Source organism: Sarcophilus harrisii, chromosome 6 (assembly GCF_902635505.1).
Source record: "Sarcophilus harrisii chromosome 6, mSarHar1.11, whole genome shotgun sequence".
Classification (NCBI taxonomy): Eukaryota; Metazoa; Chordata; class Mammalia; order Dasyuromorphia; family Dasyuridae; genus Sarcophilus; species Sarcophilus harrisii.
The window spans coordinates 25615064-25687152 of record NC_045431.1 but is presented as its reverse complement, the minus strand read 5'-3'; positions in this window follow the sequence as shown (position 1 = coordinate 25687152).

Here is a 72089-nt window from a genome sequence, read left to right as displayed (position 1 = left end):
TCAAAGTTTTTCCAGTTTGGAAACTTTTCAAAACTTGTGCTTCACTAGTATGAATTCCAGAAGTCTTTTTATGATAATCAAACTTTGGAAAGCAATTTTCTTGGCAGCATTTATTAATCCATAAGTTTCATAAATTTTATCATAGACATTTTAAATGGTCTGTAAGCTGGCAAGTCAATGAGTAGACCCGAGTTCTTCATCCACTATACAACCTCTGTGCTAGGCACAAGGGAATATAAAAACATTCAATGAGACATAGTTTTACATATTTTATTTCACCCTTATGAACACTACTCACTGTAAATGTTTGCAATGCTCTGTGTATTCAGAGTTCAGTGAAACTTATGCTGATTTTAGTTCTCTTATAAATCCTCAAGAATTTAATTTTATAGCAGATTATGACCACAAATTCAGAAACTACAGCTTGCACTTAAATGCTCCTGATATGCTATCATGGCATTTGATAGTAAAGGCACTTGCAAATTCTATTTTTGAAGGTTTAGTGATTAGGCTAATTTAATTGATTGTTAGACTGAAATTTTACATCAAAAACTGATGGTAAAAATACTATATTCAAATTAGGTATACAATTTGGATTATGTTTATCAAGAACTCAATTCTAAAACAAGATAATACAACTATGGGAAAGAGCTCTTGAAAAGCATTAATCACCAAGTGAATGTGAAGTGTCATTACAATCACTAGAACTTTACACAATTTAAAAAAAATCTAAACAATGAAAAGTCTTGTATTTCCATCTTTGATATGTCCTTTTCTCTTTGGTCAGGGTCAGTATCTGTGCCAGATGAGAATATTAAAAATATAGAAATTTAGTTACAAAGACCCAGATATTTAATTTCTTTCAATCTCTTCTTTGTTTCAATTAGAAAATCAAAGCTCAAAAAATAAAATATAATTACTTGATCAAGGCCACATAACTAATTGAAGTCTGAGTTTGGAGTACAGCTCAGGTTTATTAAAGCTCCACTGCTCTTTCCATTGGGCAATGCAAGCAATCAGGCAACATTTATTAAGTGCTTATTTTGTGACCAGGACTCTACTAAGTGCTTTAGAGAATAAAAGGGATGTCAAAGTTGGGGTGGGATCTGACCAAAGGTAGCTTTAAAGAAATGCTTTTCAGTTAGAGATGTTACCAGGATTATACTTTGAAAGAAGCTAGGAATTCTCAGAAGTGAAGAGATAGAGCATTTCAAATGTAAAGAAATGTAAACTGGGGATATACGAAATTTGAAAACACTGGGAAAAAGGGTTGACTACAAGATATACCAGCTTGTCAAACTGTTCCTTGCTTCTTCATCATCATCATCTGAAGCTTCTTTTCTCTTTCACTTACAGGAAGTTCTATTACTTGTCAATAACTATCCACTTGATTGAAAATGGACTTGTAATTCAGAATATATTTTTATTAAATGTTAAAACATTTCAAAACTTTATAATAACCTTATTAAGAGTAAGCAAAATAAAATAAAATCCTGATTAAAAAAATCCAAAAGCAATTTCTGGAAGAATTAAAGAGAGATATGAGTGGCAGAGGAAAAAAAATAAAATAATGAGTTTTATAAGAAAAATGTGAAAAGAATATTAACAGATGGTAAAAGAGGCACAAAGATATTGAAGATAAAAATTCTTTAAGAAGAAGAACTGGCAAAATGGAAAAAGGTACAAAATTTTCCTGAATAAAATAATTCGTTAAAATGAGAATTAGGCAAGTGGAAGCTGAATAGTGTACCTGACCTGGAGTCAAAAAGACTTACTTTCTGCATTTAAATCTGACTTCGTACACTGATTAGGTGATTGTGGACAAGTCACGTAAAACTATTTGCCTCTGTTTTCTCATCTATGATATGAGAGAGGGGGAAGAAAATGGCAAATCACCCCAATTGATCTTTTCCATGAAAACCCAAATCCAAAAAAACCCATGAATCAAACAGAATTGAAACAACAGAACAACCACCATAAGCTAAGAACTTCAAGAGACATTGAAAAGCCAAGTCAAAAGAATGAAAAAAATAAAAGAAAATATGAAGGAAAACTGCCCTGACATCTTAGATTTGAAGGTAAAATAGAAATTGAAAGAGTCTATTGGTTACTTCCTGAAAGGAATAATAATAATAATAATAATAAAACAATTCCCAAACATTTAAAAGTTAAATTCTAGAGCTCCCAGGTCAAAGAGAAAATATTTCAAGTAGCCAGAAAGACACCATTTAATGTCATAGAGCTGCAGTCAGAATCACACAAGATTTACCAGATTAAATCTATTAATTTGAACTGTAATAGGAATAAATGTAAAGGCTTGCACTTTGATCAAATAGCAACCTTATGAGAATAAACAGGTAAAGCATTATTAGATAGTGGTTTATATAAAAAAGTAATTTTTTGTGAACTGTAAGTTCAGTATAAGTCAATAATTTGATATTTCAGCAAAATATGGAAATACATTGAGTGAAATATTATTGTTACCTATTATATTCAGGACATCTAAGCTGATATATTTTGTTGAGTTCTGGAGATCACATTTTGGAAGGATTTTGATAAATCAGCAACTACTAGGATGTGGGTGATAATCAGAGTGGTAAAGGCCTTATTTCCTTGAAATATAAAATTTGGTTGAAGTAATGGGCTATTTAACTTGGAGAACAAAATCCTGAAGGATAGAGAGATAGGATTACTATCTTAGAGTATCCATAGGACTTCCATTTGGAAGATATGTTAGTCTTGTTCTGTTTAGTCCCAGAGAGAAGAACTAGGAGCAGTGAGTAGAAGTTGTAAAGAAGAAACTTTATGCTTGAAGTTGGAAAAACTTCCTAAAAAGTGGAGCTCCAGAGGCAGTTGATTTTTTTTCTCACTAGAGTCTTTAATTAAAGGCTAGTTGATAATGTTTTGAATACTTTGTGATGGATATTCTGAATTGAATATAAATTTTAATAAAAGGCCATTGAGATCCTTTCTAATTCTAAAATTCTGTGATGCAGTGGGAAAAAAATTACTAGGTAAATCAACATGATTGGGTGTCTTAGAAGCAACTTTGAACAAATAGTTCTGAGTTTTAAAGAAATTTAGAAAAATAAAGTTAACTTGGGGAATATCAGAGGATTTCCAGGCTCAAAATTCTCCCCTCTCCAAAATGAATCTATACACTAAAAAAATAAATAAGATTTTAAGAAATCATCAAACGGCTACTTAGTGAACGATGTATGACTATGTCTGCAGCTCTGTCCTTGGTGCTGAAGGAGCAGACAATCCTTTAAAGGCAGGATCTCTACAATTTCATACATGAAGGAACTATGTAACAATGCAAGGAGATAGAAAATGTGGTCAAGTGTTTTAGAAGTTCTTGGAATGGAAATCACAAATAGTAAAAGACCACAAATACCCATATATTCATCTATAAAAATTACTGAAGGAATTACTTCTTAAGAGCTATGAATATAAATCCCGCAGAACTTTGGAATTAAACTGTTTTATATAATAGTTTTCTCAATTCTATTGTCTTTATTCTAGCTTTATGAACTAATAACACTAAACAAATTATTCATTAAACCACATCACAGCAGGAAGTAGACAGAGGAAAAATAAAAGTGTCAATGAACAATATAAATGTAGCATCTAGATCAGCAGGTGCCCAAGGCATGAGTCATATAAACAGAACCATATGTATACCACAAGCACAAATGGGATAGAAAACTCTTTTTAAAACTGAAACATAAAAATCTGTACACACTAAATTGTGAGATTGATCTCAGTTAAACATTTCCAAAATTGAAGGAAAGAGATAAGAAATGAAATATCCTGTGATGATTACTTTCTACAAACTGAACTTCACTTTATATGATACAAAGAAAGCTATGCCTTTAATTTATTTTCTATAATTTTGTTGATGATGATAAATAAAATGAATCATTCCTAATTGTCTTGGCAGCTGAAATTTAAATAACAAAATGTTTATTAAGAAAACAATTTTAAAAATCATCAAGCAAAAATAAGGAAATTCTAGTCTAGAGATGTTTGATTTAAGTTTACACAGCTTGTACAGTATGTATTGTGTGGGTGTATAGACTGATGAAAATGAAAAATATAATCAAAAGAAGTTCACCAGAAATAATGTTAAACTTGATGAATGAGGAAGGGATAAAATGAATAAAGAAGAGAATGATTTTCCATAGAGTGAAACTCTAGGGTAAGATAGAATAGGGACCTCAGAGATCATCTAGTCTAACTCTTATCTTGCATGAAGACAGTTCATTCAAAAACATTATTTTTTGCGTTTAAAATAATACTTCCTTTAAGTACCAGTATTTTCTAACTTGCCTTTGTAACAGGAAGTTATTCTTGAGAGTTTTCATTTCCCTTTCCCTTTATTTTATCCCTCTCTTGTTGTCAAATTTTTCTAATTGGCAATGATGTACCGTGTGTGTGTGTGTGTGTGTGTGTGTATGTGTGTGCATATGTGTGTGTTTAATGTAAATGATGTACATATTCTCTGTATTGAACATTCTTGTACTTGGTGGGTTTTCTTAAAATCCTCTCATAAACATTGTTAAAAACAAGATCATTAATAAATTAAAATTGGGAAATTTGATCATTTCTCTTTAAAAATGATTATTTTAACTTTTATCAGATTCTAAGTATAAAAAAGACTGATTTAACACCTTAAAGTTTCTGAAATTTTAAGCATTGCTAATTATCCCTATGAATTAAAATGCAAGCACTATATGGAACAGTGGTTAATTTATCATACATAAATATATTTTAGCTGATACTTGGTATTAAATATGCTCCATATAATTGATACATGCATATAAATATATGCATGTATGTGTGCATTTATATATTATGGATTCCTAAGGCATTTTGTGTATTTTAAAAATGTGATCTGTTACAGTTAGTTTGCAAATAAGTAGGGTTTCTAAAAATCTCTTCATTAGGCATACTTATTTATCTCTCACAACTTGGAAGGGTTCTTTTTTTGCCTCATATGCAAAGTCCCTTTTGCTTGTCAAGATTCATTTATATAATATTATCACTGATATTGGTGATAAAAGTCAGTACTTTGAAGCTTATTTCTCTAATGTTAGGGATTTTGATAAAATTGATATCTGTATTCATCATTGTAACTCATGTAATAAAAGCAAATTTCCATAGGATGACTTAACTGGAGGAAACATTTTTAATAGAAATGAATACAAATGATCTTTTTAAAAGAAGATTTAAGTCAAGTATATTAGTACTAGCACATATATTTCTAACCTGACTCTGAACACTGAAACTCTGAAACTGTGGCCTCAATTCATCTTTTTAAATAATAATTCTGATTATTTATCTCCCTCCCCTTGAATTTCCTGGGAATATAAACATCTAGCTGTTATTCCCCCAAGAAACTTTCAGCTGTGTTGCAAGCACTGAGGATATCAAAGACAATAAATTTAGAAGACTTTTTATTAAAAGACATAAGGAAAATGACCTTCAGTAAATGCCATTGACCTGCATGGGGGCAGACTGCTGAGACTTACCCATCCAAAAATTAAAAATCACAAAAAACCAAGTGCTAACTAAGAAATGTGAAATCATAATAAGGGAATTCTGATACCACAAATCTGTATGAATAATCAGATGGGCAAAAAGAAACTAACAGATAATGATAAGGGAGAAATAAACAGCAAAGCCAGTTCCAGTGCAGGCAAAAAAGTTGACTCTCTGCAAGAACATGGAAATACTCTGAGACACACATAATCTGTAGGGCTCCATATTGAGGGTTTGAAGAGAAGAGGGCTCCATGGATAAAGCTTTGGGATAGTAGGGAAACCATGACCATATATAAACCATAGCCATGACTAGAATTAGCAGAAAGTGATATAGTTGTGCTCAGACTGGGATAATTCATACCTAGAGCATCTGGGTCTTTAGCAGTTTGCTGTAAACTGATAAAGATCTCTATGAACTTCAAATATTAAAGGGGCCTAACCCCAGGAGGTAGAGTTCAGCAAGGAACATAGGTGAACAGAGTTGAAACAAAAAAAAATAACCAATTACACCATTCCAAAGTACAATCTGGCCTTGGCACAAAGTCACAATTTAGGGAGGCTGAAGATATGAATAAAGACAAGAAGATGCAGACATCTATAAATAATGGTAATAGATTTAGAGATACCTCAAAATCCAATTTAGGAAGAGGAAGTGCCAGAGGAAATTCAGAAGAAGATCTTATATTTTCCATGAGGATTATCTGAATACCTTGGAGGAATAAAACAAAAGATAAAAATGAAATAAAATTCTAGAAGAAATAATCATAATGTAAATACATTTTGAGAATAGAAAGTAGTAAATTTTATCTATCATCTTGCTAAAAATTAGATTAAACAAATTAAATGGGGGTCAAGAAATATTTGTACAGAATAAAATTATTGAAAAATAGTAGACCATATAAGATATCTGCTATCAAAAACAACCGACCCTTAAAAAACATGTCAAGTAGAGAGAATTCCAAAATCATCTGGCTCCATGAAAACCATGATGAACAAAAAAAGTCTGAACATTATATTTCAAGAATTCAAAATTAAGATTATTAGAACCAAAAAGCAAAGCACTCCAGAAGCAAACACCAAAATGAAATCTCAGGAATGACATAGCCAAAGAAAAAAAGCTTTAAGTGCCAGAAAGAAAGAGTTGAGGGATTAGGAATCACATTCAAGATCACACAAGAAAAGGATAGTTTCCACTATAAACAATAGAAAACTTTTGAATTTTGCTTTCTAAAAGGTGAATACAAATTTATAATCATGAATAAGTAATGCTACATCCTTGAATATAACCTACAGGAGAAAAAAATTAATAGAATTTCAATTATTCTTTATGAAAAATCCAAAGCTAGTAGAAACTTTGAAAGCAAAAACAGATTGAAGAAAAATAATAAATTTAGTTGAGTAGCTGAAAGGAACTCTCTGTTAATATGAAGCTCACCTTATAATAAGAGAAGAAACTTGTCCTTTCAGAACCTTAATTCATTCAAGTTTAATAAAAGGGTCAAATAAGAAAAAAAAACAGAAGAAAAATAGAGGATGGATTATTCTGTTTTAATTAAGGATCTAAGAGAGAACAGAAGAGTGTAAGAGGCAACTGTATTGTAGAAAGATGTATTTCTAGTCATGTTTCTCATATTTGTGTTAAATGAGAAGGTGTTGGTATTATGTCATCTACACTTTTATCTCTACCAGAAAAAAGGATAGAGGGAAGGAGAAAGGGAGAAAGAAAGGGAGAGGGAGAAAGGGAAAAATGGAGAGAGGGAGAGAGAAAGAGAGTCAGAGAGAGAGAGACAGAGAGAGATGGAGACAGAAACACACACACATATACACAGAGAGAGAGAGAAAGAGAGAGAGAGAGAGAGAGAGAGAGAGAGAGAGAGCAAACAAAAGAGAAAGAACTTGCAATAGAAAGGTAGAGGATATGATAACACCATGGAGACAATAGTTCACAATGAAACAAACTTCTTTCTGATCTGGGGATTGGCTTTAAGGGAGAAAAAGAAAAGAACTTGAAACTAAAGGGGTACTCATTAATTGGGGAATGACTAAATATATTGTGGTGTACTAATATAACAGCAAATGACTACCATAAAAAATACTGAAACAATTTCAGAGATACCTGAACTGTTGCAAAGTGAAGTGAACCAGCAGAGTAAGATATTCAAGAAGAACAGCAGTGTCAAGGGAACAAACAAACCTCTTTTTAAAGTCAAGAACTCTGATTAAAGCCATAACCAACCATATCTCTAAAGAGAACTTAGGATGAAGCATGTTCCTCTCTCCCTAAAACAGAGAAGACTCAAGGTGTGGAAAAAGTTATAAAGCTTTGTACATAGTTACTGTGTGCATATATTTTGGTTGATTATGCTAATTTATTACATGGAACATTTTTGAAGTTTTTAATGGAGAAGGGAGTGAGAAGTAGTGGTAATATTGATACAATAAAAAAAGAAAAAAGAAAGGAACAAAAGAGTAGGGTCATTGAAATTGTTTTAAACTTCACAGAGGAATAGAAAAAGACATTCACAAGAAATTATAGATAAACAAGAATTTATTATTTTAAAAAAACAAGTAGTAGATTAGATATTCAGGTTTCATGTAAATTCTTTTTTGTGTCTGACCTTCTATAGAGAAATGATTGTTTTTATGTTTAGATTTAAATTTTTAAGTGTTTTAAAATATTATGAGAAACACAAAATAGTATCTAAGATTTTAACAAAATTATTGAAAAGCCCCTCCCAATGAGTTTCTTTTCCCTTTTTAGTAGTTTGATTTTTACTTCCTACAAACTCATAGTATTACTTTATGGAATTCTTGCTTTACAAATAGTTTTAGAAACTGCAGCAGTTCAAAAACAAGATCATCTTTTCAGTTTCCTTGCTTGTTACCTTATTTCTTGGATCTGTGAGTCTTTAGCTATCTGAAAAAGATATTAACATATTTCTAGCCTTCTGTACTCCTATTGCATAACTATTACAGAAAGGTGATCATTATTATGTATCATATAGTGGTATGGAACAAAGGTTTCAAGCTTGGAAAGTGCTTTATCTGTTTATAACTCTAAATACATCATTTACTTATGTATTACCCATTCAAAGATAACATTTCAATTGTTTTAACCAAGATTTACTGAAATAAAATGGTAAATCTTTTACATATAAGGAGACATAATACTAATAAACTTTTAATACTAAAATTTGCAGAACTAAATCAAAGCATCAATTTTCTTTTTGTCTCTGTATAACTTGCTTTCCTCACCCTTTCTTCCCCTTTTCCCTAATAATTCAATTTATTTTCTCCAGAAAATAACATAGCAGTTCAAAAGTTCTCATTAGAAATCATGGAAAAAATTTTTAACCTATCATCCCCCTAAATTCTTTATTCTAGTTTGCCTTTTAATATATTATGAATAGCTTCCCAGCATGACAGAATGACAGTTGAACAAATCATCAAATATGTGCCCCCTTGCTGTGTCCTAAATAACAGTAGATTTTTAAAAATATATTACAATATAACAAAAGTTATGTTCCAATATGTCAATCGCTCAATTAAATTACCTTCTTATTTATTCAATGGAGAATAATGCTGTCTATTCTCAACTTAAATATCTTAGAATTGAGCCTCAGACGTTGTGATTAAATCAAGTTGTTTATACTCATGCCCATACATAAAAGTGTATTAGAAATCTATTCATATTAATATTGATCCAAATTTAGTTTAAGTTAAACCAAAAGGTCAATAGCCAATCTTACATGAAAACAGACTAAGCATTCACCTCTGTAGTGTACTGAAAGGAGAGGCCCACTGTCTCAAAACTGTCATTCTGACTGCTCAGTCACAGAACTCATAATAGTTATTATCATTTTCTTAGGGTTAGGTAGATTGCCAAAGTAGTTATGAGCTATCTAATACCATATATTTTTCATTTAGAATATCAATATTATTTATTCTTTATGTTTCCAAAGGGCAAAAATAGGAACAATACATAGGGGTCATAAGGAGGCAGGATTTGATTCAGTAGAAGAGTATTTCTATTAACTAGAGCTATCTCATGTGATAATGAGTTTCCCTTCATTGAAAGATTTGAGAGACTAAGTGGCCATTTGGTGAGAATTTTGTAGAATTGATTAATTCATCAAGAGAGGATTAAAGTAGATAATCACAAAAAAATCCCTTTAAATTTTGATTCTGCTTCAATAGATTGTTATGATGCTGCTATTAAATTTGGAGAGCATGAGTCTGTGCTCTCCAAAATGTTCTGAGTCATCCATAACTCCACCAACAGTACATAAATGTCCCAATTTTTTCCACATCCTCTCCAACATTGATCAAAAATGCTAAGAGGAAAATTTTTTGTCATATTAGCCAATCTAAAAGGGGTAAGGTGGTACCTCAGCGTTATTGTAATTTGCATTTCTCTATTCAAGAGTGATTCACAGAACTTCTTCATATAACTATAGCTAGCTTTAATTTATTCATCTGAAAATTTCTTGTTCTTATCTTTTGACCATTTATCAACTGGGAAGGAGCTTGTATTCTTATAAATTTGACTTAGTTCTCCACATATTTGAAAAATGAATCTTTGATCAGAAATGCATGCTGTAAAGATTGTTTCCCAGGTTTCTGATATCTTTCTAATTTTGTTTGCATTGGTTGTGTTCATAAAAAAAGCTTTTTAATATAATATAATCAACAGTGTCTATTTTGCATTTTGTAATTCTTTCTGTCTCTTGTTTGGACATGATTTCTTCCCTTCCCCATTGATCTGATAAGTAGACTTGTCCTTTTTTTCTAATTTATTTATAGTATCACTTTTTATGTCTAAAACATGTGCCTATTTTTACTTTATTTTGGTATATGTTATGAAATATTGGTGTGCGCCTCATATATGCCCTATTGTTTTCCATTATTCCAGCAATTTTTTTGTCAAATAATGAGTTCTTATACCAAAAACTGGAGTCTTTGGACTTGTGAAATAGTAGGTAACTATAGTATTGGCCTGAGATGGCCTATAGTAATGGCCTGAGATGCAGTGAATGGGTTACCATCCAGGTCAAATATTCTCTTCTTGGTTGAGGAAAGATGTTAATTCTCATCTAAATGTAAAGGATTCATCTATGCTGAAGAATGTATTCTGTTTCCACATTAATCTGTAAATTTTCCTTAATTTCTTGTTACCACTTATTTTGAAAAAGTTTAATTTACTTTATTAGATATCTATGATTATTTTTTTGTGTAAACAGCATTTGGTGGGAGAGAACTAAGTTTCTGAGAATAAGTTAAATGCTCTTTTCCTGTTGAGTGACAAACAAAAGGGACTTTAATTTTGAACCCATGTTTCATTTAGACCCATATTTTGAACCCTAGATTATGTATATTTGATTGTGTAAATATAATTCCTCCCCAAATCTTCTCTTCGAGGTTAGAGAGAGAAGGAAAGAAAGATTGTTCAGTCGTGGTGGTTCTGAAACTTGCTTGCCTCTCCCTTGGTAGTGCCAATATGACTCTTCCCCATTCTCAATATGAATTCTCTCTCTCTCTCTCTCTCTCTCTCTCTCTCTCTCTCTCTCTCTTTCTCTTTCTCTCTCTCCCCTTTCTCTTTCTTCTTTCTCTCTCGTTTCTCTCTTTATCTTTCTCCTCTCTTTCTCTCTCTTATTCTTTCTCTTTTTCCTCTCTCCTCTCTCTCTTGTTTTTCTCTCTCACTCCCCCCCATGTTTGTATATATAGTATACATATGTGTTTATATACTACACAAACACGTATATACTACACACACAAGCATATATACACACATATATGTGGTGTGCAACACATTTGTATGTACATACATTTAGTATATATACATATACCATCACACATACATATATGTATATTATACACATATACACAATGCATAGAACAGTCATTTGTATATATATATATATATATATATATATATATATATATATATATTGTTAACAGTCAAGCATATATTGAGAACTAGATGTTATTGGGGGAATTCATACTCTAAACCACTGACTGGATTGGAATAACTTTTAGGTCTCTTCCAAATTCAATATTTTGTAACTCAGTCCCTTATCACTCTTTTTGTCTCCCAATACACTTAAAGTGATTAACTACCTAAATAGTCACATCTATGTTACTGATATATACCATCTAATTTTCTAATATTAGAACAGAATTTAGATTTTTCCCTCACTATTGACTCATTGTCAGTCTCAATTTGGCTTGAGTTTTTTCCATGTAGAATTGATTCCAAAATGATTCTAACCTTGTTATCTTTTTAATATAGTTTTTTATATTTTTTACATTTTAAATTTGTTATATGATTAGGTCATATCTAGATTCTTATGTTCAGTTCTAGGTGCCACATTTTAGAAAGGACATTATAAACAAGAGACTATCTAGAGGTGGATGGCCAGAAGAGTAAAACAAATGTTGGTCATATTACAGAAAGATTGAAATTCCCAATGGGAATTTTTAGCCTGAAAAGGAGAAAGCATAGCAGGGAAGGGACAAGACAGTGCTCTGCAAGTATATAGATAAATTGAACGAAGAAGAGTGATTAGATTTATGGTTTTTTTGTTTGTTTCTTTTGTCCACTTTGGATAGAATGAGAAAAGGTAGAAATTGAAGAGAAACAGGGGAAGAAAAATCTTCCAACACTTATTGCTATCCAGAGGTGAAAATGGCTTTCTTAAGATTTTAGGAACCTTGAGAGTGTTCAAATGTGAGCTGGATGGACATTCTTATCAAGGACCTGTTCTCAAGTACAGACTGAACTAGACAAATAGATTCTGTTACTCAATCACATGCTACTCTATTTCTACCACTTTCCTCCAAATAGTCATCCACTTCTGTGCTTTACTGATCTCTATCCTAAAATCTTTTACCTTTTTATTTCAATATTCTCACCTGTCAGTCTTCAATTTAAATGAAGCTACATGATCTGATTTCTCTGTTTCTTGGCTATAAGTATTATTTCACAAAGGCACTAAAGTCATGATTTCATTTGTTACAATTTTCTTTTTATTATTAACTTCAACTGATGCTTATACTAGCCCAGTAATCCTTCTATTCAATGTTCATTGAGTCTACCAGATTCTTTCTAACTATTGCCAAAGGTTTTTCCCTATAATCTTACTCTTTGATGTAAGAAGATACCATTGACCCTTGTGTTTAACCCAAATTTTGTTTCTTCTCACTTGCCTCATAGGGGAGATTCAATTAATATATATAAAGTACTTTGCAAAACTTAAAACATAATATAAATACTATTATTAATAATTGTTATTTTAGAAAAACTTAATGAAAAATTTTTTTCAATCTTTATCTTTTTTCCTGATTATAGCCATATTGATTTTATAATCAGATTTGCTATTTTGCCTTTTGAGCTCTTTTTCTCCATGTTTAGGTATGATTTCCCCATTATCTCTTATTTAAAAATATGATTTACCATTGTCTAAAAAAGTTTTGTAGTGTTATTTTTAAAATAATCTATTATTTTTATTTATTGTGTGCATAATTCAAAATGTTGGTATAAAAGCAATTTTTAATAGATTGCTTTTCCAGTTTTTTAGTTCATGTTTACTAAAGAATTCTTTCCTCAATGGTTTCTATTTTTGAGTTTATCCAACATTAATTCTTAAGTATTCTAATGGTAATTTGATTTACAAGGCACTGAATATTTGTTGTTCATTCTTTGTTTTCAAAAAGTCCAATGATATTATGGGGTGATTTCATCATTCACGTGAGAATTTAAGTGGGATAGAGTTGCACAATCTTAACTTCACTTCTTTCACAGTCATCTAAATTCTGTGACAAGACAAAAGTCAGAATGACAGGCAATGGCCTGAGATGCCGTGAATGGCTTTGGTGTCTTCAATGTCTAAGTTCTTAGCATTCCGCATTACTGACAAGCTTCAGTTCATGACCATTGGGACAAATTGCTCTCATCTACCCATTCCACTGAGGGAAGCTTTCACATGTGTCTAAACCCAATTCGCTGTCGGCTTTGAGACTTGTCAGTTATCCTCAATCTGGTTTGCCATCTTGTACATGCTACATCTTTATGGATCCACAAGTGAATTGGGTGATAATGGATACCAAAGGTAGATGAAGAGCCCTAAAAAAGGCTCAGGAAACCCTCAGAGGTGTTAATTCTTTCTGAATGCTCCATGTACTTCCAATAAATATGAAGATTGATTTAAATAGAATAAATGTTAACTATTAATTTAATCAAATGATTTTTAAATATGTAATTTTATAGTAATAGTTTATTATTTTTTAAAATTCATGGAAAGATAGTTTTCAACATTCACCCTTGCAAAATCTTGTCTTCCATATTTTTCTCCCTTCTTCTCCCCTCCTATCTCCCTTAGATAGCAAATAATTCAATATAGGTTAAACTAGGGCTAAAAATTAAGCAATTCTTCCTAAGCATACTTTCATATTTATCATGTTGAACAAGAAAAATCAGCTAAAAGAAGAAAAATGAGAAAGAAAGAAAAACAAGCAAACAAACAACAAAAAAGGTGGAAATGCTGTGTTGTGATCCATACTCAGTCCTCACAGCCTCTCTGTGGGTACAGATGGATCTCTTCCTCACAAGTCTATTAGAACTGACCTGAATCACCTCACTGTTGAAAAGAATCATGTCTATCTTATCACATAGTCGTGTTGTTTCTGTTTACAACATTCTCTTTATTCTATTCACTTAATTTAGTTTAGTTCATGTAAATCTCTCTGTGCATTTCTGAAATTAGCCTGCTCCTCATTTCTTATGAAACAATAATATTCCATTACATTCATATACCATAACTTTAAAAATATATTTTAAAATTTAAATTCTACAAAAAGCTTATTCTAGAGATGATAGGGACTTCAAGATTTCTTGAAGTCATATGGTCTGATCTAGGCTTTGGTATGGAAACTATGTGGAGGACTGGAGAGTAAACAGCTATATAGCCTATCACTTTTCCTTCTAGACTGAAATTTTATGTCCTTGAGATGTCTGAAATGGTGAGATAAGTAATTAATGTAGTTCTCATTGGCCATCTCCCTACCTGATTAAAATCAGCCCTAGTCTCTTTAATCTTTATTCAGTGCTGCCTTTCTTCTCTGCTCCATGGTCAAGGATCTGCCTCTAATGTTAATAAACTCACTCTCTCTCTCTCTCTCTCTCTCTCTCTCTCTCTCTCTCTCTCTATATATATATATATATATACACCCTCATATGTATAAATATGTATGTGCATATGTGTATTTATCTCATATATGCATATATGTATAGAGAAATTTATGTGTGTATATCTATGTATCTCTCTATATATTTATGGATATAGATATTGCTCTCATATTCCTTCCATCTTTTGGTGGTCTTTGAAATCTAAATTTTATGATACCCCTTTTTAGACATAGAGTATGAAGAAAGAAAGTGAGCCTATGCATCATTTCCCATTTTTAGTTTGAGCCCCTTTCTCTGCCATTATGATTTAGTAACCACTTTGCATTATTTTTTCTTATAAATTTTAAATTTTTTTCAATTACGTGCAAAATTTTTAACATTCATTTTTTAAAATTTTGAGCACCAAATTTTCTTCCTTCATCCCTCCCTTCATGCCCTTCTCTTTGAGAAAACAAGGAATATAAATTATGTCTATGCAATCTTGTAAAACATTTCAATACTAGCCATGTTGCAAAAGAATATTCAGACCAAAATAGAAAAATAATGAACAATTTTTTTAAAGTTTCAGTCCATATCCAGACTCCATCAGTTCTACTGAAGGTGAACAGCATTTTTATCATGTTCTTTGGAATTGTTTTGGATAGTTGAATTGCTGAGAGTAAGTAATCATTCAGACGTGATTATAACACAAATTGATATTACTGCATACAGTGTTGTCCTGGTTCTGCTCATTTCACTTTATGTAAATCTTCCAAAGTTATTTTTTTCCCTGAAAACATGCTACTTAACATTTCTTTTTAGTTAGCATAAAGGTATTCCATTATACTAATTTATTATAACTTTTACAGCCATTCTCCAGTTGATTTACCTTAATTTACAATTCTTTGCCATCACAAAATTAAAGTTGCTATAAATATTTTGATACATGTAAGTTCTTTACCTTTTTAGAAAATATATACCTGGTAGCAGTATTGTTGAGGCAAATATATGCAGTCTTATAGCATTTTAGGAATAATTTCAAATTGCTCTCTATATCTCTGATTCAATCAGTTCACAGCTGTTGGGTCCATACTAACTCTGGGGAGGGTCTCAGTACCAGCCTGAGTCCTTGGTCTTAGAAGAGGCAGGACTCACATGGATGGTGAAACAGGAGTCCCTTTATTCCAAATTCTCTTAACCTTATGTATCCTAATACACTTACATAACTATAGCACACTATGTGCCTGATGGGCCACATAAACAACTTGCTATTGTGAGCCCATGTCTCTTTGCCCTTTTATTATAACTGCTTTAATTACAATGCACAGTCTGAGATGCCCCCAGCAGGGATGGGAAGCCAAACCAGACAATCAGCTGGGTTCTTTTTAGTAGACTAAAGGATCTTATACCTCGCCCAGGGCTCCCCACTATCTACTCACAGCTCCATCCACAAAGGATGAGTCAATGTCTCATTTTTTCCACATCCCCTCCAATATCCATCATTTACCTTTCTGTCATATCAGATAGATGGGGGGTGCTACCCAGAGTTGCTTTAATTTGCATTTCTCTAGTCAGGAGTGATTTCGAGCATTTTCCCCCTAAATGACTATAGATGACTTTGATTTCTTCTTCTGAACGCAGCCTATTCAGAACATTTAAACATTTATCAATTGGTAATGAATTGCATTTTTGTAAATTTGAGTCAATGCTCTATTTCTTTGAGAAATGATGCCTTTATCAGAGAAACTTGTAAAACAAAAATGCCCCTCCCCACCCTCAGTTTGCTATTTCTTTCTAATTTTGGCTGGATTGGTGTGTGTGTGGGGGTGTGCGCGTATGCATGCGCGCAAAAATCTTTTTAATTTGATATAATCAAAAATATCCATTTTATATCCTGCAATGTTCTCTACCTTTATTAATGGTGAATTTAAGTTGCTAAATTCTTATCAGCTCAAATTGACCAATGCTTTATTTTATTTTTTTAATAAAGCCAGTTCCTAGTTTTATTTGTTAATTGAATGGCTTTTTACTTTTAATTTTATTACTCTCTCCTTTGATTTTTCTTGATTTACAATTTGATGCTTAATCAGGAATTTTAAATTTCTTTTTTTTTTAATTTTTTGATTGCACATCCAAATCATTGCTCTGTTCTTTCTCTAATCTACTGTTGTTATGTCTTTAAGCATATAAATTTCCCCATACATTCTGATTTGGTTTCATTCTACAAAATTATAATTATAACATTATCTCATTTAATAATAATGATGATGATGATTTAATGAGGTTGTTATTTCTATGATTTGTTTTTTGATGCACTCATTCCTTATAATTAGGTAATTTAGTTCCAAAAAAAAAAATCTCTTTATTATTTATTTATTTATGTTTTATATACTGCTAAATACATATTATATATATATATATATATATTTATTAATACTGTTTTCATGGCCCTTTATTGACTATAATTTTATTGCATTATAGTCTAAAAAATAAGCATTTAATATTTATTTTCTGCATTTGATTGTAAGGTTTCTATGCCTTAAGATATGATCAGTTTTGTGAAGCTGCCCTGGATAGCTGAGAAAAGCATACTCTTTTCTATTTTCATTCTATTTTCTCTAATGGTATATCATATATTATTTTTTCTAAAATCTTATTCCTTTCTTTAACTTCTTTCTTATTTATTTTATGGTTAGATTTATCTAGTTCTGATAGGGGAAAATTGAGGGTTGCCCCACTATTAAAGGCATACTGTTTATTTTGCCCAATTATATCCAAATAAATCTAACAATCTAAGTAAAATGGATGTATATTTACAAAAATATAAATTTTCCAGTTAGCAGAAGAGGAAATAGACTATTTAATCCTTTTTTGGAAAAAGAAATTAACTTTAATGAGCCCTAAAAAAAAGTCCCTAGAACCAGATGGTTTGATAAGTGATTATTTTGTTATTGTTTAAACATTTCAATCATATCCAAATCTTTATGACCCCATTTGGGGTTTTTCTTCCCCAAATCATTTTACAGATGAAGAAACTGAGGCAAATTTCCAAAACTTCTTTATTCTTATGGCCCTTTTCTCCCTTGTATCTCACTCACACATAGAAGTGTTCATACTTTAGATTTCACATACACCATCCCAACCCATGTATTGAAATCTGAGGTATTCATCTTTCTGAGATTCTGCCCCATCAACCCCTCTAAGGGTATTATTTTTGAAACCAGAAATAATAAAATGCCCTCATTGTCTCCCTGGTTTGCTATTTTAAATATTTCAAGGTTGAATGGAAATAACTAATAGGAAACCTGTATATACAGGTTATCATGAAATACTATACAATTACTTCTAATTATTAACATAGAATCAGAGTGATTAATAATCAAATTTAATTAGGACAATAGAAGGTAATCATCTTGCTTTCTCAGCAATTTCTTCCTGGGCGTTTTAATAGTTTGCAATTTAGTTTATTATAGCATAGTTTAATAAATTTCTAACGGGCAAAAATGACCTTTCTTCTTGAGTCTGGAGCAAAGTGCCATTTTAATTACCTCTTTCAGCATCTCCTACTTTAAGTGATTCAGTTTTTAAAAATCTACCATCTGTTAGTGAATGGTGTTCTCACCATGAAGGCAGTGATTAAGTCTATTGAAATCTCAAAGGATGAGAAGGCAAGGGAAATATAATAATAGGACCTGAAGAAGAGCAAGTCAGAAAGGAAAGAAGTTCTGCAAAGTAGACCAATATGAAATAAAATGAAGTGTTAATTTTCCACTTCAGTATGAAATGATGTAGGTTATTATATAACTTTTATTTTTTCCATTTCTTTCTCTCCATATATATACATCTCCACATATATACACATACATATAACTATAAATGTATCTCTTTGTAAATATATATGTATGTGTACTCTATGTATACACACGCTTCTAATTACCAATTCTTTTTCCAAATGCAGATATCTTCTTTCTTCATATGTCCTTTGTAGTTAATTTGGGTATTTATAATAGTCAAAATGACTTATTCACTTAGACTTGTTCTTAAAACAATGCTGTTGCCACTCTATAGTATGTTCTCTGGGTCTGCTCATATTGCTCTTCAATTTTTTGTGTAAGTCTCTCTATGTCTTTTGAAGATCTTCAAGCTCATCATTTCTTAAAGCATAGTAATATTCCACCACAAACAATGCATGGGCATCCTTGAAATTTCCATTTCTTTGCCATGACAAAGAGAGGTACTACAAATGTTTTAGAACATATAGGTTCTTTTCCTTTTCAGTTAATCATCTTGTGAAACAGAGCTATTTGTGTTATTGCTGTGTCAAATGATATAGGCAGCTAATTAACTTTTTTGGGCATAATTCCAGGTTGCTTTCTTAAATGGTTGGATCTACTCAAAGTTCTGCCAACAGAGAATTAGTGTCTCAATTTTTCTATATCTCCTCCAATATGTGTTGCCTTTCTCTTCAATAATTTTGGCTAATCTGATAGATATAAAATGATGTCTTGATGTTTTAAGGCACATTTCTCTAATCAATAATAATTTAGCATATTTTCATATGAATATAGTTTTGATTCCTTCATCAGAAGACTGCCTATTCATAGCTCTACCATTTATCAATAGAGGAATGATTCATATACTTATAAATTTTGCAAAGCTGGCATATTTGAGATATGAGATCTTTATCGGAGGATTGATCTATGCAAATTTCCCTCAGTTTTCTATTTTCCTTTTGATCCTGGCCATATTTGTTTTTATTTGTATGAAAGCTTTTTTAATTTAATGCAATTGAAAATCCACTCTTTCCATAGGACTCTGAGCTCCATTAGGTCAATGGACTTTAACTTGGTATGTTTGCTTCTACTCCAGCATTCATTATATTGCTTCACATGAAGCAGGTACTTAACAAATAACTGGTGAATGAACAAATTAAGGAAATAAGGAGATAAGAAAACAACAGCAATAACAAGCTCAACCCAAAGGGTTATCCTCTAGCTAAACTTGGGTCTTCAGTAGGAATTTAAGAGCAGGTGTAGAGTGAGGAGATCCTGAAGTCAAATTTAGCCTCAGACACTTATGAGTTATGTGATCCTGTGCAAATCATTTCCATTTATTTCAGTTTTCTTATTTATAAAAATGAAGATAATAATAGAAGTTACATTCCAGGTTGTTGTGAGAATCAAATTGTATGGTACCTGGCACATAATATTTATCATCATCATCATCATCATGATCAATGTGTGTTCATTCCAGCTTAAGTAAATTTTTGGTTTAAGTTTCATAAATAAATGTTTGTTTAGTCTTTTCACAATTGACAGGCATTCCCTGAAACTTGTAGTTCCTTGCCACCATAAAGAGAGTTACTAAAAATGTTCCAAAACATATAAGTTCTTTTCCTTTTTCCTTAGTTATCTTTGGAAATAGACCAAGTAATGGTGCTGTTGGGTCTAAAGGTGGTGTCTCAATTTTTTCTCATCTCCTCCAACATGTCACCTTCCCCCTCTATCATTTTAACTAATCTGGTAGGTATAAAATGATAACTCAAAATTGTTTAGTCAACTTTAAATCAATAATGATTGGGAGCATGTTTTTAGAATTTTTTCTCCCCAGTTACATGTAAAATAATTTTAAACATTAATTTCTAAAACTTTGTATTCTAAGTCTTCTTCCTTCCTCCTCCACTCTCATTGAGAAGGTAAGCAATTAAATATGTTAAAACATGTGCAGTCATGCAAAACATAGCTCTATATTAGTCATGTTGTTTAAAAAAATAGGTTAAAAAGCCTAAATAAAAATTAAAAAGGTTTAAAAAAGTGTGCTTCAATCTGTATTAGGTACCATCAGTTGTTTCTCTGGGGATGGGTAATATCTTTTATCCATTGTCTTGGATCATTGTATTGCCAAGAATAGCTGTCATTCATAGCTGATTATTTTACAATATTGCTTTTCTTTTGTACACACTATATTACACTTTGTAGTAGTTGGTGTCAGTCTTTCCAGATTTTTCTAAGGGCATCCTGATCATTATTTTATAGCACAATAGCATTCACACAGCACAATTTTTCTAGCCATTCCCCAATTGATGGGCATCCCCTCAATTCTTTGTCACCAGAAAAGAGCTGCTATAAATGTTTTTGTACATTTAGGTCATTTTTTCTTTTTTTTAAATCTTTTATTTTGATATAGGATATGCATGGTTTTGTGGCCATTTGGGGGCATAGTTACATATTGTAAAGTATGTTTAATGACTATAAATTGTTGAGATTTCTTCATCAGAAAAATGTCCATATGACCATTTATCAATTGGCTAATGGCTTATATTACTATAGATTTGACAAAATTCTTTACATATCATAGATATGAAATCGTTATTTGAGAAACTCTATGGAAAACTTTCCTCAATTTTCTGCTCTCCTTCTGATCTTGGCTACATTTATTTGTACGAAATCTTTTTATCATAACATAATTGGAATTATCCTTTTTATACCAAGCTTGGCTATTACACATATATACAAACAGATAGAGATCTGTTGTTCATAAATTGTTCTACTATCCATAAGTCTGATATGTAATATGTTATGTGTTTTAATTTTCATGTAAAATCTCTCTTTATATGTAGGCCATATATCCATGTTGATCTTATCTTGGTAAATGGTCTAAAATATTGGTCTATGCCCAGTTTTTGCCATCCGGCTTTCCATTTTTCCAACAATTTTTTAAGCTAATAATGAATTAAAAAATCTTAAATCCTAATACTTTTGAAATAAAACTAATTATATTTGTGTGCTGCTGTATATTGTATCCTCTGTTCCATTGATCTACCTTTCTAGTTTTTTAAGGCAGTAACAGTTTTGATAATTACTGCCTTATAATAGTTTAAGATTTGCTACTGCTAAACCTCCTTCCTTTATACTTTTTTATTTCCTTTGATACTTTTGACTTTTTGTTTTTCCAAATAAATTTTGTCATTCTTTTTTTTCTAATTCACATTCAAAATTATAATTACTATTTGAAAATTTCCCTTCATCTCATTTTCACTCAGTTTTCCTTCTCAGTCTGTTTTCACCCTATCTTTAACCTTATCTTCCTCTTCCCCTAGTCCCTTATCTTATCCACCCTTCTAAAAGTCCCCACCCTCCTAGTTTCAACCTACATACCGTTCCAAAAGTCCCTTTCCCTTTATTCCCCCAGTTTTCTCACCTCTCAAGAAGTTCAGAAGACTTGTAAACTTCCTCAGATAGCAATGTTGTTGTTTCTTCATCAAGGGACATCTTCAGCTCTCCACCCTCCACCTGCTTCTTCTCTATTAGTTCCCCTTTTCATACCCCATCGATTTTAGAAAAAAAAAAAATGGAAAGATTTGAACAAAATAATGAATAGCAAAATGGGCACATTGTATTCAGTAACAGCAATATTGTTTTAAGAACATCTTTGAGCAAATAAGTTATTTTGACTATTTTAAATACCCAAATCAATTATAAAGGACATACAAAGAAAGATCTTTCCAAAGATAATCAAGGGAAAAACCTGTATGTTTTGGAACATTTATAGTAGCTCTCTTTGTGGTGGTAAAGAACTACAAGTTGCAGGGGATGCCTATCAATTGTTAAAAGGCTGAACAAAAATTTATTTATAAAACTTAAATCAAAAATTTACTTCAGCTGCAATGAACACACAAAAACTGATAAATAGAATTATGTATAGAGTAATTTTATAGATGCCTACCTTTCTGTGTCTAAAGGTAGCCATTTCCAGGGTATGGGGTAGGAGAAAGGGAAGAAAAAATGCACATGATAATTTTGTCCTGAGTTTGGAAGGAATAGGAAATTGTGCAAAGCAGTTTTGCAGTTTCATGTAGTGTATTATGGGAATGGTTGTTTCAGCCCATAAATTAAAAATGAAAAGTAAGCAATAAATCCATTTTTGTTCTGTTTGGATTTCTTGGAATCTGCACGTGCTGAACCCATAACAGAATCATCTGATTTTCGAGGCAGAGCCTTGCTCTCTTCTAATTCAGGCAGCCATTGTATAGACCTGGTAACCGGGGGTCCCCCAAAATGAAGGGGTATGATCAGGGTCACCTGATGAGCAGCTTGTAGGCAGCGTTCACGGGGATCCCTGGCAGAGCTCCCCCCGCCCTGCCAGGCGCTCTCAGTGACTGTGGATTGCGTGGATCCTGACTATTCCCACTCTCCAGGAGAGAGACCGGAATGGGGCCAAAGTGGGACAACCGCAGAGCATCTCTTCACAAAGCCCGGCTTTGGCATGGGGGATGCTGACGCTAATGAGCCCCTGACAGAGAAGCAGATGCGGCTGCGGCGGGCCTGGAGAGGCCGGGGGGCTCACTCTGGAAAACAGCGGCTAGTTGGCGGAGTTCCCCATTGGCCGGTGATCACCTGGCCCGGGCTATGTGCCCACCGTGGACATGAACACGGCCCCAGCCAATTGGGACCAGTCGGAGCCTTTGCTTTCCTTTTCTGTCGGGCCTTTTATGATGAGGGCCCAGGAGTCTCTGACAAGAGCATAAGAAATGAGAACATGGGTAGAAGGGAGGAGATGTTCCAAAAAGAAGATCAGGAGCCTGGGTCAAATCCTGACCTTTGCACTGTCTAGCTGTCTGGCCGTAGAAAAGTGACTGAAAAGATTTGAGCCTCAGCTTCCTAACTTGTAAAATGAATTTAATAAACTTTATGCATTCACTGAGGGAGATATGAGAAAAGGACTTTATAAACCTTAAATGTCATATAAATATATTACTTTTATGATTAAGATTCAAGAAATTTACATGGGTATTTCCATACAAAGCCCCCTTTATTTTTATTCCTTTTTTTTTTTTTTAAAGAAAGACTCCGGCATCTATTTATAATATGGTGGTAGTGGGAATCTGTATGGTTGAAAAGGTATGAGAAATTCCCATGATTTTTCCCATTTGCTCTGATTTTTCACTTCCATCATGATCCATAAAGCAATGTGTTTTAAAAATACATAAACTTAATACAATAAAAAGGGATGGGAGATTCAGATAGAGAAGTGTATGTGTGTGTGTGTGTGTGTGTGTGTGTGTGTGTGTGTGAGAGAGAGAGAGAGAGAGAGAAAGAGAGAGAGAGAGAGAGAGAGAGATTTGCAAAATGACAATAATTCTAGACAGAGGAGAAGAGTCCTAGACTGGAATAAAGTATTCAGCAGAGGATCGGTCTATGAATGTGACCAAATAATAAACCTTTGTCATTTCATGATTTTCCAGGGAAAATTATCTCTGATGATTCTTTAAAGATAGATAGTTGAGGCAGACTTAATCCTTGCTTCCAAGGCTTCCTTCTGAATCAGAATTCTTAATCTTTGTCTCTCCTCAGAAAATCTAGGAAAGTGATTATATGGTGATTGTTTAGTAGATTATTCATATCTGACTCTCTGTGACTCCATTTGGGGTTTTCTTGGAAAGGGCACCGGAATGTGTTGACATTTCTTTCTCCAGCTCATTTTACATAAACTGGGGAAAACAAAATGAAGTGTCTTGCTCAGGGTCACACAGGTAGTAAATGTCTGAGGCTGGATTTAAAGTCAGGTGCTCCACCTCCAAGCGCTGCATTCTATCTACTGAACCACCTAGCTACCCTTGAAAATGATCAAGGACTCCTTAAACAATTGATATCCAGAGAGCATTTCTAACCTAGTCTACCCAGATGCTCCGGAGCCTCAGATGAATAGTACTATGTGGGCAACTACACCTCTGAATAACATACCCAATGTGGTGATTTTGGTCGGTGTGCCTAGACTAGAACTTTCTCAAGTGGTAAATGTGTGGGACGCAAATGTTGAAGTAGCCCAGATTGGAAAATGATATAAATTATTTTTAGTGACTTTTCAAGATATCTACTTGTTAAGTTTAACTAAAAATACATTTCTCCATCTGTACTTAAAAGAAAATTGTAGATTGTGGAGTTGAATGCTGACAATAGCAGAGGGCCTACCTGCTTAAACAAATATATCTTTAAGTACATATTGCTTTATTACAAATCAGGAGAAACTGAGATAATGACTCTAGGACTTCATAATGCACAAAGCACAATATACAAAGGAAGCATTTAATTGGTGTTTGTTTAGTTGAAGGATATAAGTTTGATGAACCTGTTTTACCTTCTCTAAATGTTCAGGATTAGTTCTTTTAAAGACATTAGATATTGAATAATTATTTTATTTTAAGTGATGATTAAAGAATTGAAAATTATTTGAAAATTAAGAAAAACTATTTTTCTTTCTATGCATAGAATGTTCTTTCCTAAAATCTCACCTTCTATATATTCATCTAAAATCTCACCTTCTACATAAAGTCTTTCCCAACCCTTCAAACCTAATTCATTTCCTCTGATAATTATTTCCTCTTTTTCCTGTGGATAGCTAGTTTGTAAATATTTACTTGCCTCTCCATTAAATTATGAAAAGTGATTGTCTTTTGCCTCTTTTTGTATCAACAGTGCTCAGCATAGCCCCTGGCACATAGTAGGTGTTTTAATAAATACTTATTGACTGAATAATTTTGAGAGAAGGGGAGTTCTGATGATTTAAAATGTTTACTTTAGTCAGATCTCTCTTAATGGCCTCCATAGGTATCTCCCCAGACAATTTCAGGAAATTTTCAAGGATGACATTGACTTTGGGTGATTTGACAAACTAATTTCTAAGACATACTTCCATGATTTTTGTCAGTTCTGGAACAATTGCAAAGCCCTCTTATATTCACTCTACCACTTGAAGTTCCCTATACATTGGCATCTGTTTCTATCCATTACATGCAACTCTCCCAGATGCTATATGAACATAAACAAACCTATTTTTTCTTATTCTTTATTTCTTTTTCTAGATTACTTTTTACCCTTCCCACTTAAGTGTTATAAAATTTATATTGTATCCAATTACATTTAAAATCATTTCAAAATACACTTTTATAAGATTTTGAGTTTCTTTTTTTCTCCTTGCCCTTTTTCCTCCCCAAGATGGCAAGGAATTTGTATACATATACAGTCATATTAAACATATTCCTACATTAGTCATATTGTGAAAGAAGAATCAAAACAAAAGGAAAAATCATCAGAAAGAAAAAAGTGAAAATAGTATGCTTCAATTTGCATTCAGATTCCATAGTTCTTTTTCTGAATGTGGATGTTATTTTCTATCATGAAGGTTTTTGAAATTATCTTACAGCATTTTATTGCTGAGAAGAGCTCAGTCCTGTCAAAATTGATTATCACATAATGTCACTCTTATTGTGTATGATATTCTCCTGGTTCTGCTAACTTCACCTAGCATCGGTTCATGTAAGCCTTTCCAGTTTTTCTAAAATCATCCTGTTTATCATTTCTTACAGAAAAATAATATTTATTTTTATTCATATATAATAATTTGTTCGACCATTCCCCAATTGATGGGCATCCCTCTCAGTTTCACCACAAAAGAGCTGCTATAAATATTTTTTGTAATTTGAGTCTTTTTCCATTTTTATGATTTCTTTAGAATCCAAACCTTATAATGGTATTGCTGTGTCAAGGGGTATGTTCAGTATGATTGCCCTTTGAGAATAGTTCTAAATTGTTCTCCAGAATGGTTGGGTCTGTGAGCATTCTAATTTTACCACCTCTAGATTACTTTCCAAACTTTTCTATTTACTACTAGAAAAAGTTCCAGTCCAAGAATATAGAGAATTCCTCTGATGTCCATGGGTGAATTACATATAGGTTTGTCAAATGTATTTCCCTCTGGGCTTTAGAGCACCACCAGAACAGGCCAGAAATAATATCTGGTTGACAAACTGGAAGCAAGATCAGACAAGAAGTCTGGATTCATTTCTCATTTTGATGTTTTAACTATAAATAAAACTAATAAAAAAATTGAAGACTGAAAGGAACATGTACCTAAAGACTTTCATTTATATAGAGTGAAAGCGATAGTTTATACATTTTTATTTAATGAATAATTGATGTATCATTGTATCATAATTAAAAGAAGTATTCAAGGAATGTGTGATTAGTCCATAGGCATCTAGGACTGAGTCTTTTCATAGTTCATAGCTTCCCAAATCCTGAACTTATCTCATAAACACATGACAATTGCCCAATAAGTCCTCCATGTCTCTTTCCACCTAATAACTCACATTGCAGCCAGGTCTCCTTTAAAGATAGGCTGTAATTCACTTTTAGGCAGCATATAAAGCCAGACTTTCTGAAGTACTATAGGAGAAGAACAGTCAGTTACTGAGTAAAATTGGAGAGAAAAAATGATCTTTTAGTCATGGTATTTGTTCAATTGCTGATGTACTCATTAGAGAAAATATGCTCTGAGCTACTCTTGAAAATTGAAGATTAAGCTCGTAGTTTTCCTTATTTTATTGGTGAAGAATTTTACATTTCATAATTGCAAGGCAAAATTACCCAACAGATGTGTATTTTAAACAGCACACCATAGGGCCTCCTAATAAAGGGTATTTTTCAAACTGATTTTAAATTAAAGTAATTTGAAATCATGGGGCATGTGTGAATATCCTCGCTTACCAGAGGAAAAAAATCAATAATTAAGAGTGTGGGGGAGATACAGAGAAAGCAAAGCAAGTAAAAGATGGTTTCAATTTATAGAAAACCTGTAATTTAAGGTTCCAGCTCATTGATTTTCTCTTGGAAGATGTGATTATGATGGATTGCACTCCTGAGCAATTAAAGAAATTCTATTAAAGATATTTGCATGGCTGATTATATGAGTCCTGTCAACCTCCTGGTCAGGATACATTACTGGAAAAAAATCTAAGTCTTAAAAATGCACGAGATATGTAAGTAGATACATATAAATCTAGCTTAGTAAATCGTTTTCTCTCTGGATATGACTATTAGATTTGCTCACCTTGACAGCCTGTCTCAAGTGAGTATGAAGCTTCTCTCTAATATGAGACAACAGATGACTACAGACATTGTAGATTGTTTATAGTGTAGACTAAAACAAGGCTGCAACCTAGTAAACTTTCCAGGGAACTTACTATTGATATTGTTATTGTATATTTTTTGTTGATTTTATTTGAAGTATGAATAAGAAAAGCACTTTGGCAAATGAGAAAGTGAACATGAAATTACATAAACTAGCTATCATCTATCTATTTTCACTCAAATGGATCCTTTTCATTTTTACCATTTATCACATTTTGTCAGGAAAAGTAGAGGTCCCCATAGGATTGCGCATTAGATTTTCCATTGCTAATCTCTCCCTACCTAGCTGTGATCTTACCTTGTGGATGCTCCATACACTGTTTTAGATGGCAACTCATCCATGACTTCCTATTCTGTGAGATTCTCTTTGATGCCTTTCAATAAATAAATAATCCACAAGATGTTAAAGAACTTCCTCTGACCTAGCCCTTGTCCTTCATGATTGATACGGGACAAGCCTAACTCATTTTTGTTCATGTCTTTTAATATTATTAATAATAAAGATCATCCTTTTAGTTAGCATTTTATATCATTTCAATATTGGCAAATCACTTTACAAATATTATTTCATTCCATCCTCATGATAATTATGTCTATTTTCTAGATGAGGAAATTAAGACTGGGAGTTACATTATTTACCCAGATCCTTACAGCTAATGAGATTTGAACTCCATTCTTCCTGACTCCAAATTCAACTCTAAACCATGTCCCTAACTGCTTTTATAGTACTTCTCAAGCATAAAGAAACTGAGGCTGAGAGAGATTAAATAATTTTTTTATCCAAGGTCACACAGTAATTGACTGAACCACATTTGAATTCAGGGTTTGTCCTTTTTTGCTAACTAGCTGTTCTCAGAGAGTTTACAATATTTAAGCAGAAGGTTAGAACTACAAATAAAAAGATAGTTAGATGTATAGATCCAAAGGTAGTTATAAGTATACTTAGAGGTAGAAAGGTATGTCTATAAATTTAAAATGTTATTAATACATTTTTATTTTTTTTTATTTTTTCCCAACAGATGCTTTCTTTCCTCCATGTAGAGAGCCATACATGATCACAAAGAATGAAAAAGAGAGGTGAGAAGTCCCAAATTCACCATTATATTCATTTTTCAGGTGTAACAGTATATACAGCATCCCACATCCTTAGTCTCCCACATCTTCAAACAGAAGTGAGCACATTCTCATATTTCTAATTCAGGGCCAAAGTTGGTCATTGCAGTTACACAGTGTTTTGATTTTTCAAACATGTATAATTTAAATTAGAAAATCATTTAAGTATATATTAGAGGTCACAAAAATATAATAGATGGGAGAAAAGAGAGAATTTTCAGCTAGTGATAGGAAATCAGGAAATATATTAGTAACTTTTTATTATTCTCTATTTCAATATAAATATGCCTTATAGACCTGTTTTGGAGTGCTCCATAATTCAGCCATAAATTTCCTGAAAAGTCCCCTAAGTGAAAAATCTAAAGTAGTCTGCCAAGTGTATATTCTTTAGCATTTTGTCATAGATGATTAAACATTTCTATTTTAAAAAGAATTCTTAGTAAGCTAAATGAAACTAATTTCTAGCCCCCTTCCCTGATTTTTTTCTTAGATGCAAACAACCATTCCCATTTTGACAAAAGCTCCTTTCTTCTGTATGTTGCCCCCAGGTATGAATTCTTGAGGGGCTGCTGTCCTATTTATCCTATCCTTATCCTTATCCATATCTGTTATGACATCCAACCATTTTCCTCTTCCATGAGTACAGAAAAAGCTATCTTCCATAGTTCTAATGCAGACTTAAGCAAACATGAAATTGTTGTGTTTTTCCCCTCAAGGCAATCGGGCTTAAGTGACTTGTTCAGAGTTGCAGAGCTTGTAGGTATGAAGTGTTTTAGGTAGGATTTGAACTCAATTTGTTATAAAGTATTGGTTGAAAAAAATTTAAAATAAAATATTGATTGACTCATTTATAGAAAAATCTCATAAAACAGTGTTGAAATTATTTTGATGATAACCTCAGACAATTTTTATCCAGAAATTCAAACTAACATAGTAAATAGAAAATCAGTAAGAAAATTTTCTGTTTTGCCTCTTATACATCCTGGCTATGTGACGTCAGTTACTTAATATTTTAGTGCTCTAGGCAATTTTCTAAGATGTTAAGTTGTAGAACTAATGCTGATGTATATGGATAGAGGGAGTTTCCCCACTGGAAATTCCTTATATTGATGAAATAAGAGTTCTGGTCCAAAAAAATTCTGTTCAATAATGGTCTGGCATGCTTTACCGATAAAAAAAAGAAAAATAAATGAAATGAATTGCAATAGGTAATGGGGAAATAAAACTATCACTCTTTGTAGATGATGTGATGATATTCTTAGAGAATACTAGAAAATCATCCAGAAACCTACTGGAAATAATTCATAGCTTTAGCAAAAATTGTCTAAAATAAACCCACACAAATCATCATCGTTTCTACATATTACTGACAAAGTGCATCAGCTAGAGATATAAAGAGAAATTCCACTTAAAATTACTGTAGACAAAATAAAATACTTGGGGGTCTACTTGCCAAAACAAACTCAAGAATTATATGAACATAATTACAAAATGCTTCTCACATAAATAATGTCAGATGTAAACAACTGGAAAAATATCAATTGTTCATGGGTAGGCAGAGCTTGTATAATAAAAATGACAACTCTGCCTAAATTGGTCTACTTATTCAGTGCTATACCAATCAAACTGCCAAAATTTTATTTTATAGTACTAGAAAAAATAATAGCAGAATTCATCTGGAAGAACAAAAGGTCAAAAGTATCAAGGTAATTAATGTAAAAAAAATACAAAGAATGGTGGTTTAGCAGTACTAAACCTAAAACTATATTATAAAGCTGCAGCCATCAAAACCATTTGATATTGGCTAAGAAATAGAGTGGTAGATCAGTGGACTACATTATATAGACATGACATAATAATCAAAGCCTATAGCAATCTAGTATTTGATAAACCTCCAAACTCCTGTTTCTGGAATAAGAATTCACTGTTTCTAAAAATTGCTGGGAAAACTGGAAAATAATATGTCAAGAATTCAGCATAGACCTACATCTCACACCCCATATCAAAATAAGGTCAAAATGAATACATGATTAGGACATAAAGGATGATACTATAAGCAAATTAGGAAAACAAGGGATAATTTACCTATCAAATCTTTGCAGAAGGAGAAATTTAGGACCAAAGAAGAACTAAAAAACATTATGAAAGGCAAAATAGACAACTTTGATTAAATTAAATTAAAAAGATTTTACACAAACAAAACCAACAGAAACAAGAATAAAAGGGAAGTACAAAGCTAGCTAAAAATCTTTATAGCCCAGTTTTTCTGATGAAAGTCTTATTTCTAAAATAAAAAATAATAATCTGGCATGACATATGAGAATAATAGTAGAGTGCCCTCATTAGAAAAGGTACTGGGCTCCATGAGAAAAGCAGAATTGAAATAGCTCAGAAGAAATATGAGTTGCACAGTCTGAGAAACCATTCCAAATGTTCTTAGGGACTATTCATGTCTCACCTGTAGCAGTACATTCCAAGCTCATGTTGGTCTGATCAGCCACCACCGTACACATTGTAACTTGACTCTGACGTGGTCATTTTGCTCTCTTTGAGAAGAAAGGATATCAACCAACCAACCAACAAATAGTAGATGTAGAGAGATTGCTAGTTTGGAATCAAAAGACCAGTATTTAATTCCTGACTGCATCCTGGGCAAAGACACCTGGTAGACTCTTGAGTCTTACTTTTTTTTTTATCTCTAAAACAAGGGGATGGCTCAGGTAACCTTGACTTCCCATCCCACTCTAAATTCACAGTCCCATAGTTATACATATATTGTCACTATTATTATTATACACATATATTACAATTAATTATACATATTATGCAAATAATTATATATTAATTATAATATTACTATTATTAAAATAGTAGTTTTAAGTTTAGCTAATCCAAATTCGAGGAAATTTAGAGTTTCATAGTGAAGAATCTACATTTTGATCTTACATTTACAGAATTCCAACTCTAATTATGGAATACAATATATACCAGCCTTCAAATCACATAAGAACACAAACATCCCAGTGGATATAATAGAAGATATTAGAAAGCTGAGCAACTTTCTGGAATGCCTTTTCCTAATGAGAGATTTTTAAGTTGGGTAGTCAGTTACATGTCCAGGATAGTGGATATGCTCTGTGATCTGGAAAAACATGAAAGAACTAGATGTCCTTTAATGATATCTTTGGGTTATCATTAATTTTACCTCCACAAAAGGGCTATTTATTTCAGTGACTCATTTTGGCATCAATATACCAGCAAAGTTTAAAGTCCTAGTTCTGTTATCAACTCAAAGGACTTTGAGGATGATCCCAGGACCAAATTGTGTGTTAGCTAATTTCAGAGAGACTCATCACCAGAAGTATAGCTACCAGGTAACAATTCCCCTTTTTCTCCCTCCCTCAATAGCAGCTCATAAAGGCTCAGAGGGGTTGTAATCTGTGTTAAGGGATTCCCAAACTGATGAAATCACATAGTTTTTTAGTTGTACTGAAGCAGCAGTCTTATACTTGAACATTAAGAGAGACATTAATCAGCATGTTCTTCCCCTTTCAGAAAAACAAGGAGATTAATATTCAAGCAAGTTTTCATTATTCTTCTTCTTCAGAAAAAAATCCTATTATTAAAGGCAATAATGTTCTCTATAACATTCCTAGATGGGAATCTCAAAGAAGCAAGAATGAAGGAGATGAAAAATTCCACTTGTAAGTGAGATCTAGATGTTGCTGTGGATATTGTTGATCAGCTATTCAATTATATCTGACTCTTCATGATTAGTTTATAGAACTCTAAGGCCTCCTATCCTACCCTATGTCCTGAAGTTTGTCCAAGTTCATGATCATTTCCTGACACAGTTTCTCTGTTTCATCCTCTGCTATCCCCCTTTCTTTTTTTGCCTTCATTTTTTCCAACATCAGGGTCTTTTCCAGTGAGTTATGTCTTCTCATTATGTGGCCAAAGTATTTTAACTTCAGCTTTACTATTTGACCTTTCAATTTGTCTGAAAAATCTTTTAACTATTAACTGCTTGATTTCCTCTTTGTTCAAGATACTTTCAAAAGTCTTCTCTACCAATGCAAATTAAGACAACTCTAAGATACCACTACACACCTGTCAGATTGGCTAAGATGACAGAAAAAAATAATGATGATTGTTGGAGGGGATGTGGGAAAACTGGGACATTGATGCATTGTTGGTGGAGTTGTGAACGAATCCAACCATTCTGGAGAGTAGTTTGGAACTATGCTCAAAAAGTTATCAAACTGGGCATACCCTTTGATCCAGCAGTGTTACTACTGGGCTTATATCCCAAAGAGATCATAAAGAAGGGAAAGGGAGCTGTATGTGCATGAATGTTTATGGCAGCCCTTTTTGTAGTGGCTAGAAACTGGAAACTGAGTGGATGCCCATCAATTGGAGAATGGCTGAATAAATTGTGGTATATGAATATTATGGAATATTATTGTTCTGTAAGAAATGAGCAACAGGATGATTTCAGAAAGGCCTGGAGAGACTTACATGAACTGATGCTGAGTGAAACGAGCAGGACCAGGAGATCATTATATACTTCAACAACAATACTATATGATGACCAGTTCTGATGGACCTGGCCATCCTCAGCAAGGAGATCAACCAAATCATTTCTAATGGAGCAGTAATGAACTGAACTAGCTATACCCAGAAAAAGAACTCTGGGAGATGACTAAAAACCATTACATTGAATTCCCAATCCCTATATTCATGCCCACCTGCATTTTTGATTTCCTTCACAAGCTGATTGTACAATATTTCAGAGTCTGATTCTTTTTGTACAGCAAAATAACAGTTTGGTCATGTATACTTATTGTGTATCTAATTTATATATTAATATATTTAATATCTACTGGTCATCCTGCCATCTGGGGGAGGGGATGGGGGGGTAAGAGGTGAAAAACTGGAACAAAAGGTTTGGCAGTTGTTAATGCTGTAAAGTTACCCATACATATAACCTGTAAATAAAAAGCTATTAAATAAAAAACAAAAACAAACAAACAAACAAAAAAGAAAAGTCTTCTCTACCACAAAAAAGACAAAAGTCAATTCTGCTTCTTAGCTTTCTTTATAATCCAATTTTCACTTGCTGCTGGGGGAAAAAAAAACTTAGCTTTGACTAAGTGGACCTCTTTGCAAGATATTTCTGCTTTTTAGTTTACTATCTAGATTTACCATAACTTCTTCGAAGTGACAAGTATCTTTTAGTTCCATTGCTGCAAGTCACCATCTGCAGTGATCTTTGATCCCAAGAATATAAAATATAAGACTGCTTCTATTTCTATTTGCCATGAAGCGATTGTGCCATTTGTCATGATCTTGGTTTTATTTTATGTTAAGCTTCAAGCCAGCTATTACACTCTCCTCTTTTTGTGTTATCAAGAAGCTTCTTCATTCCTTTTCACTTTCTGTCATCAGAGTGGTATTGTCTGTAGATCTGAGATTGTTGATATTTCTCAGGCAGCTTTAATTCCAGCTTCTGATTCATCCATTGTGGCATTTCAAACGATAACATTCTTCATCTAAATTAAATAAATAAGGTGACAATTTACAGCTTTGTCAAGCTATTTTTCTGATTTTAAATGAATCATGTTCAGTTCTAACTATTGCTTCTTAGCCTACATACAAATTCCTCAGGAGACAAATAAGATGATCCAATACTCCCATTTCTTTGAGTATTTGCCACATTTTTGTTGTTATGCACACTAATACTTTAGTATAGTCAATGAAGCAGAAGTATATGTTTTTAATGTAATTTCTTGCTTTCTCCCTACTCCAGCAAATGTTGGCAATTTGGTCTTTTGTTCCTCTGCTTTTTAAAAAACCAGTCTGTTCTTCTGGTAATTTTCAGTTTATTTATTGCCAAAGCTTAGCATGTAGAATCTTAAGCATAACCTTGGTGGTGAATGAAAAGAATGGCATTGTTTAGTAATTTTCACAATCTTTGGCATTGCCAAAATAAGCATAACCTTTGTCTTTAGGTTTGAGATGTAAATTGATCTTCGCCAATCCAGTGACTACTGTGGAGTTTTTCAAATTTGTTGGCATATCGAGTTCTTTATGTTAACATCACCTTATAGGATTTTAAACCATTCGACAGGTATTCTCTTAACTTCCCTAGCCTTATTGTTAGCAATGCTTCCTAAGGCTCAGTGGATTTCATTGTACAAATGTCTGGCTCCAGATCAGCAACCATACTATCTTGATTATTGATGATGTTAAAATCTTTCTTGAGTATTTCTTTTATGTATTCTTGCTACCTCTTCTTAATTTCTTCTACTTCTGTTAAGTCCCTACCATTTTTGTTTTTTTATCATGTACTTAGACATAAACTGACTTTAAAATTAACATGTAATGCAAAGATAGCATTTACTTCAGGGACTTGGGAAGTGTTATGTAATTAGAAATTCATTTATACTGCTATTCATGCTCAACCTTCAGTATCTCTCTCATGCTTCCTTTAGGAGTGTTTACCTCCATTAAGCACATCTGTTAAAAAGAAATCAAAAACCTAACTTGCTGCAAAAATAGAATTGGTACTATATATGTAATAACATATTCATTTGCATCTACAAACCAAAAAACTCTATGAGGTCTTAATAGAAACTAAGTATACATATGTATATATGTGTATATATATATATATAAATTATATTTATAATATATATATATTTATATATATACATGTGGCAATGAATACATGTGGCAATGTGAGTTCAATCTTACAAGTGGCCTAGCCCTCCATATTTTCTGCTTACTAGAAGTTCCATTGTAGGAGAAGTCACACAAAAATCATATCTCCTTTTGGCTCATTTACCTTCACCCACAATTACTTTTTCCAAAGGTCAAAATTGGTTTAAATAATAGAACTTTTGTTTCAGTCTTCACATATCTGAGTGGTTTTCTTTTTAAAAGGGTTTTCAGATTTGCATAGAAGCCCACAAAGTCAAAATGCCTGTGAGTAACTGAACAGACTTTATTTTTATTATAAACAAATTGGGGGGGGGGAAATCTAAAGATTCATGGTACCCTGTAGATTAGTTAATAAAATTTCCCAACTTCTTGAGCATTATACAAACTCTCAAATGCATAATATTGCAGCATTGGCTGCTAGAAAGTAGATCTCCTAAGATCTCAGTGAACCACACATTTTAACTCCAGAGACCAATGCAAACATTCAGTCTTATGGAACTGTCTTGGTATTTGTTTCTCTCTCTCTAGAAGGGAAATGAATTTTGACCTGTGTCCAAAACTTGTTACAGTATTCAATTAATTCATTCAATAGTGGAAATCAAAGTCTAGGCCTTTTGCTCCCCAAAACTGTTCTCCTCAAGAAATACCAGAAACTCCTCCTTTTCTCATTAAAAGACTAGATTCCATGTTTTTTTCTCTAAAAATCTAATGCTGTCCCACATCTCTCCCTTCTCTCTTTAGAATACTGGATGCCCCCTTGGGATGAATACATGAAAACATATAATTCTTTTGTTAAGATATACACAGACATTTTGTGGTCTCCTCTAGAAACCCAACTCCATACTTCAGTATTTTGTGACTTCTGGAAAGCTGTTGGGGCTTCCTGGTCCTCAGGGAGACTAAATGGTCTCTAGGTCCTCTAGATTCATGATCAAGGAATAGATTAACAATCAGGCATTCTCTGTGATGTTAATTCATTTTTCTTGTCTGTGCTCTAAGAAGGATAATGGGGTCAAAATGATGAAAAGAGTCAAAGTCTATAATGAAGACTTCCTAGACCCACCTCAAAGATTGGCTCTAAACCATGATGGTTTGAGTCAATCAAGTCTACTCAATCATTAGACTTCAATTAGTCATTGTAATGAGGTAAGAGGAGGTCAGACAGTGCCAATTCATCTAATCACATCACCTCTCTCAGAGGGTTGTCCTGGGGATCAGATGACTTAATGTTTGTAAAAAGTTCTCAGCACAATACCGAGCACACAGTAGGTACTATATAAATGCTTATTTCTTTCTTCCTTCCTGCCACAGAAATTGTTTCTACAAAATAACTCCAAAGTAGACATCCAGATTATTCTTCAATGTTTCCTAGAAAACGAGACTTGTTTGGCTGATTGTCATCCTTCATTCTTGAAGGGGACCAAACTGACTTGGAAGGCTCTGCTACATGTCAGGCAAACATAGTCCACAGGAACATCAGGAGCAGAGATGTCTTTAAATTGGAACCACTCATGTTTCTTTTGAGTTCCTGTGGTTCTGCTTTGCTCAGAGAGCACACAGTAGCTGCTTTGATAGGCATACATCATTCTGGGTAGTCCTAAGCCAGTGTTGACTCCACAGTTCTTCAAGACTTTGAGCGTGCCCTTGTGTTGTTTCTTTGGGTCTCCACGTGAGCACTTGCTTATGTGATTCTCTGAAAATAGTCCTCTAGGCAAACACATTTTGGTATTTGAACAATATGGCCAGCCCGCCAGCATTGCGTTCGCTGCAGCATTTGGATGTTTGACAGTTCAGCTCAAGGAAGGACCTCAGTGCCTGGTGCTTTATCTTGCCAGCTGATCTTCAGTATCTTCATGAAATGATTCAAATGGAAGTGATTCAGCTTCCTGGCATGGCTCTGCAACCCTGCCACACGTGTCAGAAGCACACAGCAACAAAGTCAGCTGAATGGTCTGGAGACCTTCAGTCTAATACCGCTGCTCTCCCACACCTTCCTCCAAAGCCTCTCAAATACTGAACTAGCTCCAGAAATTTGTACATCAACCTCATCATCAATGTGGACATCCCTAGAAAGAAAAATGCCAAAGTGAGGGGACTTATCCACAGCATCCTTAATCATAATATTCAGGATTTCTCCATTTAAGTAGAAAGTGAAATTCAATTTAAAATAACTGTAGACAATATAAGGTACTTGAGAATCTTCCTGCCCCACAAAGACAAAATCACAAAATGTTTTGCACAAATAAAGTCATAAACAGTTGTGAAAATATTTTTGTCCCAGGCCAGCCAATATAATACAGTGACAATTCTACGTAAATTAATCTACTGATTCAGTGTCATTACAATAAAAAATCATCCTATAGAACTAGAAAAATAATAATAAAATTCATCTGGAAGAATAAAAGATTAAAAATATCAAGTGAATAAGTGGGAAAAAATGTGAGGGAAGATGGCTTAGGCATACCAGATCTCAAACCATATTAAAAAGTGGTAAATATCAAAACTGGCTAAGGAATAGAGTGGTAGATCACTGGAAAAAATTAAGTACATAAAATGGTGTCATAAATGACTATAGGAAGCAGGTGGGTGGTGCAGTGAATACAGCATTTATCTTGAAATCAGAAAGATCGGGATCCAAATCTGTCCTCAGACACTTACTAGCTGTATAACCCTGGACAAGTCACTTAAACCCTTGCCTACCCCCCCCCCCCAAAGTCTTTAAATTGGGACACTCATGTACTGTGAGTGGATTCATGAATTGATCCAACATTCTGGAGAGCAATTTGGAACTATGTCCAACCATATTATGCCTCCTCTTTAATCCAGCAATACCATTACTAGGTATCTGTATCCCAAAGAGACTGTGAAAAGGGAACACAAATATTTATAGCAGCTCTTTTTTGTGGAAGCAAAGAATAGGAAGTTGAAGGGATGCCCATTAATTGGGAAATGGCTAACCAAATTATAGCGTCTGAATGTAATGAAATACTATTGTACCATATGAAAGGATAAAGTGGATGATTTCAGAAAAATCTGGAACTGATGCTGACTGAAGTGAGCAGAGCCAGGAGAACATTGTACACAGTAAGAGCAACCGTATATAATAATGAGCTATGATAAACTTAACTCTCCTCAGCAATACAATGATCCAAGAGAATTCCAAAAGACATGATGGAAACTGTTATCTGAAAAAGAACTGATGGAATCTGAATGTAGATTACAGCATACTATTTCCCCTTGTTTTAAGTTTTCTTGCGTAAAAAGATGAATATTAAAATGTTTTACATGATTGCACATGGGTAAACTATATCAGATTGTCTACCATCTAAGGAAAGGACAAGGGAGGGGAAGATAGATAGAACTCAAAGCTTAAAAGAAATCCAAATGTCAAAAATTGGTTTTTTTATGTAATTGGAGAAAAACAAAATATCATTTAAAAATTCTCTCTATTTGCTATGAATGGGGGTTCCATGGATGGATGGTGTGGTACTGGCTGGGGGAGAACCTGTTTTCTTGGTATTATTTGTTAGGCCAAAATTAGCACAAGCAACAGAAAATTTGATCTATGCTTTGTTGCATTTCAGTCTCAGAGGCTGTCCATTTGGGGACAGTTAGAATTGCTAAGAAGCTGTAAATCATTGATTTCATCTTCCCTATCATTTCTATCCACCGGTCCTAGGTCTTTCTGATGGACTCATCCAGTGAAAGGCTCATATTTTTTATGAGACAATTGTAAAAATATTTGAAAAATAATTATCTTCCCCCCCAAAAAGTAAAGTGCTTTGGTACACTTCCCAAATACTACTCAATAATAAACTTTTTTGAGGACAAGAGACTATCTTATTCCATCTTGTCTTTATCAAAAATGTAGCACTGAGCTTTATTAATAAGTATCCAGTATGTCTCTAATGAATTGTATTGTTGTCATTTAAATTGAAGGACAGATTGACACATGTTTTAAAAACAAAACAAAATAAATCTCCATTTTGTTGCTTTTGTTATTGTTTAGTTGTTTAGTCATGTCAAACTTTTCATGAACTCCTTTTGGATTTTCTTGGCAAAGATATTAAAATGATTTGTCATTTTCTTCTCCAGTTCATTTTGCAGATGAAGAAATTGAGGCAAACTAGGTTAGGTGACTTTCCAAGATTATACAGTCAGTCATTGTCTGAAGCTAGATTTGAACTCAAGAAACTGAATCTTCCTGACTCCAGTCTGGCACTCTCTGAACTATGGCGCCACGTAATTCCACCTCTAAACCCCCACTACTAATTAAGAAATATAAATATTTATGATGATTTTATCTGCTTTAGCTCATGGTGCATTAACATTTAAATATCTCTAGATTTTAGGAAATTAGATACTAAGTTTAGCTGGTATTTCCCTAGCAAAGTTTTCATGGAAAACATGAGATTCTTAGAGATCTTTGATAGAGGGAAATGAAATGAACTTATCTGATGAAATTGATTTCAGGTATTCGAAGCTCAGGGAAGGAACCAATGCTTAATCTTTCTCGGTTTATAAAAAGAATGTGAGATACTGTCACACTAGTGGTAAGATACCAGAAATACAGTACTGCCCAAATTGTATTTCTCCTAAGCAGAGACATAACTTGTTACTATGACAACAGTTATACAAAGATAGTACAAGGAAAGAACAAGAAATAAATGTCAGGATGGAGAAAAGGACAGTAAATGGTTTTTAATTTGGCTTTGATTCTCTGAGAAAAAAATATAAGCATTTTCTAGCTTTCCCCCACAGGTGAGATAGCCATTGATGACACTGTGGATGTCTGTTCCCTCAACAGGTCACCACCGCCTTTAATAGACTCCACAAACACCATCTGTGTACGATAAAGAAATGTTTTCAGAAATAAATGAGTCATATGCTAGAGCTTTTCACTTGTCAGTGATGTAGATAATAGGTCTGTGTGAAATGAAAAATAGACTCATGTTAAATCTCAACTCTCTTATACCAAATGTACACTAATGTCATTGGGACTGCCACTAAGCATTATAGAACCCGAGCATCTCTTAATTAAAGCAGATATTTTAAAGTCACCCAACTCCTGAGACTGATCTTTGACTTGCATTACTCCGATAAAGTCCCAAAAAGCCGAAATCCTGGGGACAATGCTTAATGGAGGGAATGTTCTTTGCTCTTAAAAGGGAAAGAGAGTCCCATCCTGCTTTCGAGAGGGTGCTGAATGAAAATTCAACATCCAGTATCTGACACTACCTCAGTAGCTATGGACAAGTTACTCATCTTTCCAAGCATAGTTTCTTGTTTCCATTAGTAAATTTAGAACTAAACTCAAAGGAATACCTCTGAGGTTCCTCCCAGCCCAAACTCTACTAGAAGGGGTAGTTGGGAACCCTAAATACTAAACGGAAACACCAAGGTATGAGTTAAGATCCCAATGCCAAAGTCTAAGGAGGGAGAAATGAGATCAACGAGATGAAGTACCAAAGCTCTATCAAGTGAAAAAGAAAAGTCAAAAATGTGGCAGTTCCAAGTTCCTGGCTGTACATTACTTTCCCTCTTTAGTCAGAACTCAGTTTACAGTGAACCACATCCCTTTTATGCATCTAGCCTCATCTCCTAATAAGCCTTGACAATTTTGACTAGAGGAAGCCCTTCTAAGTGCAGTAAAATAATTCACAAAGACTTGCCATGGTCCCATGGAGTGGGCTGGTAGATCTGAGTAAGAGAGATTTGGCTAGACTGGCACACTTTTATTTCCATACTTAGAAGGAAAACAAGCTCCAACAGCAAACTATTGAAGGTCATTCAGCCATCTGATCTGATAAAACTTGTTTCTAATCTAGAGCAAGAGGGGTGCTGGCTAGTCAAAACGCTGAAAATTATCAGCAAGTTCTCTGAAATCTCCAGTGGTGAAATCTCTGGTGGTCCTCTACTGGATCTTTTTGCTTCTTGGTAGATTGCTAGGCATTATCTAGGGGCATTAACGGGAACCATTTATAAGCTTGGCTATTATGCTATCTGTACCACTGAAATCACTTCATGAAATTAGTGTTCTCTTCTGTCGAAAATTACATCCCTATGTCAGCCTGCTGCAGAGTCTGGATTTTTCATAGTTAGAGAACCATTCATTCATTTGTATTGATAAACATCCTCTTTGAAAATGCAAATCTCTCAATGGATGATGCATTTTAAAATACTTATTTTTTATTGATATCTTTTGGTTTTTATATCACATCCATCTCTCTTTTTCAACTTTAGTTAATATCTATTACCTATACATTACTTTCTTTTCCAAATATATATCTTCCTATCTTCAGAGAGCCATCCCTTGCGAACAAGAATAAAAAAGAAAGGGGAAAAAAGCAGGTTAAAAAATCCTAACCAACATATCAACCAAGTCTAGTATTATTTTCAGTCTTTCACACTCAAAATATCATAGTTCTGCAAAGAAAGAAGCAAAGTACATTTTCCCACCTGTTCTTTGTGACCAAGTTTGATGATTATGATTATACATCATCCAACTTTATTTCTTTTTTTTTTAATCTATTCTGATCATTGTCATCATAGTGTATATTGTTTTTATGGTTTTCCATCTTTCATTCTATATCAATGCATATATATTCCAAAGAATATTTACATTCTTTACATTTGTCATTTCCTATTACATTGTAGTCACATAACAGAATTTATTGAATCATTCCCCAATTACTGGACATCAACTTTATTTCTAGTTCTCTGTTATGATAAAAATTCTTGTGATGAATATTTAGGGAGATGTGAGATCTTTCTGTCTTTGATCTCCTTGAAGTAAAAGCCTAGAATTGGGATCATTAGATCAAAGGTTATATATATATATATATATATATATATATATATATATATATATATATATTGTATTCACCGTTAGCATAATTTCAAAGAAATTTTCATAAAGGGTTGGACTAATTCATTGCTTCTTCAGCAGTGATTTAGTGTGCCTGTCTTTTTACAAACCCTCCAGTATCCATTATTTCCACTTTTTTCATCTTTTCCAATTTGATGGATGCAAAATAAGATTTCGGAGGTGGTATGATTTATTGTTTAAATTGTGACTGATATTTTATTTCTAAATCACTTATTTTTTTCTTTCATATTCCTCTCCTCAACCCTTCTGAGATAGTCATCTCTTATTTAAAATAAGTTTAAAGGGAAAAAACCAGGATAATGAAAAAAACAATATTACTGAGTCAAATTTATAAAAATACTACTTATTCCTCAATTGATAAAATGGTCAAAGGATATGAACAGGCAGTTTTCAGAAAAAGAAATCAAAGCTATCAATAGTCACATGATTGGAATACCAAATGGTTAATTGGGGGATCTGAGGGAACCAAATTGACTTCATTTTATAATGCAGTTCTGGAGCTATCTCAGTTCCCTTTCTATTCAATTATGGGTCTAGTCCAAATTCTGTCTTAAGACAGCTTAATTGAATTTGGGGAATTGCAAGAAAACCTTATTGCATTGTTTGAATCTAGCTCCACATAGGTAGAAAACTTGATCACCTTTCCTTGTTCTTTAGAGATACTTAACTAAGGATCTAGGTTGTGCTGACCAGAAACCCAGTCAGATCCAAAAATTAATGCAGAGTTTTCTTACAATGATATAGCTCAAGTAATCTATATCTTATCAAAAAACTGGCCTCATAAACTGATCCATCAGTTATTTTTCCCCCATGTTCCTTTGATTGTTTACAGATAATTGGGCAGAAGGGTCCCCTTTTCTAATTAAGGAAATTGTACATGTTCTTTTTTCCTCTCTCAACTTGAAAACTCCCTAATCTTTTTTTTTTTCTAATTTGAAATCAGATTATTTAATTTGGAATTGTTTCCTTTTAGCTATTTGGACTTAATTGTTTTTAGTGCATAAAATTGTAATTCTGTAATGTGAAACAGTAATATAGTTTTAGAATATACTGAGAAAAATATTAAAAGAATGAAATAGGCAAATAGTGGATTAAGCGAAGGTCTATTCCTGCTTTTGGGGGGCAATTGGCGTGCATTGCTTAACAAACTGATATGCTCAAAACAGCAGACCTTAGTTTTCCTCAGTCATTTCATTTTTTACCTACCACATATTGTACATAGAGATTAAAGGCGTATGATTTTCTTGTCTAATTTTTTTCATGACATGATCTTTAATATTCAAGTCACAAATCCACTTAATTATAGTATGGTAAATGGGGTAAGCTATTAGTTTCAGCCTAATTTCTGCTGGACTGCTTTCCAGTTCTCTCAGAAATTCTTGTCAAAAAAGGAATTCTTTTATATATAATATATGTTGTTAGGTTTATTGAACACTGGGTAATTAAATCTAAATATTTCTGATTTCCCTCCTCTAGTAAGTTCTACTATCTTGCTATTCATTTTCTTTTTTAATACATAAAAGCTTTGATGATTTCTACTTTATATTAGATTTTGAGGTCTTTATGTACTCCCTTTACTCCTATTTTTTTTCCATTTTTGCTTTGGTTTCTAATTTCTATATTGCTCTAAATTGATTATTATTTTGTATATCTCTTAAAGTATGACTTTGGTCATTTTATTGTTAAGCATTAAATTTGTAAGTTAATTTTGGTAGTTTTATCATTTTAATTATACTATTATGGCTCTGACATGAGCACTGACTATTTACTTTTCTTTAAATTTTTCTTCATTTCTTTCATTGGGGGTTTGCAACTTTATACATATATTGGTATGTGTTTAATAGTGTTGTGTCTCATATTTTATGAATTTTTCTTTGTATTTTAAATGCGATTACCCTTTTTAATGCATGCATCTTAAATTTTGTATAGATATGTTTTTATTTTGTAACATAGCATTACTGAAAGTATTGTGTCAATTTCTTTAGTGATTTCCTGATATTTTAGAAATAAACCATCATATCGGGAAAAAGAGATAATTTCTTTTTCTATTTGTCTATTTTGTTCTCTTAATATTTTTTCTCAGTATATTTCTAAAACTATATTACTAATGTTTTACAACATTTGTTGTACAATGCCAAATAGTGGTTGGGGCATATTTACTTTATTCTTTTATTTACTGAGGAAATTTAAAGTATTTTCCACTGACATTTAATCCTGGATTTTGGTTTTAAACAAGTAATGCCATATGTTGTAGGTTTTCAATTTATTTTATGTAAATATTCATTATATTTTAAAAGCGTTTTTATCTATTGAAATAATCATGTGGTTTTAGATTTTTTAAAATATCATTACTTACTGTAATTCTTTTTATTATGTTGAACCATTCTTGAATCCTTGCTATCAATCTAAATTCATCATACTGAGTGATTTTGGAGGGGAGTAAATTACAATAATATTTTACCAGGATTTAATTAATATTTTTAATCTGTATCCTTTCTTAACATTGTTATATAGTTCACTTTCATTACTTTGTCAGTCCTTGATATATATCTCTCATAAAATGAATTTGGGGGAGCACTTTCTCAAATTTTTGTAATTTATATAATGTAGATATTGATTATTCCTTTAATGTTTTATATAATTCTCATAGAAATCCTTCTGGACTGGGTTTCTCTCTCTATGCCTACCCTTCAGTAGTTATTTTAAAAAGTAAGTTTGTTAATTTTTGGTAGTTGCTTAAAAGTTTCTACATTTTATTTACAGTCAGGAAACAGAAGAGGTTAAATGACTTCCTATTCTAAGTTTTCTCTGGATTTTACTGTTCCAGTGTTTTTGTTTTTTGTTGTTTGGATTTTTTTTTTTTTTTTTTGCCATATCAGGCTTTAGGTTTCACTAGAGTGCCTTTAGTAGCCCTTAGGGAATCCAGACCAGCTACAAATGCGTTTCAATCCTCTTTCTATTAAGAAGGCACTCATCGTGGTAGACCCCAGTCCTAGTTTTTCCTTTTATGCTCCTTTTCTTCTCTGGCTGCTGTTGGAAATGGCAAGTATATGGTTCCAGCCAGTTTCTGCAGATTAGGAGGAAGGACAACATTACTTACCTGAGCTTGCCTCAGGTGGGAAGCAGTAGGTTTTTCTACCACTATATACTCCTCTAGTTTATAAAAATATATAGTTTATATTAAAATGCCTTCCATTTTTTGTGTGATGGGCTTGGGTGGACAAAGGATGATATATATGTTTTTAAAAGTCTCTGTTTCTGGAAGGGATCTTATGGTGGATTTAGACATTTCTCATACCAAAGTGGACCAAGTGAAAGCTACTGAGATAAAGGGATTTGAGTGAGATGAAAAACAAGAGATCTGCTTAAAAACTTTCAACCACATATATGCTCACCTAGCTGTGAGTGACACTTTATTATGTATCAGTTTCACAGATGCTTTCTTTTTTTTAAATAATGTTTTAATATTTTATTTATTTTGTTTTTAATATATGGAATAAATAATATATTTTTATTACTTTTTTCTACTTTCTGCTAATGGCTACTAAGGTCATAATGAGAAAAGAATTGCATTTTGGATTAAGGATAAAGGTGGAAAGTATACATTTGAATCTTGGGATATCACCCAGTAAAATCAAACTGATAAAAGAATTGTGTTGACAACAGGAAAATAGTGGGTACCTGGATTTAAAACTTTAGTGACATATACACTCAGGGAAAGAGAAAGGATTCTATAAGAAAATTTTGTTTAACTCAACATTTTCCATTCATCTGTACCACCAATCACACTAAAGTCATCGTGTATGGTTAAAGAGACTGAACTATCAAAAGGTAAACTCAAAATCTGATACTTCTCCTACCTTTGACTCAATTACCTAATTTCTATCTCTGTCCATTACTCATTGTTATCCAATTTGTTGTTGCGAAGGCTAAAGAAGTCTCAAAAATATGGGAATATCTACAATTTTAATAAAATTCTAGAGAGCCTACCATAGGATTGTAGATTTAGAACTTGAAAGAGATTTAGAAGCCACTGAGTCCAGCCTCTCTTTTTACAGATGAAGAAACTAAATCAAAGTGTTTTCAAAAGAGCATAGTTGCTGATTACATGAAAACCCTTCTCTTTTCCCTTTATTTTTCTTTGTAGTTTCCATTTATCCCTAGTCCTTTCTGCCATACTGCTCACTCCAACCCATATGTAGGCTTAATGAGGTCTCTCAAAGAGAGCCACAGACTGACTGGAGCTCAAAGTAAGCCCTTGATTCATGTCCATTTATAATTGAAATAAACCCAGTAAAGAGGAAAAGGCTTTGACTCTGAAGTCAGAAGACTTGGGTTTAAATATCAATGCTATCAATTACCAGTTCCATGACCGTGGACAAATGATTTCACCTTCCTAGGCCCAGTTTTCTAATCCAGAGAGTAAGAGAGTTCAACTAGACGATCTCTAATGTTTGTCATTTTGGAGTTATGTTCCTGTGTCTCATAGTATTTCTGGTATTTCAAATCCTGGTATATATTTGATGAAAGATTTTACTACTTTACATTAGCTAATTTTCTAGTTTAACTTAGTAAATATGTTTCTCTGTGTGTATCTGTGCACATGCAAATACACATATGAGCATGTGGATTCTCCATCATTAAATACTCAGCTAGTAATTCAGAATTATATTTCAAGGTTCTTTCTCATATAATTTCATGAGGAAAATAGAAATAAAGGTTATTTTCACTTGTATTAACATCTATCTAGTTTCATTATCTTGGTTCTACATGTATTTTTAGAAAGCAGGGCTTGCAATTTCTAATGAGAAAAATGATTATTTCTCTCTAATATTAATAACCAATTATTAATTGAGATTAAGATTTTCCCTATTTCCTATTCAAGAACAGTCTCTCCAGCTTATTTAGACAATCTCTGAAGGACATTGCTGACAGATGAGATTGCCCAAATGCTTGGGGATCATGCCTTTTGATCATGGGAGGGAATCCACCCAAATAGGAGACCTTATAAACAGAATCCAGTCTAAACAAGGTCTTGCTCTTAGGAAAGAAGCCCCAGTCTACCCTTGTAACCTTCCATTAGGATTCAGGATGACCCAGTTTATAAAGGGGAAAAACCAACCAACTAGATCTGAGTGGAGATGGCTTCTTTTGTCCAGATTGCTAAAGACAGCTGAGTTTCATGATTAGACTATGTTCTCAGCAGGAGCAGCTGAACATTTGTTGCCTTATCTCCTCATTAATATATCCAACCACTCATTGATTGTTAACCAAACAGAGTTGATTTCCACACTCAGAAATTCCCTGTTCAAAGACTTTTTAAGCATTTAGAGGCCCTCAAAGTCACCTTTGGCCTATGAGAGAAAGCCAAATTCTTTTTTTTTTTCAATTAACTATTCACTAGCCATAATTAATAAAATGATTATTAATTATCCATAAATTACATCTCAGAGTTTTCATGTCACACTAAACTGTCATCAATGATACAGATTCTATTTCCTCAGTTTCTGACACAATTTCTAATATTTATCCTTCTTGAATGCTTTCAACAAGATGTTAGAATTCTAAAACCTATTATTACCAGCTTACTATTGTCTGCTCCTCCTCTCATAAAAATTAGACTGCTCTAGAGAGATGCACTTTTAGCAGGTTCTCCAAATGGAGCTATCTTAATGGTCTATCTGGCCTCCATTTTTCACGGAATGACACAATTTTCACTCATCAGTAATGTACTATGTGGGAACTCATATCCCATGAACTATTTCTGAGGACACTGTAGTGAGATGCTATTTATCACTGCAATGCCCTGAACAGTCTCTCCTCTTTCTCCAACTTAATTCAGGAAATCCAGTTACCAGATCTGTGGGAAAAAACAAAGGGACAGGCAATTTCCAGGTTATTAAAAGTGCCAGGATATTTGTCATGAGGGCAGGAATTGTCTTTTCTCTTCTTGTTTCCTCAGTGTTTAGCACAGTGTTTGGCACAAAATAGGTACTTAGCAAACTTAGTAAAACTAAACAGCTTAGTAAAAATGAAAAAAAAAAACTCTAGTAAAAGAGATTGATTGACTTCTGTTTATCTTCCACTTCTGCTTTATCCTATTATCTTTGAACTATCCTCCTGCCCCCAAAGGGTCTACTTTTTCTATTTAAAAAATAAATACAAATGGTACTAAATCATGCTTAAACTCCTTTCAAAAATCATCAATCAGATCCAAATATGTTCCTTGTTATCTTGATAGTATTTAGTTTGGAAAAAAATTACTGCCACTTAATAGCAGAATATTTTGGAAAAATGTAGTAATACATAGTTGAAAAAAACATCATTACTTGTGGGGGGAAATAATGCTTTCCCTTCCAAATGAATATTTCTTTTAAAAGGATCTATTTTTTCCTTAGTAATTACATTGTGCATGGGTTTTTGCTGTCAAACATCAGATGATGAGCTTTTAGGTGCTCTTTTATAGAACCACTCAACTTTGCTCATAAAACGCTTGATTGCTTTTAATGTTTTCATTACAATTCTATCAACAACAAATACACTGGTGGTACTAGCTGCATATTTAAATAAGAACCCATTAGAAATGGTGCCATTTTATGCCAAAGCTCTAAGAAAGGACTCTTCTGCTGAAATGGCTGCTAATGAAGAGATCTGAGTGCCCAATGTCCCCTTTTTACGCAGGAATCCTATCCAATCCCCGAACACTTTCCTACCCTAAAGAGCTCTCATTAATTTTCCTGGTTATCAGGACTAAGCAGCCAGTACACATTTTTAATTGCAACACCTGCAAGTGGTTAAGAGGACCCCCTTTTCTCTGTCATGTTTCAAGATGATTCAGCAATTCCATTGTTTGTTTCACAGAGCAGATGGAGAGGGAAGAGGAAGGGGGAGAGAGAGAGAGAAGGGAAAATAAGAAGGGGAAGGAGTCAGAGAAAGGTGGAAAGAAAAAGAGGGGAAAAGACAAACGACAGAGAGGGAAAAAAAGCCAAGACATACTTAGGAGGAGAGAGGGAGGGAGACAAAGATGGAGAAAGACAAAGGGGGAAGAAAGAAGGGAGAGACAGGTAAAGAGACAAAAAAAGAGAGATAGAGACACACAGAGAGACAGAGACAGAGAAAAAGAAAACAACATTGCTTTCATTTTATGGTCTGACTTAAATATACGAAGCTCCACTGAAAAATACTAGAATTTTTCTTGACCCGACTATCTTTGTTCACTTGAATGAAAGATTCCAAGAAAATGACTATTTTAGCATTTATTTCTATTATCCCATTTGATTTATTAACATGTTATCTATTTCAGAAACTATAATGAGGATGATTATTGTAATCAATTTCATTATGGTTTTGTCATGTAGGAAAAATGGCACATTTCTAAATTAAAGCACAGAGTTGTCCAAAAAAGTCTTTGTTATATCTATCATCTCCAATTCCTATTAGACTTAAATATATAATAACTAGGCTATGTTCATTTAAAAAAAAATCTGACTCTTTCATCATAGTCAATTCATCTGTGTTTTTTTTTTAATCCTAATGCTGAAAATAAGATGGCTAGCCTGTTAATTAGAATGATGTTTAGCTTTGTTACAATTCTGGAATGAAAATTTCACAGAAAACAAAGTAGTCCTTACTGACTAGTATCTTGACAGCCCTTGTAAACACCAAACAGACATTTCAATATCCTTCCTATGGTGCTCAGGATTATCTTAGACAACATCCTCATTGAAAGAAAAGCTTAATGACATTGTTATAACAAAAATCCCTGAAAGATGATTAAACATACTATAGTTTAATCCAAGTACTGGGCATTTTGACATATTGTTTTTTCTTACTTTGTTTTATTCTCTCTTCTTTGTTAAACTTTGCTCCTAAATATCTATATTTAGAACTTGGGGGGGAAGGAAATCTAGTTGACTGAAGAGGCTTTCAACCCTGTGTAATCAACTCAATAAATTTCCACAGCAGGACTTAGAGCCTTTTTGCTCTCAAAGCCATGGTACATAATCACGCCATCTTTTTTTATAAATAGAAATTAATATAAAATGTACATCAGTGTGCCATTAATTCCACGTTTTAGAGAATTTACCTCATAGCCCATGGAATTTATTAAGACGTGGGATTCCAGTCAGCTCTTAGAAAGATTTGAAACTAAAAAACAATAGAATTCAGATCTCATGATGAAAAACACTTTTGTCTTCTCTCACTAAAGAGGAGGTGGACTGTAGATATGGAATATTAAATTTGCCACAATTGGGCTAGTTTTGGATGATTTAAATATTTTTCTGTAATATGAGAGATGGTTCTCACAATGGTGGTATAATGATAGGGTTTTGATAAATCCTATCCCCTCCAGCTGCTAATATATTTCCCTGTAAAAATCATCTTTTGGAGTACATGTTTTGAGTTACACACACACACACACACACACACACACACACACACTGTGTGTATAGATGTAATATAGCCCAGTGGATAGAGAGCAAATCAGAGATGACCTCCGTTCAGATCCTGCCTCTTACACACATATCAGCTGTACAAAGTAGACAAATACTTAATATATGTGTTCTAGGAAGATCTCAAAGACTGCCTTGTCAAGAAATCTGCTTTGGGAGAGGGAATTTCCTCAGTTGGAATTTTCCTATATCAAGGAAATCAAAGGTCCAGTCCATATTGCAAATGTTTTACGTGCTGTATCCTTGAAGGGAAAATTGTTTTATTTTTTTTTTCTTGTACTCTAATGCCTGGAATTAAGCTTCATGCATAGAGAGTACTTAAAAATAAATTATTGTCCATTAAAGTGACAGTGTGACATTTTTAAGAAATCAATCAAAAATATTTTAAATAAAGCAAGGCTATGAAGTAGAAATCCACAACAATGGAGACTTTGCTTCAGTGGTATCCATCATAGGAGACCTTCCAACTCACTCCAGCCTGCCCCCTCTTGACATTCATATTTTAATCACGACAAAATCAAGTTTCAAAGCATATTAAATGTAGTGTTGAAGGAGATGATGTCACAAATGTATGACAAAGGTGGAAGAAAGTGGTAAGAAATGGGTGTTCTCTATTCTAACATCCTACATCTCATCTTTTGTCACAATGAAGAATTTTTAGCCTTTGATTGCTTGGAGTGAGCTTTCTATTCTTCCTGAGCATCAATTGAAAGGAAATCACTTTGATTCCCTAATGTTATTTCCCAATGGGCCCTGTAAAGGATGATATCTGCTTTGACAAACTTACTTTCTATAGGGGGAAATAATATGTACTTATAAACAGATACAAAATATATGTGAAATCAATGCTAAGGGTTTTGGGGGGGGATGATGGGGAACATCTGGGGACCTTGAGGAAAAGTCCTCTAAATTTATTTCTAGATCTTTCAGACTGTGGGCTAACTTTCTCTGATAATGATTTAACAAATCATTTTCCAACTTGAGAACTTTTGGGGGGAAGTGGCGAGGCAGTTGGGGTTAAGTGACTTTTCTGGATGACTTTGGAACTTTTAGTGAATATTCTTTCCAACTCCTTTTATCTGGTGTTTGCTGCCAAACAAGGAAGAGATCTTTTTGTATATGTTTGCATGGTACCAGAGGTAAAATGTCTAAGTTGTAATGAAAAATTCAAGAGGAATAAATCTCCAAACACAAGGTATATCCCTCATTTCCTGATTGCTAGTAAGGGGGGAAAAATCCCTCTAATCAGTTGTTCATGATAGAAGCCAATAATTAATGCTAAACCTGCCACTGCTTGATCAGCTGACTTGGCAAGTCTGTATTCCCACATCTGATTTAATTGTTCCTCAGGGTTTTCTCAAAACAATTCATGACATTTTATGGACATACTAGTGTTTTCTTCTTGATCTCTCCGCCCAAAGAAAATAATATAGAGTCAGCTAGCCAGCTAGCTCGTCATTTCCTACAACGATGTAGTAATATTCTATCACAACCATATGTTACAATTGATGGTCATCTCTTTAGAGATGCCACCACAAAGATAGCTGCTAAACATATTTTTTAACACATAAGTCATTTTCCTTTTTCTCTGATCATCTTGAGGAACAGCTCTAATAGTGGTATTGCTGAGCCAAAGAGTATACAGTTTTATAACTCTTTGGGTATGTGATGAATAAAAATCTGGGGAGACAGAGTTTCTGGCAAATTAATAATCATTTTATTTATTAGGATAGCCAGCAATCAATAAGTTGATTGTTGGCACTTTCAGTCATCAAAGATCATACAGGAGACAGTGAAATATCTTAAATCTCTTCTGAAATGGAGTTCTCCTGACAGGTGAATATCAACCCTGATTGGTGGGCTAAAAGTTCTCAGCATCCCTCTTTTGAGAGCCTAACTTGATCATGAGATTCAGCACCTTCAAAATATTTGGGCAAGGGGAAGCCATCTACATCAGAACTCTCTGGATGGTTTTCTCCTTCATGAGCTGGGTAACTATAAATTCTAATGGAGAAGAACAAGGACAGGATTCCTTTCACCAGGTTAAGGATTTGCTCAGACTGGATTCTGTTTATATTCTAAAGAAAATTAGGTCTCCCACTTGGGTGGGGTCCTGCTTAAAACTGATTAGCCTATTTTTTGAGGGCTAGGAGCAATCTTATCAATTAGCTATACCATTCAGATTCTGACCTGAAAAGGAGACTGACTTCACAGAAAATAGGAGAAAAGGTGAATCACAGTTAATAATTAATTATAAATATAGCACTATAATATTGAATTTAGGCATAATTTCATATTATTCTCCAAAAAGATTGAATCACTTCACAATTCCACCAACAGAGTATTTCCACAGCCTTTCCAGTTGCCATTTCCCCATTTTCTCATTTCAGTCTGTCTGATAGATGAGATAGAATCTCAAAAGTGTTTTAATTTGTATTTCTCTGGTCAAAAATGATTTAGAGGCTTTTTCATATGATTTGCTATGTGTTAGATCCTGGGAACAGGGACAAAAGTAGCACAATTCCTGCCTTCGAGGATCTCATACTCAAGTGAGGCTGCCAACATGATCACATTTAAGTATGAATTAAAGATAGAACGAAACAGTCACATGGTGGTTTAGGGAGGGAATATACTTCCACTTAGGGGAGAGAGAGCAGAAAAGATTTCAGTAGAAGGTAGTCCCTGAGCTCATCCCAAAGTCAGAAAGTTCGGAAGATAGATGAGGAAGGTTGCATTTCAGATGTGGTGGTGGGAGGAGCAGCATCCTGTGCAGAGATCCAGAACTGTATCATGAGGCAGAATGCATGAAACAAGAAGTCCTTATGGTCAGGACCAAGGACAGGAAATTACAATAACAAGTAGTTATCAGACAGTCGAGTTCTTATAACCAAAGAAGGAGGCTTTGGGAAAGCAAGGAGGGATTGCTGTGAAATTTAAGGCAGTTGTGTAGCATCTCAGTGAATGTTTATTTGTGGTAGGAAAGCTTTCAGGAAGAGTTAGCATCCTGTAGGAGACTTGCAAAAGATTTCATGGGGTATTAATCTAGTGTTTATGAAGTATCATGTTGGGAACTGAAAGTGGAGAACATATTCTAAGCTAATGCCGTGTTCTATTGTGTTATGTTGTCAATAGTGCTCAATATTTATCCAGTGATATGTCAAGCTGAAAGTGCCTTCATGACATAATGGACAGAGAGCTGACCTCAGTCAGGAAGACCTGAGTTTAAATTCTGCCTCTCACATGCTTGGGGGGATCCTGGGCAAGCTATAGAACCTCCCATTATAAGGACTTCTCTAATGAATTCTCTAAAATTATTAGATTTTGGTAGCAAACACACCAATCTACATGGAGACTTTCCTCACCGAGAATTCCCTTTGCCAATAAACCACTACTCTGATTTTTAAAATTAAGGTAGTATTTTTATTTTATTAAATTGTATGTTTGCTAGAAAATAACTGTGAGAACCTTGAAGTCAAGAACATCAATGTCTGTTGTTGTAGTAAATACTAGTATCAGTCTAGAGGATGGAAAACAAATTACTTTATAGAATATGGATTTGGGGTCAGGAGAACCTGGATTCTAATCCTGATCCAGAGTCTTATCATCTGTGAGACACTGGGTAAGTGACACAATCTCTTTATATTTTAGTTTCTTCCTGTGGAAAAAAAATGGAGCTGGCTGGACTCAGTCCATTAGTGGCCAAGATTCATCGCAACTCTGGATCTGTGCTACTATGACATCAAGGAACAACATACCTTGATTAGTTCCAAGACAGGCCTTCTCTAAGGAAATTACAGAGAACCCCACCAGCACAGGAAAAAGGACAAAAGATTTTTTTTTAATAAAGCTCCTATCCAGGCTTGTGATTATTAGAGCTTGGGAGATATACTCAAAGAAAGAACCTGAAAGCCATGGATGTGGCCTGGAGGAAAAGAAGGTAGACAAATAAAATATTTTACCAGATCTCTGCAGTTGTTTATCCTTGGCTTTGCTGGCATGATGTTAACAAGTCTTGTGACATGTAGGAGTAGAAATCTCCATCTTTAAGCTATCCTGTGATTCTAGATCTTCATGGTAGGGGTTCTTAACCTGCAGAACATGAAGTTGTTTTATTTAATAGGCATTTTCATAATTCTATTTCAGTAGAATTGATTTTTTTTGTAATCCTGTGAATTTTGTTATGCCTCTAAAAACATAATTTTGTGAAGGGGTTCATAGACTTAACCCGATGGACAAATGGGTTCATTATACAAGAAAGGCTAAGAACTCCTGCATTCTGACAAATAAGAGAGTGGCCATAATTGGTTCATAATTTCAAAGGCTAACAATTAATCATATTAAAAATATGCAATGGAAAGAAGGATATAAATACTTTCATTTTTTCCACGTTTTAATTTTGATTGACCCCCTTTTTAACATCTTTGCCCCTTCCTAATAACTCCCTTTTCTCTACCAAAGTTCTTTTCTCATAACACATAAAAACCATTAAAGAATTTTCATGTTGGATGGGATAGCAGTCAATCTTTCTTTTCACCTCTTCAGCCCATGCTATCTTTATGTCTGTTTCTTTGCTTTTTTTGAAATGTGATATGTCACTTGTAAAAGACACTTAGGTAAAATTCATGATTTAAATGTGTTTTCTATGTTCATTGTATGCTTGCCAAAGATCTGTTTCCATCTGCTTTCTCTTTCTATGTTTAGCCCTCTTGAAATTTTGCACTCAGGGAGGTACCCAGAGGACTGCAAACATGTCAGCAAATCTGGAGAGAAGTTACATTTACTTGTGACTCTTAAATTGACGTCCAGTATCTAATAAAACATCTAAGGATAGGAGGTACATGCCAATAAGGAGCTACTCCTGAGGGAACCCTTGGATGAGGGGAAGAAGCATTTTAACTTGCAGCAGTCAAGAGCCAGGGAGCAGAATAGCTCAGAGGAGTACTTTTTAAGTTATCATCCTTGAATTGTTTGGGTAAAAAGAGTTATGATTAAAAAAGAAAAGGAGACAAAGAATTATAAGTTGTACAATTTAATTAATGTATTCAAAAGCAGCAGGTGTGCTATAAAAAGCGAACTGTGGACTAACATAAGAAAACACTGGTTATGGTAACTGCAGAAATACAAAGGGAGACTTTAAGCAATTAAGTAGTAGTGGATTGCCAATCCAAGCACAATGACGCCCTTTGATTGCTTTCCATAATTAGCATTTCCTATTTTACAAAGCAATTATTTGCATCCTTTTTTTCTCTAATGGATTTTATTAATCACATCTATCAGCAATAAAACAGCATTTATTATCCACCAAAGCAACCATTTTACAGATTGTATTTCTAAGGAATGGAGAATACTAAATGAAAAATTTTTACAATCCAGTTCTTAGTGGTTGAGTTGGCTTCAGTGGCATTGCAGAACTTAATAAGGCAAGAATAGGTTCCCATAGTTTTAGAGCTGAAAGGGACCAAAACCCTGCCCAGAACACCTCATGGTAGTGATAAAGTAATTTGAAGTTTCATGAGGTAATATTATATAATTAGACTCAGGTAGGACTTGTTCAGCTCTCCTATCTCCTCTTTGAGACCTCCCTGGTCATTATTTCTCAACATTCAATTTTGCTACTTTTGTTATTGTTCTTTCCATTTACATTGTTATAGTCATTCTACAGATTATTTTCCTGGATTTTCCTACTTAACTTTTCTTCAGATTCTCTGTATTAGTCATATTACATACAGATATCTCAATTTGTTTATAGCATCCATTCCCACAAATGATGATTGTCCAATTTGTTTCATAGATCTATGAAGGATCTATGTTTGTATGACAGAGATCCCATCATACTGATGCAATATAGCTTCTAGGGGAGACAGAAAGGATTTTGAGGTCCCCCAACCTTGGAGTGCTACTGTTCTAACAGTCTGTCAATGATCATAAGGGTCTTCTGGCCTAGGAATGTAGTAATGTTTTTTTTTTTTCCCTTAGACTTCAGGGAAGATATATTGGTGATCCTGAGACTCTCTAACCTTGGAGTGCTATTGTTCTGACAATCTGGCAATGATTGTAAATGTCTTCTGCCTGGGACTCTAAACCTTAGACTGCTATTGCTCTAACAATCTGTCAGTGATTATTGTAAAGGTCTTCTTGTCTAGGGTTAGTGATCCCTAGACTCTGTAACCTTCCAGTGCTATTGTTCTGTCAATGATTCTAAAGTCTTCGGGCCTTAGGATAGTCCTAGGTTATCGCTGGTCCATGACAATCAAATTCCTGAGACCGCTCCTCCAACCTACCAGAAAGCCATAAAATTAGCTAATAAGTAACATGAGGCTCTGATCCATCTCTGTCCTGTAAATCTATCTCCTTGCTTCAGGCTCCTTGCTAATCTCTTCTGAGGCTTAGCTCGATTCAACTGCCATTACAATTCCAACAAACTTTTCCCCTTGATGAGGAAATGGGTTCAAGGCTACAGATTCTTTTGAGATATTTTGAGACACTGATCTGTGACCCCAAACTCCTCGGGTCCTCTTCCCAACCTCAACAATACCATTTCTCTAGTTAATACACTCCAGGGCCTCCTGTTGCATTCAGGATAAACTATGAACTCTACTTTTTGGCTTTTAAAGTATTTTCATGATCTCAGGCCAACCTATCCTTTCAGGCTCATTTTCCATGATTCCCTTTCCTTTCTTCTGTGGTTCAGCCAGACTGATCTTGTTATTATTCCTTACACATGATCCTTATTGCTCTGCCTTTGCACTGGTCATCCCCCCCGTCTGGAGGAACACTCCATCTTCTCACCTCTTCCTCCTGCTTCTTTTATAATTCAATCACTACATGAAGCCTTCCAGATTCCCATGCATGTTACTAACTTCCTTCTCTAAACTACCTTAAACTTGTTTAAGATTTCTTCTGTATCCACTTTTATATGTGTATGTTGTATCTTGTGATAGAATATAAGCTCTATAAGAGCAGGAACTTTTTCAGTTTTTTTGTCCGACTCTGGAGCAACTAGAATATAATAAGTAATTAACAAAAGTCTGTTGATGATTTGATACCAGAGATTTAGAAAGATGATTTTCATATCCTCTAGATAATTATAGATGAAAATAACTTTGGAGAAACAAATCATAGTGTTTAACTCAAGTAAATGCTTTACTAATTAATATAATATTATGAGAGCTGTAGTATCTTAGCATTAAGAAGCATGTAAGATCATGGAATCATAGCTTTAGAGCTGAAGGGAATTTTAGAACTCAGCACCAACTCTCATTTTGTAGATGAGAGAATTTAAGTGACTTGTCCAAGTTCATATAGCAAGTTGGAAAAGCTGGGACTTGGATCCAGGTAATTTAACTCCCCAAACTAATCAGTTTTCTATTACACCATCCCATGTCTCTTGTGCCATAAGGACAAGCAGAAACAGGTTTGTGTGGTACAGCAAGTCCTAACTAAAAATGACTACTCAGAGATTTCTCAAAGTGAAGAACAGAAGCTTTATTAGAACCTCGCAAGAAGCAGGTGCTCCACTCGCTGGACTTCTCCAGCGAGAGGAGGCCAATTTTCACAGAAGTTAAGGGTGATTATATAGTCATAACCCACGAGAATCCATAGCTTCCCTCCCCATATCTGGTTAGTTTTCACTGCCTGGTTAGGTGGAAATAGCACAGGTTTGTTAAATTCTAGCCAAGCCAATATAGATGGCTTATTACAGATGTGTTTATGGTGGTCAGTTTCCCAAGGTTTACAGATGTTTGCAGGTGTGTCTGCTGAAATTTATGGGTTTATGATGGTCAGCCTTACAAAGTTTGCAAATGCTTAGTTGAGCTAGTATGAGCATTTTATTATAAGGTTTGTACAAAGGAAATAAAGGTTCATTTTCCAAACCCCTCAGATTTTCATAAACTAAATTTAGGTTATAGGTTCTATCTACCTTAGTTAATAGTTTTATAATCCCTCACAATAAGAAGATTTATTTAGAGGTACATAATCCATTAAACTAGAATAACCAAGGAGACTTAGTTTACCTCAGGCTTCCTCAATCAACAGAAAGACATAGCTAGTTTGGAGACTTCTTGAATATCTCCAGGCCATTAAATAATTAGTTTTGCTTTTCTCTAAGCAGTTAAGTAAAGGTCCAGGAGGTTATCTCAGATATTTCTGCTAGAAGAGCAAGTCTTTTGCTCTTCTTCCCAGAGCCTTAATGATTTAAAGACCCTTGGTGCTGAGTCTTGAGTTTCCCACAGTTATTATTCTGAGAAGTCCTCATTTTCCTGTTTCACTCAAGTTCAAGAAACATAAGAGATGATAGCAAGGAGAAGGTTTTCTTCTTGTTCACGAATAAGATGGCTCACTTAGGACAATTCAATCCAAGTATTACTAAATTCTCTCTATTGGCATTGCATCCCATCCTGCTCCCACTCTGCACATGGCTCAAGAAACCATGGCAAAGTATTAAAGGGCACAAAGTCCTGGAGAGGGTGGATCCTGCCACTAAACTGAAAATAGATTTCAAACTCAAACTATTTAAAAAAACAGCAGCAGATAATCCTGGGTTGCTTCAGCTTCTTGCCAACAATTAGAGAGCAATGTCATCTACAGTAGCACCTTTGGCTGCAGGGAACAGTGACAGAGCAAAATCATTAAGGTGAAACTCACTACCAATTTAGAGACCATATAAAACTTTTTAAAATAGAAATATTAACACTACCTTAGCTATAATGAAGACTGGAGCACTGCTCTAATGCTCCTTTATCTCTTTGGCTGCTGCAATTATCTTTTTTAAACTGGACAATGAATAATTATAGCTCTATTGTAAACTTTTGAGGTTGTTGGATAATGCCTTTATATTCGATTCCACACTTTGAAAACCTTATTTAAGCTGTTTTAATTGATCCATTGTACAATTGTTCTATTTATAAATGGTATTTATCACATGGAAAGTAAATTTCTTTCTCTGTTTTCTGCCTTAAAAAACCTTGTCTCATTTCCCTATCACTTAAGCTCACAAATAATACAAAATTATTACCCTTCAAGATCATATTTTTGGGCATTAAAAAATAAATCTAAAATTCCACATTCAGACTCTCTTATAACTTGCTGCAAAATCCTCTGCCTACATATGGATGTGTTCATTGCTAATAAATGTTCAAAGAAGAACGTCTTCAAAAGTACTTCATCAAATGCCATGGATCAAAATGTGGATTTGAGGTTCTTCATGGTCTACCATCAGAATTCTCCAAAATAATATAGGTACATGATAACAGGATTTATGAGGTAGACATTGAGATAGATAGTACTTGCAAAACCTTATTCAGTGAATTGCAAGCAAGAGTCAGTGGTCTCTTTCATTAAGACTGAAGAATATCTATGGGAGGAGGAAGCTAAGTTTAATTATAGTAAGAGGTAATGCAGAGAAAATGGGCAAAAAAGTGTCAGAGAAGTGGTATTTGGGTACTAAATGTGAGATATCTTCAATCATTTTACAATTGATAAATTATTTTAAAATGTGAATAGACAATTTTCACAGGAAGAAATCTATATTATCAGCTACCATATAAAAAGGTCCCAAATTATTAATAATCAGATAAATATAAAATTAACCAATTATGAGACTTTATCTCAAATTTATGAGATTGAAAAAGTGTATAGGTCCCATGGAGGAGGCAAATGACAAATGGTTAAAAAAAAAAAACAATGTGGAAAAAGAATTATATTAATGAACTGTGGATGGAAGTATGAACAAATCTAACCATTCTGGAAAACAATTTGGAATTACACTCCAAATCTTATTAAGTTAGACTGAGAGATACAACTAGTAGGATTTTACCTCCAAGGTGATCAAAAGAAGACAAAAAATGACCATATGTACAATCTTTTTTCTTTTTGTACAGCTCTTTTGGTGGTGACAAAAATCTATAAACTAAATGGATATTTGTCATTTGGGGAATGGCCAGATATATGTAAATATCAAGGAAATGCATTATGTTATATGATGAAGGGGGAGATTTCAGAAGAAAGTAGGAAGACTTGTATGAACTGACGTAGAGTCAAGTGGCAGAACCAAGAGAACAAATTATACAATAACAACAACAAAGTAAAGACAAACATCTTAGAGAAACAAGAATTCTAATCAAAGCAAAGAACACAATTCCAGAAGACTCATGATGATATATGCTATCCACTTTCTGGAAAAAAAAAATGTGAGAGTCTCAAAGCATAGATTAAGATATTTATTTTTCTTTCTTTTTCAGTTTCAGGGAGGGGTAGCATAGGAAGGAGAAAAGATTGATTTTTCATTTAAAGGAAAACTTTATATGAAATATATATAATATAGTAGAATTAAAGAACGCATTTAAACAAGTATGTTCATAAAATATATGCATAAGAATTTTGGCTGGAGGGAACCTCATAGATTATCTATCTCAACTAGATATTTGTTTTATAATTAAGAGAATTTGAGGATAGAGGGCTTATCCAAAATCAATAATCATCATGTTGACTATTTCTCCTATCAGCAAAATACAGTATAATGGGAAAAAATTCTGGCTTTGTTGGCACTTAAGAACATTTAATTATATTTCTGTGCTTTGAGGAAGAGTAAAAGAATAAGTATTTATATAGCCAAGCTAAAGCACTTTTTATATATTATCTCATTGATCCTTACAAAAATCCCTGCAAGTAAATGTTATTATTAACCCATTTGACAGTTGAGAAAATTGAAGCAAAGAGAGACTCAACTCACACAACTACTGAATACTTAGAGTCTATATTTGAACTCAGATATTCTTGATTCCTGTCTCATTACTTTATCCACTGAACCATGGACTTAAAATAGATACTTTTCCCATGCCAACAAATTGCAAAATCATTTACACATTAACAAATTATTCTCATTAGTTATCAGTTGTGTGACCACAAATAACTTTATTGATTTAAAAATTTGATTTATTGATTTAAAAATCACTAAAATCATTAAAATGATTTAAAAATCATTTGGGAACAGTTAATTTCTAGTTTCTGATGGTGAACCTTTTGACTAAATATTTAACTTAATCTTGATTAAGTGTTTCATATACCATTCTATTCACTGGAAATGAAAATGAAAATGTCTCTGCTTTGTGTAGACTTTTTCTTGTCCCATGTCCCTGCTGTGACCCACCTCACAATTTAAGATGCTGCTGACATATTAATTTTACGTAAATTTATACATTGCACATAAAAGAAAGGTTAGGTGACAGATTAGGTACCTACAAATTCATTTTCTCTGTTCATCTCAGGATTAAACACCCAAAAATAAATTAGTTGAACAACAACATGCATGTGATGATTTTCTTCCAATTAGAAAGAAAGTCTTGTGGTCTTCTACTAGCTGGATTTTTCCACTCCAAACAAGTATTTCCTTTAGTTCTAAAATTGTGGAACTCTTACTCCATAATCACAGCCCTTTTCCATCTTGTGTGGTATGGCAAACCCCAATTCAAAAATACTTAGAGATATTTCAAATTGAAGAACAGAAGTTTCATTAGGATCTCATGAGAAAAGGACAGTCCTCTCATTGAAGTTCCAGAGGGAGGAGGGATATTTTCACAAAGGTTGTGACATTATTTAAATGGTCAGTGAGAGAAAAAAAAACATGAAAACTATTTGCCCATCCACTCCTGGTAATCCTCCTAAAATCTTTGGCAAACTCGACTTTTATTCTTCTATTTGTCTCTAGAATATAGATGGGCTTTTGTGACACTAGGATTTTGGCTATGCAAGACTTGTTTTAAAAGAAAGTCTGTTCTGCTTCTAAAGTTAATAATTAAATAGTTTAAGGAGATTTGGTTTTGCCTTAGGCTTTTCTCAATCAACAAATAGAGATTAGCCAGTTTGTAGACTTCTTCAATATCTCTAGGCCATTAAATAGTCAGATTCTTCTCTAAGCAGTTAAGTAAAGATCCAGGAGGTTATTACAGATATTTCTGCTAAAAGAGCAAGTCTTTTGCTCTTCTTCCTAGAACCTTAATGATTAACAGACCTTTGGTACTGTCCTGCAATTATTATTCTGAGAAGTCCTCAGTTTCCCATTTCACTCAATATATAGATGTTTATCCTTTAAAAAATCGTATTACTTCCCTAGAAAATACCATGTATTGTATCTAAATGGCATATCACATTTTCTTAAGATTGTACATATATCTAAATGTCCATGTGATATCTGCACAAATTACAATAATTTAGGTTCTAAATGTCAGCGATCAATTCTCTTTTATTTTGAGTTGCCACTATATCTTTTATCACCTCCCTCTGTACACAGCCATTCATTATAATTATGAACCTAGTCTATTTCTGTATCCCTACAGTATTTGCAGATAAAGTCATGAATTCTATCTATAAGTCTAGCCTACCACCATTATTAGACTAGCTTTGATTTTTTTTGGAAGGAAACAATAAGAAAGTCTTTAGGCAATTAATTTGTAGCATCAGAATCAAATCAACTTTTTAGCAATTCCTGGTTTAGTATTCATTCTTATCTCAGTTCCTGAACAAACTCTACTTCTTACCTTGGTGGCAATAACTTAATATTGGTCTTATTTCTCTGTGCCAAAGTCTCAGCCTTGATTCCTTGCATTAAATTAAGATACAGAGAGTAATAAGGATATTTTCATTCTAGGTTCCAACAGCTTCAAGAAACTATTTCAAGCACATAATTAGTTAATATGAAATACCAGTGAATGAATATGGAATAAGCTGGTAAGAAGTCAAGGGATAGATTCACTGGACATATGTAATCAATCAATAAACTGATTTATTAGTCATCAACTACACTGTGCTTTTTAAACAAAGGCCAAAAAAATTTACTATTCTCTCTCTCTCTCTCTCTCTCTCTCTCTCTCTCTCTCTCTCTCTCTCTCTCTCTCTCTTCTGTCTCTCTCTGTTCTGTCTCTGTTTCTCTCTGTTCTGTTTCGTCCAGGATCACAATAATTCCTATTCTCAAGGACCTCTTAGTATAATAGGATATATGTGAACAACTATGTATGGACAAGTTATATAGAGAATGAATTAGAAATAAGCAACAGAGGGAATGTACTAGAATTAAAAGGAATTGTTAAAGGTGAGATTTTACCTGGGATCTGAAGAAAGCCAGGAGAGTCAGAAGTGAAGAGAGAGAGAGAGCATTCCAAGAATAGGGGGCAACCTAAAGTTGTAGAGCAGAGAATGTAAGGACCAGCATAATTTTAAAAATCATTAAAGTTCTGTCTCAGAGCAACATAGGTATGGGCTATAGAAGAAATCTTGACATCGAATTGTAGTAATTGTTACCAAAGCAATGGCATATTATATCACGGAAGGGAAGGTAGAATCTGGAGAATATATGCAAGACCACTCATGAATGTGAAAATCAATTAAATATCCATACCTTTCATCCCAGTGATCCCACGTCTAGATATTTATTCTCATAAGACATAACAAACAAACAAAAATATGCCAAAATATTCATAGCTTCAGGGACTGTAGAGAAAACAGACTGTAGAGCCTGTTGTTTGAGGAATGGTTGAAGAAATTGTTATTTGAATATAAAGGAGAATTATTGCGCTCCAAGAAACAAGCAATATGATGAGCTTAGCAGAACATTGTATAAGAACATAACATAGAATGAAGCAAGCAAAATCAGAATAATCTTCAAGATGGCTATAATAAAGGTAAATAAAAAGAATGGTAAAAGGGAAAATGAGCCCTATGTAATTACAGTCACTAATGTTACCACTAAGAAGAATTGAGGAATACATTACCCTTTCAATGGGGAAATGCAGGATTATCAATACAAAATAACCTTTCACTTGTGATCACCATTATTTTTGCTTAATTGTTTTTCTTGTCAGAGAGGACACTTCAATTGATGATGGTAGGGAGAATAAATTTGGAAATGATAGATGTTAAAAACTAAAAGCATCAGTAAAATAAAAAAAAACAATAACCACAAAGACTCATCTTAAGCCAGAAATGAACACGTTTCTAGAAATATATATTTAAATAAGAAAGAAATTGAGTCAGGTTCATGTTGGCAATTCTGCAACCCATAATCTTAGATTTGACTCAAACATTGAGAAAGCAGTTGACTTTTTGAGGAACACCGAGGTAGCATTTGTTACTGGAATTTTATTACAGATTTTCCTAATTCAAATGCTGACTCACTGTCCACCATGCTATATTGCAGTATTTTATTTAATATGAAAACTTTGTGATTTCATCCATGTGGGTATTTCTTCTTGTGATGAAGAACTTAACTAATGTTAAATTGGTCTTTAGATGATCTTTAGAAGTTAGAGTGGTCAAAAATGAAAAAAAATACAATGTTTATCCTTCTAATTACTAGGTATCTATAAATTTAGGTGCATTGTAACAATTTACTATAACGGTGATAGTTCAACAATTTTCAACTTGATAAGACTCTTATTCCACTTTGGCTTTTCTTTGGAGCATTCCAATTCCATGGGAGGGTTGAATTGGAATGTAGAAAGTAATTTAATCTGTCTTTTATTTTATAGATGAGGAGCATAAAGCTCAGATAAGTGATTTGCCCTAGATCACACAGGTTGCAATGGCCAAACCAAACCAAACACAGAATGTCCCCAAAGTCTTAGTGCAGTCCTGAGCTTCATAACTAGTAGAATTAATAGCTATTAGCTTAAATATAACTTTTAAATTTATTTAATATGTTAAATTAAGTATTGGATATATTTTATTTATATTAACTTATATATATCAATTTTGTTGAATTAAATATTTTAAATAAAATAGTTGATATTTAATAGTTATTAAAACTACTAGCTAATAGCTTTAATAGTTATTATTTTTAATAATTAATAAAGCTTAAAACTGTACTAAAACATTTGGGACACTATATACAAATCCTGGTTCTGCCCTTGAGAACCTGTGTGATTTAGAGAAAGCCACTTAAAAGCAAGCTACTGAATCTGTTTTTAAAAGTTTAAAGCTTGAACAACTGTTAAAACTGTACTAAGATATTTGAGATATCCTGAATGATAGCATTATAGTCAGAATCTCAATTAGTGCAATAGATGATTTTGCATAGACAAGGTATATGAGATCCAGAGATGTTCGTTGACTTTCTTAAGATTACTAAGGTAGTAAATTATAGGGTTAGAATTTGAATCCGGGTTCTTTGACTTCATACCCAGTGATTTCCCCACTTACTGACCCAATTCCTCTAATCCCAAGAGCATTGCTTTATTCTAACACACCATATTTTTTTTTTCCTCTGGGAAGCATTGTGGGAGTGGGAAGGACATCAGGGTGATAATTGATATGGACACATCATTTTACAAAAAAGTTATGTCAATAGAATCTTGAATACAATTTTGGACACATATACTTCTTTGATAGGGAATAGTAGTTAGCCAAGTGAGGAAACAATTAGAGGATAATCACTGTTAGATCAAATTTTAACATTTGAAAATCATAACCACAGCTGTGGAACTCCTACTGCAAAAGAGCTCAAATGAAAATAGCTCCGCCATCATCACTGCTGCTGCCTAGTGGTAGGCTGGGTTCGGGAAGCTTTGCCAACTGCCTACAATCTGCAAGGCTTTTCTTTCAGGCAAGAAGTTTTTCATTTGCCTCTTAATCCTAATTGGTCCAGTTAAGGCAGGGAAGGCTGCTGCTGATTATGTAGGCTCCCTGACGCTTTGGAAGTGAGCAGCGAACTGGATGGTTGAGAGCTGGTGTTCCTGCCCTCTATTTCCCCAGGGTTTGTGTGTGCCTGAGGGAAGCAGGGGAAAGCCTGAACTTCATAGATCAAGTCTGCTTCCTAGCATCTCTCCCAGGTAATTCCATCAAACAGCATAGATAATAAGAAAAACTACTTTAGCACTTGACCTTATCAAGCTCTCAATTTTCTGGGAACAGAGAGAACACACAGGAAGTTGCTCTTTTATAATAAAGGATTTGGATTCCACTGACATTGCTATCCAAGGCTATGTGAACCACATCTTGCTTTTTATATTAATTCCATGGCAGACTAAGTAGTCTCCCCAGAAGATACCACGCAAAAACATCATCTATTGGGTACCGGGAACTTTTTTCAGACAGTTTCAAATCATAAGCTTGATCTGCCGATTACTGGAAGCTGTTCCTCATCTATCTGTCATAATGTATAAAGAGACATTTAAGAGAATATCTGACAATCAATGTAGGAGATTGTTTAGTTCCCAGACAAGGTGCTCCAAATGGTAATGCATTGATCAGGTAGGCCGCTTAATGAGTCTGCCATCTTGTATCAGCAGCGTTTTCTAAATTAAGGCATATTTAGTCTAAATGGCTTATTGTAATTCAGGACACTTCCCAGCTACAGCTGTAAGATTCGATTAAATCAATATGGGCCGATGAAGAACAGCTTGTTGTGGGAAAGCCTTGTGGAAAGGCATGGGCTACAGGAGGAAAATGCCAGGCTCCATTCTGTTAACAAAGTTTGAAGAGAAATTCTACTTTCCCAACTGTCTCTGCTGAAAATCCTTCCTTTCAGAGAGCAAGGATCTGGCAGTTCCAAGATGGCATTTAACCATCACTAAACCCCCCAAAAAGAGATTTTCAGAGAACATCCCCCACAAAAGGTACACTGTCTACATATACAACTTAGTACAATTGAATAAATATTTTTAAAGTAAAATTTTTCCTTTCCTGAGTGAGGTCAGGGTCTTCATTCAGAGTAGTCCATGAAATACCTAAGTGGCTACAGATACCATATGAACTTTCAAGGGGAAGAGATTAGAGGGGAATTATTTGGACATGTTAACTTCCCATCCATCCCCCATTACTTATTTTAGGAAGTAATCTTATGAAATTGCCAATATAGTCAAAACTAGCAATGGAACATGTCTCTTTCTTCCCTACCCTTAATGAAATTCTTCAGGAGGGATCCTAGAGTAATGTTCATCTCAGTAAATATAGGAATTGAACTTAAGGATCCAAAGATTATAATAACTATAAAAACATATAGTTTTTTAAATATTTTAAAGTTTCACAATATTATTTCATTTGCATACTATAATCATTTTTATTCATGGGCAACCACCCTTAATCTCAAAGCTCACTTGCATACCATTTTTAGATAAACCTGGTCTTCAAATTTGTCATTGTTCATCCCATCTTAGGATCATGTTCATTTTGTCAAAGTCAAATCCTTAGAATAGATAAAAATTGAAACAAGAAAATAGGATCTTTAGATCAAAGAAATATAGCTGGAAGTCATCTTAGAAGTCATTTCACACAGAGATAACCAACATTTCTGAATGCCACCTAAAGCAGACTAACATGTAATTGGGACATATTTAACAAGAAAAAATGCAATAAAACTAGAATAATATTACATTTTAAATCTACATCAATATGAGGTCAACAGGCATTATTATCTATACATTAGTAACTCCTGTTTTTATTTGAGTTTGACCACACTAATCTAGACCATTTGCCCCATTTTATAGACAAAGAATTGAGGTAAAGGGACAATCATTGTCTTGGCCAGTTTCATATAAGAGCTATTGCAACAAAGGAGCAGCTAGGTGACACAGTGGATAGAACACCAGCCCTGAAATTAGGAGCTGAGTTCAAATCCATCCTCGGGTAGTTAACACTTCCTAGCTGTGTGATTCTGGGCAAGTCACTTAACCCCAATTGCCTTAGCAAAAAAATAAATTGCAACAGAGAGTGAGCAAAATTTCTGAAAGGCATGGATGATGGCCAATTTTTACTGATATTTAACATAGTAATAGACTTCTAGAACCAGAAAAGCCACCTGAATTTGGGTTTCCACTTCAGGATATGTGATGTTGATAAGACCAAGAGAAAATGGCTCCCATCAGGTCTTTTGAATAGAAAGTTAAAGTATGTTTTATATGGCTTATAATTTCTTTTTCTTTAATGTACTCCCAACCTTTCAAATGTGCATTCCATTTAGATCTGCTTCTGACCAAAGATTATCATAGCTAGAGATTATGGGGATGCTAGAGAATCAGGGAGTAACAGGGGGTATACATTGTACACATTTGATTACCACAGGATTCTCCTATGGTCCCACGGCTATATGGAACATGGAAACACATAAGAAAAAAAGGAAAAGATGAAGATTCTTAATGAGTAATGACACCATCATTTAAACTATTTCATTTCCGTCATTTTCCAATCATGTTCAGTTCTCAGTTCTTTGTGACACCCTTTGGGATTTTCTTGGTAAAGATACTAGAATGGCTGGCCATTTCCCTCTCCAGTTCATTCTACACCTGAGGAAATTGAGACAAACAGGGTTAGGTGACTTGCCCAGGATCATTTAGCTGGTAAGTGTCTGAAGAGACACTTGAATTCAAGAAGGTAAATCTCTTACTTTAGACCCAGCACTCTCTTATAACCAAGCTTCTTAAATTGTGAGTCATGACCCCATATCATATAAATGATTGCAGGAGTCATGAAATTATAATTATTATCAGTAAATGTTTGATTTGTATACCTATATATAAAAATTTAAGAAGCCCTGTGCTACACCATCTAATGTGGTAGTTTTAAGATATGGTACTTAAGGGAAAGGAATGACATTGCTATTTACTGTGGAACTGAAATTTTCTGCAATTTGTTTCATTTTAGGCTCAATTAGAAATAGAAATGTGAGACCCAATAAAGCCTTTGAAAAATAGATAAAAGTTACATATGCAGTTAACTGTATAGATGACCATAATTATTCTTTTCCATTACTTTTCCCAGATATCTGCCTTTCTCCCTCTCTTCTAGAAATGTATTTGGGATGGCTGAGGTATTCATATCATTTCCCTAGCTCCTCTCATACTGTTCCTCGAATTTTGTACTTAGCATAAAGTATTTCAGGATGGAAAAAAAGAGAGAGGCAAAACTCTTGAGAAGGATCAGTGTTGTGTGGAAGTCCAGTAAGAGTCCAACCTTCATACTTGACAAATCATATTGATTCTCCATAATATTTAAGAGGTTGTCATTTCTTTTACTTAATAGGAAGTAATTCACATAAAAATACAAATAACTGGCAACTGCTTCCTTTATCCTTCTAGGAACATTTCACTTTAAAAGATATAATTGGCAGGATTTTAGATAGTATGACTAAGTTGGGATTTCATGTATGATACTAGAGATTTAGATGGGACAGGGACAGAACACGCTATGTTGTTAACACAATCTTTGAGAAACTGAGGTTTAATTTTTTTCTATGACTTTACTGTATCAGCTAGAGTATGAAATCAAGGAAACCCAAGTTAGGGAGGTTGACCAATATTTTAAGAGTTATAAGCCATCTAGTCCAAAGAAGCCTGGTTATAAATATGAGGAGACAACTGCAGCTAATCCAAGACATTTAGATTCATGCCTGTGAAAGACTAAACAAATCATGGCATATGAATATAATGGAATATTTTTGTGCTCTAAGAAAAAATAAAGTGGGCATTTTCAGAAAACTCTTGTACAGATTGATACAAAGCAAAATGAAAAGAACCAAGAGAATAATCATTCCCTAACAACAACATTGCAAAAAATAAATAACTTTAAAAGACTTAAGAATTGATCAAAGCAATGACCAATCATGATTCCAGAACACTATTGATGAAGAATACTATCCAATTCCTGTTGTGAGAGATGTGATGGACTAAATATGCAGAATAAGAGTCATATTTTTTAATCTAGTTGATGTGGAGATTGTTTTTGCTTTATTATGTACATTTGTTTTGATGGTTTTGATTTTATTTTCCAGTGGGGGATATGAAAGAAAGGAAAGAATGCTTTTAAATTTAAAAAGACACAAAATATTTAATATGAAAACTTAAGCAGCTATCCTGGTTTTAAAAAAGAAGCAGGAAACAAAGATTTATGGACATCAATTCATTCTACCCAAGAAAGGCATGAAAACTGAAATAAGGCAGATAGTATAGAGTGTATATTATCACTAATCATTTCTTCCAAGAGAAAGTCAAAATGGGAGTATTTAGAGATTGCTGAGCACAGGTGCACTGAGATGTTTGATAAAGACCTTTAAGTGTGAAATAGCTTCCATGAGATATGGTAGTCAATTAGCGGATGGTAGAGACATTGGTCACCCAAAAAGAAGGCAACAATCCAGTGACAATATGAGAGAGTAAATCTTCTTCTGTTTCCTTTTATTTAAAGGACTGAGACTTCAGAAAGAGGAGTCTTATAAGACAAGGAACCAGTACTCCTGGAAATCGGGGAATCTTCAGCACCTTGGACAGTAGTTATGACAAAATTGAGTAACTAGCTAGTTTAGTCTGTAGGCAAGTCGCTCAAATGTGAAGCGCTCTGCTACCACTGCAGGGGGGCCACCTTCCTAGCAACATCTAAGGAATCTGAAGTATTATTATTAAGACTATTAAATTTAATTAGGCTCCCCTAGTGCTGTTCTTTTCCAGTATCTGAATAGTTAACAGAACCAGAATAAGATTTGGGTAAGTATCTGGGATAGATAATTAAATGATGCCATAGAATGCCAAGCCTGGAGTCAGAAAGCCTGGCTTCTAACACTTATTAGTTGTGTAACTCTGATAAGTTTCTTAATCCTATTTGCCTCAGTTTCCTTATCGGCAAACTAACCAGGAAAAGGAAATGGAAAACCACTCCAGGATCTTTGCCAAGAAAATCCTACAAGGGGTTATGAAGAGTTGGACAAAGCTAAAATGACTCAACAACGACAAAGCATTTGCTTTTTTCTTCTCAAGGAGAAATTTCTTTGTGGTGCATCTTTCCACAGAGCACTTCACACAATATGTCTTTGGTTTCCTTCCTAGGGTTTCTGATATTATCTGGTACTCTCTTTACCTGGCAAAGGTTCATTGTTTCAAAAAGGACTGGGTCTATGAAAATGGCTATTTTCAGAAATAATTTTAGTGGCACTTGTACTAGTTCTATTTCTGACATTTTGTCTCTTCACTATGAAGACATTTTAAAGATACTAAGGTAACTACCAAGGTAATGGGAGGCTTGACTTTCCTCTCATTTGGATACATCTGAAAGGGTCTCATACCAACTTATCACCCTGTCCAATCCAAGATCCCACACAGATCTCATGTTGAGATCAATCCTCTCCATCATGTAACCTTCTCTGACTATATTAGGCTTCAGTAATCTTCCTTATGGGAGACAAAAGTAAAGAGAAAGTTGTAGTTGGGCTGCTGTCATGGTCTTGAGAACACCAGGCATTCAAATGAGGAAGATGGT